We start from the raw sequence: 72,089 nt of genomic DNA on the forward strand, positions 1-72,089 counted from the left end.
TTAAATTGCCCAGATGGTGTGAATGGGTGTGTGGCGCAGGGTGCCCACATAGGCTGGGCTACTTCCAAGGACTATTTGTACCTTGGGTGTAACCAGCAGCTGCAGACAGGAGTGGGGAATGGAAGTGAAGGAATGGTAAGGGTAGGGTCAATGCCTTTCTTATCTGAGTAAAAGTGATTTCACCAATTACCCTGGGAAATGCTGAGCTTTAGTTTGGATTTCAGAGGGGTCACTCTTGGTCACCCATAAAATGGCAGCCAGGTACCCAACTCCCAAGTTCACACATAGTCACACAGCCAAACTGATTCCTTCCAGCCCTACCAGTGCAAATAGTGGCTGGAACTCAAAGACAAGCTTGTAGCTAAAACTGGCTTGGGTCCAAGCCCAAGCTAGCAGCCTGCAGCCCAAATCCAGCCCACCGTCTGCCTTTGAGCAGCCCATGAGCTAAGAATGTGTTTTTACATTGTGCATGGTTGGGAAAAAAAAGTCAAAAGAATACTAATCTTGTGTGATGTGTAAAAGTTACATGAAGTTCAAATATTCACAAATAAAGGTTGATGGGAACACAGACACGTTCGTTTGTTTCCATATTGTCTGTGGCTGCCTTTGCACTCCAATGGCAGAATTGAGTAGCTGCAAGAAACCGTATGGTCACAAAGCCTAAAATATTTACTATTTGGCCCTTACCAGAAAAAATTTGTCAATCCTAAGCTAAGACATTAAACATGTTAGAGATGGTAGATAAGAACATCTCAAAAAATAAGTTTCAGGCAAACCAATAAGACAAAGGCTATCAAATAGCCACATTCAAGTCTGAACCCATAATTAAGACTAAGTGATTACCCTGAGGATTAGGGTAGTAAAAAAAAGAAGGGACATGCAACGTCTACACTCTGCACTTGGTAAGCGTGCAGATGATAACACCGTGTTGCTTGCTGCCGCATCTCCATCCTAGGCCACTTCTTAGAGCTGGGCAGGTGCTCATTAAATAGTTATTCAGTGAATGAAAAGGAAGGAGTAGGAAGAAACATAAACAAGTGAAGCAAGAGTTGCATAGGGTTAGGAGTGCAAAAGGGACCCCAAGTACAACGACTTGTCTACCCTCATGTAATATGTCACGATTCTTAAAAGGTAATAGAAATGCAGGTTTTGGAAGCTAACATATCAAATGCTAAGTGTGTGCCCAGGAGACTAAGAAATGACTACGTAACTACAGTGACTGCCATGATGCCCATTCAAGCCCACCTTGTCCCACTCCCTTCCGCAGTCACCAGACACTCGTCTATTTAGTCCAGAGACTAACTTCAGACTTGGAGATTAATGAGGGGAAGGAAATCAAATCTGAACCTCATGAAATAAACAGCACCACTTGTCACTGTTGATCTTTGATTAACTCGCTCTTTTTTCCGAACCAGGGCCTCTCTCTCTCTCTCTCTCTCTCTGTGTGTGTGTGTGCTTGCAGGTGACACCCACACATATCCTTCAGTGTTGGCAGAGATGCTCACTCAGATAACAAATGGAGTTCATGCTGCACATTCTCATCGTCGTGTGTCATCATCACCAAGCAAAACCACAACTATAGGAAAACAAAGCTGTTTGCTGCTCTTCTGTCTCAACTGACATTTCCACCCAGCTCTCACAATTTGTTCTTTGGAGCCAGAGGAGAATTTCAATCTGTCACTGAGATAGCTCTGCCAGTTGAAGTGTAAGTAGAACCCGATCCACCCCTACTCGAAGATAAATTCACCTTTCTGTGACTTTTTGTCCCCTAGAATTCCCAGCATTCCAAAACTTTTCACCGAGTTTACACAGGCAAATAAGATAAGGAAATGGGCTTGGGAAGTCCACATTCTGGCCTTTAGAGTGGCCTCAATAACGAGGTCAGCTCAGAACAGATGAAATATCCTTGGATCATCCATATTTAATCCTTAATGTTTTTCAAGCGTGGAACCCAGTGTCCATACCCTGAAAAGAACGAAAGGCACACTGAGGAAGCGTGCTCCATTCTTCCCTGGACAGTGGCCTGGGTCTCTAAGTGCTGAGAGCCTGAGAATCTTCAAGCGGAAAGCACTCATTCCTTTGGGATGCCAAATCAGAGAAAGTTGGGAGGTCCACCCAATCAGATTCATTCCAGAAGAACCAAACTTCTTCTGAGCACCACTATTGAAAAGCCAAGAGTTAGTGCCTCAGCTAAGGAGATGCAGATAAGGTAACAAACAAGTTTCTGGTGTGACTCCCAGACCATCCCATTTGCTGCTGCTTAGGGCAGTGGTCAGGGCCCCCATTATGATGGATCCAGAATTTTCTTTGATTTTTCTCACTCATCCATTATCTCTGTTCCAGACAAAGGGAGAGAGGAGAAAGTGTACTGCTTTAAAAGGAATCAATCTCTTTTATCAGACTGGATTAAAAAAAGTGAATTCTGGGCTGCAGCAAACTACACTCTTCACCTAGTTATGAAGTTAGAACGTGGTGGGAGGTCTGTTAGGTGAAGTCATGAAGTTTGCATTTTATTTCATTTTGCACTTGAGTTTCAAGGTGCTAGAACCTTCTCACAGAACTAGGTTACACTATTTATATTAGCCCAGTAAAGGAGTGCTTATTGAGCCGATACATTTAGTGCCGGAGTTTTTACCAACTTATCCTTCTCCAGTTGATTTGGTTTGTCCAATCAAACTCATGAGCTAAGTCTTTCTTGGAGTAACAGGTTTTGGTTATCTTTATTAAGTTTAATGAGCTCCATTTCGACGAAGAAAATAGTCCGTTTGGAGATGAACTCATAACACACCTGTGTGACGTCAGGCCACACTCAAAGCACAATTTGCAATGAAGTAATAGGAGTTATTACATGAAATATCAGACCAGCTCTTGTGTCTCTTGTTCAAGGGCCTTTCCCTACCCACAAGAGGATAGCAGTGTGTGTGTGTGTGTGTGTGTGTGTGTGTGTGTGTGTGTGTGTGTGTGTGTGTGAGTGTGATGATTGATATGTCTGATTTGAATTGTCAACTTGCTCCAAATGCCACAATTTTGTTTGTCGTTGTTCTTTTATTTTAAAACTATTGCAAGCCATTAGCATGTTCAGTTATGACAAGAGCTTGACAGGTGAAGAATCTGAAATTGTCTGTCCCCAGCATTCCCATCCTTGAGCTCTTTATGAATCACAGCCAGGCAAAGCGTTTATAGAATTTGTTGGGGGCCAAGGGAGAAAAAATAAAAAGAAAGAGCAGCAGTTTAGTAGTCGGATGGGATTTTAACAACAAAGGCAACATTTTCAGAAGTCTTAGACTAAAGGCATGTTTAAAACATAGTCAATACTCCATTAAGAGGGGAGTTGGGGACTTCAATGGGAAATCAACTTAATTTCAACTGTGGCTTATTTAGCGTGACTTTTTAAGATGACTCTAACAGTATTGGTTTTCGTCACTGCACAAACATTTCTAAAATGTAAATGAACGTATAGCTACCAGGTTTTCTTTCACCAGGCTTGGCTGTGTGTATGTTTTACATCCTGTCTCACTAATAAAATGGATTTTTGAGCTTATTAATAGGAAAGTGGAAAACAGAACTGACTCTCTCCTTCTCAGAGTCTGATTAGTACATTTAGACTGACAATTAATTCATAAAGGCATGTGAAATTCACTCATTCAGTCGATAAATATTTGTTACCTGTCAGGCACTGTTCTGGGCACTGGAGATATGGCAATAAACAAAGCAAAGTTCAATCGCTCCTGGAGCTTGCATTCTAGTTTGGGGAATTAGACAGTGAACAAATAAGTTTAAAGGTCAGGTATAAGAAATGGTGAAATGCTATGGAAAAACAAACAAGCAAGGAAAGTAGATGGGGCTTGGGGAGATTTTACTAGGGTAGAAGGTGACACTTGAGCAGGGACGTGAAGGAAATGAAGGAGCAAGCCAGGTAGATATCTGGGGAAGAGCATTCCAGACAGTGGAAACAGTATGTGTAAAGGCCCTGAGGTTGGAACATGGCTGTGATATTTGAGGAGGAATATATCAGAAAGTATTTATATACTTATAAGAAAGAGATTTCCTCAGCCTCAAGAGCCCTTGCAGATACCAAAACCTGGGCAGTAACAGGTCTATAGCGGTGATGATTTTGGTTCTAGGTTCATCACTGCCACCATCTCCAACCTCCAGCATGTAGTTAAATTTAACACTTTGTGATCAATCCCCAGGCCTGCTGTTGCTCCTGTGCAGCAGTACAAAAGGCCAGGATGAGGGATGTGATATCCATTTAACCACCAACATCCCCATTAAATTAGCCATGAGAACTAGTGGCTCAGTTAGTTAACCTGAGGGATTGATGGAGTTAAGGCTGAAGTTTGATCTCTCTGATAGAACATTTACATCACACAGAATGCACAGGTAAGCCCAGCCTGACATCTCAGAGATATAATCCATTGGTCTGATGAGAAGTTGTGACTAAAGCCAAGCAAACAAACCAGAAGTGTACTTTGCTTTGAAATGACACTAATATTTAAAAGTCTGGATTTTTTTTTCAAGGCTAAACTAGAGATTTATAAAAAGGGTTTATCTCATACCTTTTTTAAATAACAGGTTTTCTCCAGATTCATCACCAAAAGTGAAGCATACCTGCTCTGAAAAACAGTATTAAAGCACAGATTTAAAACAGGCACATGGTAGTTCAGCAATTTTATCACTGAACACAGAACATAATGTATACTTCGTCTCTTTATTTATTTATTTTTGTTTGTTTGTTTGTTCGTTTGCAGAATGCGGGCCTCTCACCATTGTGGCCTCTCCCGTTGCGGAGCACAGGCTCCGGACGCGCAGGCCCAGCAGCCATGGCTCACGGGCCCAGCCGCTCAGCGGCATGTGGGATCCTCCCGGACCAGGGCACGAACCTGCGTCCCCTGCATCGGCAGGCGGACTCTCAACCACTGCGCCACCAGAGAAGCCCACTTGGTCTCTTTAAATTGGTATGCTCATCCCCAAATAAGTGAGCTCACAATCAAAAATTATAGAACCACTATTAATTATAAGACTCTTACAATAATAGCAGCAAATGGCATTGTTTTCTTCATAATTGCCATATCTGAAACTGTACCAGCATTGCTTCAACCACTGTTCTTAAACCATTTCTTGGTTCACAGTAATAGTGAAAACGGACTTCCCTGTTAACATTTCTACTTTGGTTCTGTTCAGAGTGAGTAAGAAAAATCTAAAGTATGATTCATCTTCAGTAAACCTATTTTTCCCATCAGAAAATAAAACCATTTATTACCAAAGAGCAAATCTTTCCATTTTCTAATTTATTTTTTGTCATTGCCCTTTCTAAAAATTCTCCAGCTCTGTCCTTTTCAAATTCAATCTGATAACTTGGATTAAGGAACTCTGCATGCCAAGAGGCTGGCGATTTGGCACATGTGTCAGTATAAATTCAACAGTTTTCATCACCCAAGGACTGCTAAGTTCGACCTTCTTTGAAATAATTTAATTCATGGAATGGAAGCCCATTTAAAAATCAACCAAAGTACAATATCCTCTGAATGGAATTATAAGATTTCTACCCCTCCCCATGTTACAAAAAAAAAAAAAATTAGAGAAGACCTCTTTATATACATAAAAGTGAGAGGCAGAATGCTGTACATCTTATTGCAAGCTAAAATATTTTGAAACAGGAAATGGGAGGGAGTTTAGAGGCTTTCAAATTTTGTAGCACCTCATCCCTGGGTAGTGAATTTAAATTTGTGTTATAATAGTCTCTTCCTTCTCAGGTCATTGCCCAGTTTAATTTTTATACATAGTTTATCTATATGACAATAATAATAATAGCTAACATATGTCAGTCATGGTACTATGTGCCAGGGCCAAGCAGAAAAAAAAAAGACAAACTTGAGACATGCCCTCATGGAAACGATAGTATAGGAACAGACATTTGTGATCACTATCTTCATTTTATAGTTGAAGAATCAGAGTCTTAGAAAGGCAGTGACTCGCCTGAGGCCAACTAGCAATAGTACTTGAGCCAGGCCTATCTGCCTCTAAAACCTAGACTTCTCCAACATCTGAATGAATCAAAGCACTGAACAAATTATAAGGGCAGCAGTAAAACCATTCTTCAAGGTCCCCAGACATACTCCAGTTGACCCAAACTGGAGCCAGAAAAATATTCATGGTGTTTCCAGGGTCTGGCCTTGCCTGGTCTCTTGAGAACTTTGATGCTATCTCAAAAGCATCAAACACTTTTCCATGTCGATGGACCTCCAGGGTAAACAGGCAACTGAACCACAGAGTTCTGGAGCTCTGAGCCCTAAAGCACAGAAAGTCCCAGAAAGAAGCTCTCACCATTTCTCCTTCTGCCTTCTGTCTTCTAGAAAACTCCTACCAGATGCCAGCCACCCCTGCGGCATGTGGCAAGAATTGTGTTGTTCCCTTCAGAAGTTTCTCGAGACCCATCCCTCATACTCTAATGGATGCTAACATCCCTTTTTCACAGTATCATCACTTCTCCAGGAGATGCACTCTCAGCATCCCGCTGTAGATCTCCATGCAGACAATAAAGAAACTAACTGAGCAAACCTAAAATACATGGAACAGAAAAGGCCCCTGTATGATTCGACTGAAATGAGCTGCTAAACAAATAACCCTTCATAGTATTCAAATAATTTTGACATCAAGTGACCTTATTTCCTGACACATTCTTCCTTGGTGTGGGAGGACTACTTTATTCTTTTGAAATCATATTGTGAAGATTACCTTGAATTCCCATCACAGGGAGTAAGGAAAGCAAGTTGGTTTACCTCCCATTGCTCTGAAGGGATTCCATTGGTCAAAATGACTAATAGGACCAGAATTCATCAAAAAGAATGTCTACATCTTTACAAACTAAAATAAAACAGCATTAAATAGGAACTAAGTGACTCATTTCATGAGTGAGAGACAGTGTTTTAAGGGTTTTTTAAATGTTTATGTCTCCCTCCCCCATTCCAACTTATCTCCACCCAAAACCCCCATTTAATCAAAGGGAATGATGTCCTAACCTTTTCTTCTCCACCTAAAAAGTCTTTCGATATCACACTTCACTTGACCGCAATATGCAGGTGAGTTAGAAAGGAGTGGAACTGTAAGTAGATGTCAGGGCTAACAGAATCCGCTCACTTTCAGTTTTCTACCCTAACCTCTCAATCAAGTCAATAAATACATGGTGAGTTTGAATTTGGGCCATGGCACTACACGAGTCTGCCACAGTAATATTCTTTAACTTCATTTCAGAGTCTCAAAATGATGTTATTCGGCCTATTTGTTCAAGAAAAATTAGCATTGGTGGCCTAACAGGAGGCCAAGGTGGCTGGCTGAAGACGAGGCAGTCCTTTCCTATCCAGAGCAATGGTGTTGAGCAGGTGAAGAGGGGCCAGCCGGCTTGCATCTGGATAGGCGTCCGTGTCAGGAACGGTAGGCTGCAAAGTCCCGTGCTGGCGCATAGGGCTGGTAGTGCTTTCGGGTGGGCCCCGGCCTGCGAGGTGTCATGTTCATGTAGTCGCTCTGAAGCATCCTGTTTCTCTTACTCTTCATCTGCAGAAAAGAGAAATGTCACTGTGAAGGGGGCCAGGGACACAGAGGGAGATACCTGGGAGGAGTGCTAAGATTTGGGGGCAACTCTTCAGAACACAGTCAAAGGAAGCTGCACAAACCAGAATTCATTGAGCACCTTGGACTTGCATAATGACCAATCAAACCCAACTACTTTGGACTCTTCCAAATTAACCTGAAAAATCTGAATCAAAGAAAGTATTTTAGAGAAATGCACTCCTGTTACTCTCAATGCAACCATTTGAACTGAATTCCAAAAGCATATCTAATTAACATATCCAACTCTGATATGTGAATATTCTTGAAGGCCCTTCCTCCTTTGAAAAGGTTAAGCATCCCCAATGCAATCTTCTTGTATTAGTCATTTGCTCAAGAAGCCATTTTTTTTCACGATTAACCAAAGAGGACCTTCAGCCCTCCAGAGTCTGGAATAGTCACAATTTCATAGCAGTGGAGTCCAAATTAATTGGATGTTACAGTTCTAGACAACTAGTTACAGTCCTATTCCTTTATATGTATGTATATTTCCATAAATAAAGACGATAGCGTCATTCATCTCCATCCCTGAGACACAGCTCCCTCTGGATGAATTTCTACCAGGAATAAGGGGTGATACTAACCCTAGAATTAGAGTTATACTCACCACAAATCTTAGCAAAGTTTTGACTGAAGGTTAGGAACATATTTTCTCGATCAGTGTGATGGTAAAATTTACATGTTTGATAAAAGTTCCATAAAAATCCTAAAAGTAGAAAGCCATCCAGATTTCTGGATCCAGAATTCTCCAGAATGAAAAAAAAAAAGTCTATTTCTTGGCACATAGGCCTGGCCTGATGCATAAGTAAATATTGATATGTTGGACATGAATGTCATGAGCACCAGAATAAATAAGCCAAAGACTGGCCTTATTTCCATGCACTCCTACCTGAGCCCTTCCCACCTTCCTTATCAAAGGGGCAGGAGTAAGTGTTAAAGGTTGGTAAAAAATGGACCTCCATATCACTAAATAAAACTAACATGTCTTCAGGCCTCATCTTTTGAGCTCTCAGCAGCATTCTAGATTATCCGTTCCCTTCTGACATGCTTCTGCTTTGCCTTCCGTGAGGTGCTACCACCCCAGTTCTCATCCTGCCGCTCTGGGGCCACTCCCTCCTTGCCTCCTCTGCAAGCTCTTTCTTCTCTAACTAGCCATTCAGCGTTAGAGTTCCTCATGGTTTGGTCCTAAGCCTTCTCCTCTACTCATGCCATCCTCTCTCCCTAGGCAACCTCGGCCACATTCACAGTTTCAATTGCCACCTATTCACCCAAATTTATATCTCTGGACTAGACCTCAAAGGTACTTGAAACTCAACATGTCCAAAAAGAAACTCAAGATCTTCCCCTAAAACCTGGTCTTTTCCAGTGTTTCTCGTCCCAGTGGGTGACACTACCATACACACAGTTGCCCATACCAGACCTCCTAAGCCTCATCCTTGACACCTCCAACTCCCTTATCCTCTGTCCCAGAGGACATTTTACAACATCTGAAGACATTTTGGGATGTCTTCAGATTCACACTGGGATGAATGCTACTGGCATCTAGTGGGCAGAGGCCAGAGATGCTGCTAAACATCCTACAATGCACAGGGCAGCCCCTGACAACAAAGTATTATCCAGCTCAAATGTCAGTAGTGCCAAGACCGGGAAATCCTGATCTGAAGAGTCTGATCATGAAAAAGAAAGGAATGAAAATGAAGCAATGGATACAAGCTATATCACCAAGTGAGAATGAATATTCTTAGACTGCCTGAGTCCTCCTTCTTGCTCATACTCAAAGATGACTGATGATTTGAGCCTGGGTGAGCAGGAGGTTGATGCTCCATCCATAAGTATAAGGCAAGATGATAGGAAAAGTGGATTTGAAAGAGACTATCAATTCAGCTTCGGTCATTTGGGATTTGAGATGATGGATGAGGTTATCTAGCTGAAAGTAAGAAGAGGACATCATTAAACAGACATAATTGGGGGATGCATTCAGGGAGAGGTAGCTATGGAAACCAAGGGGGTGAGGGAAGTTGCCCTTCAAACATCTTGGTTCTACATCCTTTCTATAAATAAAGGACTAGAGTCCTCTTGGGCACAGGGTTATGGCAGGGCAGGAGTAAGGCAAGGAATTGTCTGCCCCCCACATAAATGTGGAAGGCTGCTGCTGATATCCTGGGAGGCATTAGAGTACCTACTCTAACTCTGACGACTTCCCTTGCCAGACTCCTAAGAGACAGACTTTGCTTCTGGACACTCAAATTAAACTATAGCTAGTTAGAGGGGCCCCCATAATGAAGATGCCTTGGCTCTGAGGTTCTCTGGGTTGCACCAAACTTATGAAAGATCTGTTGCAATCCGCTCCCATGCTTACCCTCATGCTGTTATCAGATAGCAGATTTAGTCATTTTCACCCTAACTGTAAACACAACAGTGGGATGGAAATGAGACATGCTGGGAACAGTATACAGAACCCACAGTGTCCATGTTCATCTAGCATATGCATATACGTGTGCAGAGCACTCACCTTACATGTCTCTGTGACTAAGTCATTTAGCCCTTCAACATTCACTGTCTGCTAAAGATGTGTGATTTCAGGACCACTCCTCCCTTTCTCTTCCTTCTACTCCCATCCTTACCAACTTGTTTCTCAGAAGCAGCAGAAAGACACAGGCATACACAGGGCAATTCATTTAAAGGACATGGTCTTCAAGAACCCACTGAATTTAAAGGCAGATACTACCTGTACACACACTATCTACATTGCCCACAGTGTGATTTATAGTGGAGAAAACTGTGTTTTTTAAAGGCTCCTTTAGACTAAGAAGGAGGATGGGTTTACCATCTCAACGGAGTGAACTGAGGATTGAGTGAGAGTGACAGGTGCTGGTCTGTGGCTGCCTGGCAGAGGGGAGCTCTCTCTTTATTCAAATGTCATCTACAGGTCAAGAACTGAGATAGAATCTGCAGCTGTTCCCAGAAACCCACTCAGCCTAGAACTGCCTACGGCAGTACATCACAGACCCTCAGGAAGTTCCAGAAAACAGCATCTTACACCAAGGCACAATGCAGACCAGCCAAAAATAGGATCCCAGAAAAGTACCCTGGAAATGGCTAAACTCTAGGGATGGATCCCTGATGACCTGGCTGCCTATCTCAGCAAGTTGCTTAAACAGTATCCAGAAAAGATGAGCCCTGGGTAAAAATGCTCTGTTATTCTATGAAATACACATACATATTTATTTCACACCCATTTGGTCAGAGAGTACAAAGACCTATGTTTGAGATGCAGATAAAGGGTACTTCTTATTGGGTAACCTAATTAACCACAAGAGGCCACAGAAGAAGATAAGGTATGCCAAGCACTGGGACTTCCCAATTTTCAGGGAGCTCGTGAGACAGAATAAGACCAAAATAAGTTTTCTCAAGACAAAGGAAGATGAACCTCACTAGGAATTAGTAGTGCTGCCAAAGAAAAACATATTGCATTTATGATGTTTCCAATTTAAAAGTAAACTTTTTTAACTCATTGAAAATAGAAGCTACTCTTGTCCCTTTGGGTAACTCGAGTCACTTAGCAAATTAGTCCCTGCTTATAGTAACTGATATTCTAGTGTATATTGACAATAAGTTTTAAATGGCGAGCAGTACCCTTCTGGCCACTGAAAGTTAAAACAGTTTTCCAAAACTACTTCTTACAAAGCTGGTAAAGTACATTGACTTAGGTCAGCATACTACAGGGGAGCACCTGTCCTGGAAATGTACCCCAAAAGGCACTGCTCCTGGCTTTTAGATTAAGAAGTTGATATTCCAAGGGGATCAAGATAAAAACAAGACCTGAGGGCTTCCCTGGTGGCGTAGTGGTTGAGAGTCTGCCTGCCGATGCAGGGGACGCGGGTTCATGCCCCGGTCCAGGAAGATCCCACATGCCGCGGAGCAACTGGGCCCGTGAGCCATGGCCGCTGAGCCTGCGCATCCGGAGCCTAAATTCTAATGTTATTGGCAAACTCCACAGAGGTTCAAAGATGAAAGGTAACTAGGATGAAGACACCAAGATCCAGACTCAACTGACATCAGAGGAAGAACTTAGGCAATATTTCACTACATAAAAAGCCCCCATCAGGGTTGGGCAACTTGAAGAAGGCAAGATAGGCAAATTCTCATGATCTGATATAAAGAATTTTCAGGAACAAGCAGCCACTTTGGTGGTTACAGATTTTGTTGGAGGTACAGATTAGGCAACAGGAAGCCTGACAAGCATCCATCCGCCCCCTAGTCTCCCAAAATGGGAGTAGCATTTGGGGAACAAGGGAGAGGCAAACTTTGGCAATAGGCTGACAAGAGTTTAAAAGGATCCCAGGCTGAATCTATCCTTGGCATGACTGCGAACCCAGGGCTTCCTTCCTCCTCCACCCCGACCCTGCCCAGCACCAAGGCTATAGTAAATAGGATGGTTTCAACATGGCATGGCTTCCAGAAATCACTGATCCATGTATGAATTAGTTAGATGTATGGAATATGCCTTAAAGACAAGTATGATACTTCAGGCATACTCATTTAAGTCCTTAGTTTGGCTTCTATGGGGGTTATCAATTCATCAGTTCATAAGCATTCTTTAAGCACTAAGCTAAATGTACTTAATACCAGATGGATGGTGAATGTCAAGAGAAATCGTCCTCTATCCTTGAGAAGCATACATATCCTGTTGAGGAAATGATTCATACATGAATCTAACTTCTAGAAAAAAAGTCAAAGACAATATGGAATCAGTGCCACACTGTGTACATAAGAACTGGAAGTTCCTGAGTAAGAGAAAGGAGAGAAAATAAGGAGGTCCCTGCCTCGCAGTAGATATGGTTATCAATACGCGTTCAAATCTAGGCCAAAACTTCAACGTTGAAGAAGGTAGAGGAAAACACACCAAGTTTATTGCATGAACATTTGCAAAAGTTCGTAAACTCCAGTTCAGTGGTAAGAGCTCAGAAAAGTCTAACTCCCGTTATAGTTTCATAATGACAGCACCATACTTGGCCTCACAAAATTCAACTGCTTCAGAGGAGATAAAAATATGACTCAGATAAACAGACCTAGTTTCCTTGCTAGGTTTGAATGCATAATTTCAGTAGACAAATTTCTCAAGATTTTTGACCCCGAACCAAAGTTATTCATTGGCTTCAGTTTCTTAGATTCCCAAGTCGCTTAGATTTTTATACATATGTATATATTAGAGCTATTTTATATGTCATAATGACATTGCAACGTGGGGAGAAGAAAGGTAATTTTCTACCCTAATTTATCTCCCACATTTATTTACCTGTTTAGCTTCTTACTCTGCTTGGCCACCTAATCAGTGTCTTCTGAACATAAACTCACATCTGATTTTTATCTCAGATAAAGTTGGATAGGCTAAAAGAGAACCTACTGAAACCTAGCAGGGAAAAAGAAAATAATCACATGTTCAACAGAAAATAAGCCACATAGGCAAAATTCTTGAATATGTCCAACTGCATATGCAGTAGAAAAGTTACATGAAAACAATGCTGTTTCTCTTACCCAGCAGTTAGAAAGAGCCACTGTTGCTAGCAAGCTATAGAAAGCTAGGACTCCGTTTACCACCACAAGTGCCCAAAATGGCTTAGAGGACTCAGGAGACCGGGGAGCTGGACAAAGATGTTTCTCTGAAAAATAGAATAGATTAGATTAAATGATATGGGGATGGCACTTGGGTACATTTCCTTCCTTCTTCCTAGAGGAGAATGTGAGAGGAATCAAAATATGCAAAATATCACTGGCTTAAGAGGTGTAGACTTCCTCGTTGGTCAGTCCTCTTTGGGAGTTAGCCAACCCCACCACTGATCATGACCTAGTTTTCAAGACTGCAGTTGAAAACCACTACTTGAGAGTGGACACTGGTCGAGCCGTGCGTTACCTTTCACATGGATAATGGTCCCATTACTCTTCTCATTGTCTATGTAAGGAGGAGGATACAGAACCTCGATTTTGCAGAAATAAATATCCGTTTGGTTAACGTATAAATCCTGGAGGTAGAATGTCACTGTTTCGTTGCCCAAGTTCACAGTGCAGTTGAATTCCTTGTTTGTAGACTGAAGTGACTTGGAGTGATTTCCATTCACAGCACAGACCTCCACAGCACTATCTACTCCCTTATAAAGGGATGCCCGGAACTCCTTCGAGAAGAGGTTGTAGGTATACTTGCAGCTGAGGTTGACCTCATTGTTGTTTACCACAAGCATGGGCGACTGATTCACCAAAATCTTGTTTTCTGGATGGGGAAAAAATCATTTGCTTAGAACAAGAATATAAGGACTTTTTTTCTGAAGTCAAGATATATTAGTTAACAAAATAAACAGATCTCCAGCAAAGGATTTCTCTTGGCAGATGAAGACGCAGGAGCTCTTTGGAAGATAGTTATCCTGAGAGTTTACTTTTTTTTTTTTTTTTTTTTTTTAGAGTTTACATTTTGATATTATTTTCATCCTCCTTTGAATGGAACAGTGGAGGATGTTTTCACTTGGAAGGCAGAACGTGGCCTTCTGTTGGCATTGAACATCACAGCTATGCATTTGGAATTTTTGAATCTGTGCTGAGGTTCCTAACATGTTAATCATGCTCAATTAATTTTCTAATTGAGTGTTTTTCTTGGAAATGGCTTTTAACACCTGACATAAACAAATAGATTTGTATTTTAAGTTGTGATTCAGCCTTTTGTGAAGGAATTTAAATGTTTTGAAACATTTTGACTTTTTTTATTGGCTGTTCCAAGAGTAGGATAAAGAGGTAAGAAAAATGTAATCCAAAGAATTTAATTTATCCTCCATAGCAAATTCTGAAAACAGCCTTGTCAGGAAGTTTGCATATTTGTTTCTTTAAATCACAGAAGATGGAAGAGGCCCAAGAGGCCCACAAGAGTTCTTTCTCTAGCCCATCTTCTACCTTTATGCTATCCTAGTAAACGATCAAAAAATCTGGAGACAACCTAGTTCAATCTCTTCACTTTTAAAGCAAAGAACCTGAAATCTGCATGATGGAAGAGAACATATCTATTCTATCCTGTTTTTTCCCCACTATACCCCATTCCCTAGCACATGACAATATATTCCCTTTTCTTGTAGTGACTGTGTGAGGCCTAGAAACATTGGATGATCTGTCTAATATCACTGAGCAGATGGTGAGCAAAGCAAGGACTGAAACCCAAGTAAACTACAACCACCTGAGCAATGGGCCACTCAAGCACTGAGAATCGACTTTGCAACCAACACTCTCCAAAATTTCTTTAAAACAATAAGTCACTTTGTGTCTTTGATTAAAAAGTCAATACAAACAAAAAACATTTTTGCTATTGTTTTTAGGTATACTAACAATTGTCTGCCTGTTCACATTTTTTTTAAGGGTTATTTGAAGCAATATCCCCCATACCCATACTAAAGGGTCAAATCATCTATTAAAATGAAATTTACAATTTAATTTGGATTTGAATCCATGTACTCAAGTATTTTGTTTTTGCTTTGGAGAAAACGGAGCTGCATAGAACTAAATCACTAATAGCTTTTCATCTTTTACATAGTTCTCAATGCTAGCTGTACATCAAGAACCTGTGCCTGGGTCCCATTCCCAAAAATTCTGATTTAACTGGTCTATGCTGGTGGAGAGAGGGATCCATTCTTTTCATTTTTTTATAACAACTTATTAAGATATAATTCATGTACCATAAAGCTCACCCTTTTTTTAAAGTTCACCCTTTTAAAGTAAACTTTAAAAGTTCAGTGGCTTGGGCTTCCCTGGTGGCGCAGTGGTTGAGAGTCCGCCTGCCGATGCAGGGGACACGGGTTCGTGCCCGGGTCCGGGAAGATCTCACATGCCGGGGAGCAGCTGGGCCCGTGAGCCATGGCCGCTGAGCCTGCGCTCCGCAACGGGAGAGGCCACAAAAAAAAAGTTCAGCGGCTTTTTATTACATTCACAAAGCTGTGAATGGATCAACACTCTCTGATTCCAGAATATTTCATTACCCGCCAAAAGAAATCCCCTCCCCATTAGCAGCCCCCTCCCCATTCCTTCTTTTTTCCAGCCCCTGGCAATCACGAATCTATTTTCTACCTCTGTGGATTTGCCTATTCTGGACATTTCATATAAATGGGATCATCAATATGTTGCCTTTTTTTTTTTAACATCTTCATTGGAGTATAATTGCTTTACAATGGTGTGCTAGTTTCTGCTTTATAACAAAGTGAATCAGCTATACATATACATATATCCCCATATCCCCTCCCTCTTGCATCTCCCTCCCTCCCACCCTTCCTATCCCAACCTTCTAGGTGGTCACAAAGCACCAAGCTGATCTCCCTGTGCTATGTGGCTTCTTCCCACTAGCTATCGGTTTTACATTTGGTAGTGTATATATGTACATGCCACTCTCTCACTTTGTCCCAGCTTACCCTTACCCCTCCCCATGTCCTCAAGTCCTTTCTCTAGTAGGTCTGCGTCTTTATTCCCGTCCTGCCCCTAGGTTCTTCATGACCTTTTTTTTTTTTTTTTAGATTCCATATATATGCGTTAGCATACAGTATTTGTTTTTCTCTTTCTAACTTACTTCACTCTGTATGACAGATTCTAGGTCCACCCACCTCACTACAAATAACTCAATTTCATTTCTTTTTACGGCTGAGTAATATTCCATTGTATATATGTGCCACATCTTCTTTATCCATTCATCTGTCAGTGGACACTTAGGCTGCTTCCATGTCCTGGCTATTGTAAATAGAGCTGCGATGAACATTGTGGTACATGACTCTTTTTGAATTATGGTTTTCTCAGTGTATATGCCCAGTAGTGGGATTGCTGGGTCGTATGGTAGTTCTATTTTTAGTTTTTTGTTGCCTTTTGTATCTAGCTTCTTTCACTTAGCAGAATGTTGTCAAGGTTCATCTATGTTGTAAATGTATCAGAACTTCATTCCTTTTCACGGCCAAATACTATCCCATTGTATGGATATACCACATTTTGTTTCTTCATTCATTAGTTGCTTTCACTTGTTGGCTATTGTGAATAATGCTGCTATGAATATTCATGTACAAGTTTTTGTGTGGACGAATGTTCTCAATTCTCTTGGGTGTACACCTGGAGTGGCATTGCTGGGTTATTATGGTAACTTTGTATTTAACTTGTTAAGGAACTGCCAAACTGCTTCCTAAAACAACTGCACCATTTTACAGCCCCACCAGCAGCGTATAAGGGTTCCAATTTCTCCAACACTTGTTGTTGTCCATTTTTTTTATTATAGCCATCCTAGAGTTATGAAGTGGTATCTCATTGTGGTTTGATTTGCTTTTCCCTAATGATTTGAGCATTTTTTTCATGTACTTATTAGCTATTTGTATACCCTTTTTAGAGAAATGTCTATTTAGATCATTTGCCCACTTACCTGGGTTGTCTTGTTAGTGTTGAGTTATCAGAGTTCTTTACATATTTGTGATACAAGTTCCTTATCAAGATATGTGATTTGCAAATATTTTCTCCTATTTTATATGTCGCGTTTAGCATTGGTTTAACAATTCCCCTGGTTGATTCTAATATTCAGTCAGGGTTGAAAACCACTATAGCCTAACAGAGCTCTCAAGCTGACAGCATATTAAAGTCATCTGGAAACTTTAAAAACCCTTGATTCCCAGGCCAATTAAATCAGAATCTTTGGGTGTAGGACCCAGACGTCAATATTTTTAAAGTTTCTCAGAGATTCTGATTTGCAGTCAAGTTTGCGAAGCAGTGGCTTAACAGTTGAAACTCACTTTTAATCCTCAATTCATAGGCTTCCACTAGCATTTCCAATCTCATTTCCTCGAACCAAAACCCTCCCCATTAGCCAGATCATTTAGGGCCACACTGAGTACTCATCTCTCTGTACTTTGTTCACCGACTCCACGGCCTACAATGTCTCTCCCTTCTCAGGTCTCAAAATGATTACTCTCTGTTCTACATTTTGAACACCTCTTGCTTCATAGGCTTCCATTTGTTTAACTTTTGATTTGTGTGTATTTCCTCTACACTCCTAGTTCCCAAGTCCCTTTTGAGCAAGGACAAGGGGTTATGCTTCTTTGCATGATGCTGTGCAAACAATAGCGTCTCATTAAATAATAAGTGAAAGATGGTGATCAGACTGTACCATGCTTAGCAGCAGCTAGCTCTGCCTAGCATATCATTAAGTCCTCATTCAAAATCTGTCTCAACAACAACTTTAGCTTCATTTATTATTCATTATAACAAATACTCTCTAAAAGCACTGAAAAGTAAATACGTAAAGACTCAAAAAGTTCAGCCTGTCTTGATAGGAAAATCCAACTCATTTTCTGTTTTGTTGTATCTTGCTTGGCCTTTTTCTGTGCTTACTGAGCAAGAATCACTGGGCCGGTTCTGATTGGAAGAGCCAACCCCAGCAAGAAATGCCAACATCTGCGTTCCTTTTCAGCTTAGGTATCTGTGTTTCTGCCTATTGAGGACTCCAAGAAGTGTGTTTCTGTTATTAATTACTTGAATTCTGTTCTAATGGGCACTCAAATTCTTCCTGATCTTCCTTTGAGAGCTGATGTAAGAAAAAAGATGAGAATAGGACTCCTTCGCAGGGATTTTTTAAAAGCGGGAAGGGGAAGCATGGGCAAGGAAACTGAGTAAGGCTGAAGAGAAATCCTGGACGGTTGCTCAGTGTGGCCTCCTTCTCCCAGCACCCACAGCAAGCTGGAGAGGGAGGGGGGCCAGAGTAGCTCAAGCATCTACACTCCAGTAGTTTGCTTAGTGCCTCTTGCATAACTCAGGGTGAGACACCGTCCCAAGAGGCACTGGGAGAGAGAAATTGATTTCCCAAAGGTAAGCAGGGCTCAGTGACTATCCTTGGGCAGCTCACAATCTGGTGGGAGAAGAAAGATACAAAAACAGACAGCAACTTTAAAAAGAGTGGCAGAGTGATCTGCACGTGTTTGTGAGGGCAACTGGGGAACCAACTAAGGATTTCTGGAGGAGGTGACTGCTGACCTGAGTCTTATAAGGATTATGCACACATTGATTCAACAGGCTTTTATGAAGTAAAAGTTATCCTAGCTAAGATGAGTCTTTGTGTTAGGGGGTGCGGGGGAGGTAGGAGAATGTGTGTTGGGGTAGGGGTGAGGTAGGCGACTGTGGGGAAGATAAAGACAAAGAGAAAAAAAAGAATGGTCTAGGCAGAGCAGATGAGAAGGGAAGAAAGAGTATGGCAGGTGTTGGGAATTGCACCTACCTGAATTTGCTGGACCTGAGTTGTAAAAGACAGGACTGGCAAGGTAAGCATAGTTCATAGGTTGGACTCTCTCCTGCAGGTAATGAGGACCTTTTGAAGGATTTTAAACAGAAGAGTCATACGTACAACTTTTCATTTTATACAGATCCCTTTAGCACAAAGGTGGAAGGTGAATTTGAAGAGAACAAGAGTGAAAACGTGGAGACCAGTTAGGATGCAATTGTAGTAGTCTAGGCAAGAGGTGATAAGGGTCTGAACTATGGTTAGAAAGAGGTGGATGAACTCAAGAAATATTTCCAGACTGAAGTTGGCAGAACTCAGCATGGGTTTAGATGTGATGAGTAAGGGAGTTAAAAATGCTGTCCTCAGGCCACACAGACCAACCAGTAAGTAACACTGTTTTCCTTTTGCCTATGTCTTTTCTTCATTCATTACGTGACCGGAGCAGACAGCTCAGAAACTGAGGTGAACTTTGGACATCTGGGCTGTGAAGAAGACATTCTTCCAGCCTAGGGGATCATTGCAGAGAAAAAGGAAATTACCTCAAAGGTTCCTGGGCACATAGTTGACGCCCTGGATCTTAGTCAGTGTTTGCTGTTTTTCAGAAGAGGGAGAAGCAGTGGTCTTCCTCTGCTTCCCTTCACAGAGCATGATATAATGTGATAACTGGAAAATAGATTTCCCTTCTGTTCATGATGGGGCCTCCAAATTCAAACCTCAGCATTGTTAAAACGGATCACATTTCTCCTGAGCCCATTCTCCCTCGGCACTACAAAGTGAGAAACTTCTTAGGGAAGAGTCATCTGAGGTCCTAGGATCTAGGCTGGCTGTTACCTGTTCAATATTGCCCTGGTTGATGGCCTCTCCAACAGTTGAGCAAGGCAAGGAAAAGTCACTTCCTGTGTGACCCTATGTACTAATATTTTGTTGGGAAAGAGCTTGAAATATATTGGTTACATGGTCATTTGAGGGAAAAGAGATGTCCAATTTATCTGTCAAGGTTTACTTTCCTCCCTCTTCTATGTCAGCACAGATCATTTTAAAATTAGGTACTATGCTTGAAGTATCAATAGTTCTTTCAATATGTGCTAGTGTGTGACAACAGCCTCCTAGCTGAGGGTTCAACTTGAATTCAAGTTTGACTGATAGAACCTCTTGTTTTTTAACATGTATCTCCTTATAGTACTTGCTTCCACCTTGATTCATGTCAGTCATTCAGAGAAACCTAAGTGAGAAGCCATCTCATAGGACTTCAAAATCCACATCTGCTTTGGAGAGACACTAAGGGAAGGAAATTCACTCTGGGTGGTGGGAAAAGATAATCAATTGCTCTAAGTGATATTGAATATTTGTGATCATTATGACTTCCCATAGAAACAGTAATTCTGAGTGCTCTCATTTTTTCTTAAAAATGGAGCAAGTGTGAAAATGCATACCCCTTACTCTGCGAGAGTAAAGTAATAACATGGATCAGTCAAAGCAACAAATAACCAGAACACCAAATGACATTTGGCTTTGATACGTATTTTGGTTCTCTGAGTTTCAGGGAATCTACAGTACTTAAATGACTTAAGGACATATTGTAAAATTTAAGGACATATCTAGACTCAGAAGAAGAAATAAGAGAAATATTTAGCTTCCCCATACTAGCTTCTGTTTGATTCCTTTTTGCTTTCCAGTTAGTGCTAGGAGTGGGAAGCATCCTTCTCATGTTAATTTTTTTCTTAGCAGACCTACCCCTTTCCCTGTAAATATTCAGTTTTCCCTCTTGTGAGTAGTTAGGCAAGGTCTGCCTAGGTCAAACCTACCAGGTTAAAAGAGAGACATTGTCAATCTATCAGTTGTATTCGCTTCTGGTGTCAAAAGATTGGCTTGACTGACATGGCTCTAATTGAATTGGCAAGTTGTTTTGATGATGAATTTAGTGCTTTGCTTTTCAAAGCCTTTCCTAGCAGCTAAACTAGCTAAAGGTGTGGAGACAGGAAGCAGTAACCTCAAACCTCTTTCCCTCACAACTCCTCCTTGACAACAGGCAACATGAAGAGTTAAGATTGGAGGTGAGAAGGTACTTATCTGCTACCTATGAGCAAGGCAGTGAGAGCTGAAAGATTTCCCACAGATAATCTGTGAATTTTGTGATATAGTTGACTTCTGGAAAATTGAAAGTTGCTTGTGCTTCCATGAGAAAGGGGGGAAGGGAGCTTGGTTACCAAAAACAAAACAAAACAAAACTTTCCCTTTTTGCCTATGGTAAATAGGTCAACTACTATAATAATAAACAACTCTCTGCACAGGTGGAGTGGATAACCATCTCTAAGGTGTGGCTCCAAACACCAGAGAAGGAGCCCTGACCCTAAAAGGACACTCCCCACCAGCTCAGTTAATGCTTTGATTTCAAAATAAGGTGAAGCCTAAAATGCAATGTGGGAAATACATTGACAAATTAGTAACTATGGTCTATATTCATAGGGCTACAAAGTGCTTTCTCCTATTTTATCTCATATAAACTCTACATTAACCTGTGAAATAAATAAGCAGGACAGTCATCTTTATGCCCATTTTATAGATGAGGAAACTGAGGTCAAAAAGGTCTAATTCTTGCTCAAGGTTACAGGACAAGTACATGACCCTTAGGACTTGGCTCAAGCCTCATGACTTCTAATCTAGTGTTCTTTTCCCTCTGCCAGGTTGCATCAAAATTTCCATCAATTTTGGTGATTGTTTCTAGACCTTCTCAAAGTTGGACTTGATAGTTGGATGGCACAGAAGTGAGACTTAGGAGGAGAATATCATTGAGCAGGGGAGTAAATGGAATGGGAAGAGGACAGGACCAAGATAAATTTCATTTTCTACCCCGTTTTGCTGGAATACCATCCCGCAAAAAGTGCTCAGCTGGATGGGAAGTTGGAGATGATCTCAGCCAATCCCTTATTTTAAACAAGAGGCAACTGAAAACCAAAGAAGTAAATGGCTTTCTAAACAAGGTCACAGAAATTGTGGAAGATCTAAGATATTATTTATTTATGATTCTAGGAGTAATATTTTAAATCATGAATGAATAGAAAACCAATTTTGTACATTCAGCAAGTTTGACTTGATTTCATGTCAATCTTGACTTTTTCATATTTAGAAAAAGTCTGTTACCAAACTTGCTTTGCCTCTACACAAAAAATTTTGCTTACAATTGCAGAGACTTCCTGAAGGTCATAGATGGATCCTAGATAAAGCCTACAGACAATATGGTCCCATGAAGTGCCTCTTATAAATTATTTCAGATCCACACGCAATAATTACACCATTGCAACAATTCCATTTCAGCTTGCCCACATGTCCAAAAGAGTTTGAACACAAACATTAGTCAATACATAAAATCACTTTCAATCTAAACCTCATTGGGCAAACCCTTAACTTCAGGGCCTTTGTGAATTACATTTATTTGTCCTGATTAATTTAGGATATTCCATCTTTCCTTTTCCTTATCATAGCACCATAGAGAAATCAAATGGCACACAGAGGCTGGTGAAGCAGAGAGTGGAATACGCAGCACTCAAGACTGAAGGCCGCATTCCTTAACTAAAGTTAAGGAAGCCCTAAAAAAGATAGAGTACATGTTTCTTTAGCAACGTCATTGTGCTTTGACCTCTTGACCTTGTTGTCAATGTCCATTGACCTCTTAAGAACTTTGTTGGGTTCCATCTCTGCACACCATGATCAGAGTTTCTTCTGCAGTTTAACAATCAGGTTGTAAAGATCCTAATCACGTTGCTTCCTTTTTAAAATTCTGACTGAACAGAGTTTAGCATGTTAGGCAGGAACCAAAGAAAATGAAGCTTTCTCTTTTCAACCATCTTGCCCTGTGATGTTTGTGAACACATTGTGAAGGTGACACTGGTTTCCCTGGCACAGAACACCTCCTTCCTGACCACAGAGCTGGTGAAGTTACCGTAACTTTCCTCTGAGCACGTTTCCTGTTCAGGCCCAGGATACCTTTCAGCACATGGCCATCTGACCACTTCCTCCTTTTGCAGACTCCATAAGGGGCAGGCTGACCATAGGCCAATGCAGTGCTGGCCTCAGGAACTCGTAAGACAAACTGTGCTTTCTGGGAGGACTTGAATGCTCAACCATCTGTGGCTCTGGTAAGTCTAGCTTGTGGCTTGGATTCATAGAGATGTGAGAAAGAGGAACACAAGACACTCAGACTACAGCACCTTTCACCATCCTTCTCAGTGAAAACAGAGAGAAAAACAACGCTATCAAACTTTGAATGGCTCCAGACTCTCTGAAATCCATGTCAAAATGGGGGGAAAAATGTAATTCAGAATATGTTTTCAAAATAACTTTGTGGTCATTTCATCTAGTTTTCTGTTGACTGTCATCTTGAAACTCTCCTTATTTTCACAAGGAATAGAGATGTAAGGAAAGCCTCTCCAAAAAAAACAAAAAGCTTTGAAAAACATGGTCCATATACGTATACATGGTCTCATTCAGGATCTTAGCAGGAAACAGACGGCACTCAAAACTGGGCGATAGGAGGTGGGTTTATTTATAAAAAGACTCTTGGCAGTGGTTTGGAACCACAGCGGATAGTACTAGAACCTGTAGCTCATAGCAGCAGAGTTATAACCATGCTCAGATCTAAAGGGGCAAGGGGAGGAAGAGGTTCCAGAATCAGAAGGAAAGGAGAGTTGTGTAGAGGAGGCCACCACGACAGAAGCAATGACTTCTATAGGGAAAAACAGTCAGGCCAAGCAACCAGCCCTGCCCAAGACTGCATATGCACAACTAGCAAGTTCTATCAAGCACATTAACTCTTACCCAGAGCAAGTGTGACTTTCAAACAAAATCTAAAGAGACCTTAGTTCAAACAAGTACATACGGCTACAGATGATAATAGAAATAGAAGTTGCTATTGGCCAGCACCAGTCTAAGCACCACCTTCAGCCTCGATCTGTGTTTCCAGACAGGCAGACACTGTAATGTAGAGGACCATCACCCTTGGCCTTTTAAAAAATTGTTGTGCTCCAGGCAACTGTCAGAAAGTAACTCAGAGGCCAGATAGTAGCAAAAGGTCCCATCCAAGCACCTAGACCTAAGGCACTAATTATTGAGAGAGAAAAATTATCAGTACAATCAATGAATTCTTTCTGAAAAGAAATTTCAGTGTGTCAGAAAACTGTTCTGGTATTCTGACTTCTGCCTTGACAAAGTCAAGCATTCACTCAGCAAATAAATAATGGGGTCTATAGTACTAGGTTCTTGGGAGATGGGAAGCTGTAAAAGAAGCGGCAGCCTCTTCCTTCTGGGAGAAATCCTAAAGCAGGTTCACAATTAGCTACACTCCAAAACCAGGTTTGGTGTGTGAGCCCTGTAGAGGGTCACTGACAGTCCCACGGAAGACCCCTTGTTTCCAGACAAGATAAGTCTGCTTCTGTACAGACTGGCCTTTAACTGGGCCATGAACTTTGGAGTACCTTTAGACAGGCTAAGGTAAAGGAAATGCCCTTTAGGGTAAGGGTTTATTGGGAACAAGCTGAGCATTCCATTTACATAGGGGGGAAGTAAGTGAAGATGGCTGATACCAATCATGGAGAACCTTTATAATGCCAAGAAAAAGGCACATGGGTTTTACTAGACAGGCAATGGGAGACATTGAAAACACCTGAGCTGAGACTGGGCTAGTAAGCACCGCTTTGGCAAGATTAGCACAGAGGGGCACGTGCATTTGCTTGGAGCCAGAGGGGCACGTGCATTTGCTTGGAGCGAGGGCAGGGCTGAAGCAGAGACTAGTCAGGAGGCTGAGCCAATAGCATCAGTGTGAGCTCCTAGGGCCTGAGCTGTGGAGGTAGCAGCTGGGATAGAAAGGATGGACAAGGTGTTGGTGCTGGGTTATGCTTGGTGATGGTGAACAGGAATCAAAATGACGTGGAGTACATGGACTGGGTAAGGGGCTATTAACAAAATTAGCTACGTGAAGAAAGGAAATCTGTTTGGAAAAAAAGCTGTTGGGTTTTAGATATGTTGGGTCTGAGGGGTAGGTAAGGCATCCTGGAGGAAAGGTCCAGGAGTTTGATGAGTCGGACTAGAGCTCAAGAAAGTCAGAGATAGACATGTACATTGGGATGTCATCTGTATTAGGGTGACAGTTATTATTAAACCTGCTAAAAAACCACTACCTGTACTACAACCCATCCCTACCACTCAGAGACGCTACCCAGCAATGCAGGGTATGAGCACTCTAGGACCAAAACTTCCTAAACACAAAGCAACATAAACTTGGGTGTGATGTGACCCAGGTCCTACCATTCAAGGGTCTGTGTTGTCCTCTCAGCTCCTAATGCTGGAAGAACCATCTGAGAGGACAACATGACAGCACCTTAATTTATATGAGAGAGCTACCTGTACCAATAGCCACCAGACCATTCCAAAATTCAAATTTTATTACCTTAAAAGGTTACCTGTAGTTCAGATAGCAGGTAATTAGGGCTTTATAGCTTTCTACACAAATATTATGACAGTAATCCAGTTAACAGATACCCACAGGTATCTAGAGACCTCAGGTATTAATATATTATATCCTAAATACATATATTAATCTGGTAACCAAATTTGGGAACCATATTTTCCTCCTGAGCCACCATCATTCTAAACCCTCATTCAAAACAACTCTGTAAAGAAGACGACAGTACATTTTTCCTGTCTGTTTCATTCTCCCTAAATCTTATACCTTTGCAAAGTCTGCTTAGGGCCACCTTAGCACATTCAGATTCTTCTACATAAGAGTCATGGCCTGGAAGTTTGAAAATAATTACTGTGTTAAACTTTAACATTATGTTGGAAGATAGGGGAGAACAAAGGCAATATTGTCCCCCAAAACTCTGCAGTCATTTCTAAGCACATTAGCATCTAAGATGCTGGTTCACAATCTCTCCAAACAATTTCCAAGATGGCTGGTTGCAGTTCTTGTATTTTCTCTATCATATCGTAAGAGCATCCACAAAGGGGTGGGGTTGCCTTGCTAGAGCTGATAAAAGCTAGAGCTTCTATCCCACTTAAGAAGCATTTTTGAGCCAGAAATAGACCTGAGATGCCTTCTCGTCCAACCCCCTCATATACCTGATGAGGAAATGAAGGCCTAGAAAAGTTGTCAGAGTGTAACAAACTAAAACTCTTCATTACATCCCCCTACCTTGATAAATCAGGGGTTTTAGATTTTGAGTTTGGAAAACGAATAATAGACGTGGCCTCCCTAAGGTCAAGGGCAAGCCACCATGTCCTTTCTCTGAAAAGCACAGAGAGTTGCTAAGATTAACATCCCTGACTGGAAACTGGAACCCTGCCTGTGATGCTGGGCAGGCTTGGTCTGAACCTTGTGACCCTGTTATCACAGCCGTGAGCTGAGGCCAAGCCCAGCCACAGTGTGCAGTTTTGAAGACTCAAGCAAATTTACAGTACAAACAAGTTAACTCTTCAAAGTCGAGGTATATTCTATCCCAGTGGCCCTTGTTGAGACAGGTTTAACACTATGACCTGTCTTGAGAGAATCAAACATATATAAATATATATTTGCCAGTATGGAACCACTCATCTACCCTGGCTTCATCCTAACACATCTCTACCCCTATAAATCTCTACCCTTCCTCCCGTTCTTCTTAGACATTTGTCCTCCTCTCGCTAATACTCCCATTCTCCAAATCTCCATCCCCATCTCCTCAAGAAAACTGCCTCCATTCTCTTGTTTTTCTCTCCCTCTTCCTCTTGTCTTTCCTAATAGCCCTCTATCTCTTCCACCCATGCAACACACACACACACACACACACACACACACACTCAAAACCAACACTTGGCTCCTTCCACCTGTCGAATATAATTAAGTCACTCAGTTGCAAACATTACACACCTACTATGTACAAAATACCGTGGTAAACATTATAAGTGTTATAAGTTCCTGACTGTCTTCACTTTATCTGGCAATTTCCTCTCCTTTTCACTCTCTCAATTTTGTCCCCCTCCACCTTTTCTTAAACCTTCGAAGTGTTATCTTTCTTCCCCATCACTTGCCTAAACTCAGAAGCCCCAAATGGCTTCCTTTTGGCCAAAACCAATGGCCTTTCCAAGTCATTACACACTTCTCCTTCCCTTATGCAGTCAATGCCATTAACCACTGTCTCTCTGGAAACTCTTTCCTCTTTTGGCTCTAGTGACATTCCACGAGCCTCATTCCTCTCTTTCCTCCCCAAACACATTCTCTGTCTCCTTCACTAGTTCATCCTCCTCTTCAGCTGACTCCAAACCAGGCCTATTTTCCAGACTCCGTTCAACACTCTGCTTTTCTACAGTTATACCCTCTCCTTTCTATTAGCTACCTGTTTCCATTTCCACGGCTTCAATTTTATTCCAAAGTTGAGGATGCTTAAATATTTTATTCTTACCCAGTTCCCATGTCTTCAGCTTTGTACCAGACATCTTTCTGATACCTCAAGTCCTTACTTCAGACCCAGTGTGTCTAAAGTTAAACACTAGTTTCCTCCAGAACTCAGTTACACAACATCTTGATTTCAGGCGGAGACACCACCATTCCTCTTAAGCCAAAAATCTTGGCATCATTCTTTATCCCTCCCTCTCTTTCACAAACTAGGCACTAAGTCCTGAAATTTCTACTTTCAAAACATCTCTCAGAATAGTCACTCCTTCCTGACAAAGTGACAAAGTGTTCTAACATGATCTCCTGGTCACTAGTCTCCATACACTCTAGACCATCCTGCTTCCACAAACTTTCAGCTGTTTCCCAATATCTTGAAAATGAAGTTTGAATTTCTACTATCAGTATTCAATCCTTTGTTGGACCTGACTCTACCCTGCCTCTCCAAGCCTCTATACATTCAGACTGGTCAACTGTTCCAAGAACATGCAATGATATTCCTGGTTTAATTTCTTCATTTGTATTTCTTCTCCTTCCTGTGGCAATACGGCATTGGTAAGAACATGAACCCTGGAACAAGTGTGTATGGATTGGCTCGATTACTGTGTGACCACAGGCAAGTCGTTCCATCTGTTTCATGCCTCAGTTTTCCCATCTTACAGACAAGATAATCATAGTAACTACCTCAAAGGATTTAAGGAAAGAATAAATGATTTAATACAGGGAAAACCACATAGAACAGTGTCTGGCACATTATAAGTGCAAAATAAATATTAGCTGACAATTATTATTAATAACATCATGCATTCACATCCTATCCAGCTTTAAAGTCCAGCTTAATTCCCAGCTTTCCGTAAAAGCTTACTATTTATTTTATGCTGCCCCATTTTAGTACTAATTCATTCATTTCCTTCAACAAATATTTGTCCAACACCTACAATGATTCCTGCACTGTACATAGTACCGAGGTTATAAGGATGGATATGACATGATCCTGTCTGCAAGAAGCTCACAGTCTAGGGGGAAAAAACAGATGTATCAACACACAATGATAATTTTAAGAACCCTGATGAGGAAGGAAGTCCCTCACTTGGCCATGTAGGGTCTCAGAGAAGACTTCTTCAGATGAGAGGACTAGGGGACATAACAGATTACAAGAATAATATATGCAAAGCCATTAAGGCATCGAATAGCATGATGAGGTAGGAAACTGCCAAGTTTTCTTTATCTGTTTCCAGCTGTTATATCCTGTCACATATAGTCTTCTCAACTAGATCTGAAGTCTGCAAAAGCACAGAGAACTTGATTAATTACACAAGCAGTTCTTGTGTGCTAATGAAGTCTTTATAGTTCTTTTCCTCTTTTTATATTCCTTCAGATCCCAATAGAGACTAAAATATAACAGAGGTTTGATAAATATTTGTTAGATTGTGTTACACTCCCATTGGGGCTCCTCTTATAAGACCGTAGTAAAGGCTGAATACCCAGGGAAAGCTTCCTCAGGGAGCTGGATCTTGCACTAAAGATATAAAGTGAAAGTCAAGTGGGATTTGGATGTGTGGAAAGGGAGAGGGAATTCCAAAAGGGAAACAGTATCAGAAAGGTCATAAAGTGCAGGTGTGTGAGACATTGAAGAAACCCTCAGTATTTAGGTTAAGGATCTTGTATTGGGGTATAAAAGGAGATAGTTTGGATAAGTAAAATGGGTCCAGCCTAAAAGCATCCCAAAATGTCAGGAAACATTGCAATGTCATCTTTCTATTAGCATCTTCGAGGAACCATCAACACAACTTCCTTTTCTATAAATCGAGAGATGTCTAAGTTCCCTCCCATCTCTAAAAACTGTCTGTGGTTGAATTCAACAGTTCTGTGGATGCTTTGGCTTATCATTGTTTTCCATGAAATAAATTAGCATGGATAGGAAATCACTCACAGTGGTCCTAAACTGAAAGAGAAAAAAAAATTCTGGAAAGGTTTCACAGTTCTCATTTTTAACTTCATTGTAGCTCAAACTGGGTTTTTGTACCAGTCACAGAACCTAAAATAGCACGTAGAAGATGTTAATAAATACCTATGGAATGAGCACATGAAAGAAGATCTGTCTTCCCAAAGCATAAGAAGGAGCAGGAACTTTAGAGAACAGTAACTTACTAACACCCTGCTTTAGTCCCCACAGGAGCCTCATGGTGGGAGGAAACATTCTCCTCCTCCTCCTATGTGCCCATTCTCATCCACCTCCTAGGGGATAGAGTCTGTGAATTGGAAGTGGAACCCTCCTGGACTCAACATTGCTGAAGCTGGTCTTAAATTATGTACCCTTATTATTAGTACTGTTGAATTTCAACACAAGTCGTCAGGTCACATGGAAGCTGCAAATACAGCCACAGTGATGTTCTGACATTTTATCACATGTCAAGTATCCCTAAGAAATGAAAAGCACAGCCCTTTATCTTCTCAAGTTTAAAAAAAAGAAACACCCACCTAAGTCCTTAACACGGTAATCCATGTCATTGTTAAAAATGTAAGACATGTCACTAATTTAGATTCTTGTGTGTGAGAGAGTGGGTAATGACTAGGAGTTACTGTTATAATCAACACATTAAGGGGTGGATTGTGAGCCAGAGAGGTGACTCAGATACTGCAGAAAGGGGCTCACAATTAGATTAGAGGTCAGAGTGAACGGTGAGTGGGTGACTCTTATGACACCATCAGGAACCATTAACCTGGTTACCTTGGCAACCAGAGTCCCCAAGATAATAAAGATGATGACAAATGAAAAAGATGATGGTAATGGTGATGCAGAGATAAAGTTGCAGCTCAGAGTTAAGTCAGAAATTCACCACCACCATGCATTCGTCTTCCAAGAATGAAAATATAAACTCACATAACCTGAATGGTCACACACAGAATTAAGATGCCTATGAAATCAGCATTGAAATCCTAAGGCCCAAGAAGTCTAAACTCTCTTTTTCACATCCTCTAATAATGGGCTGAGTAGACCTCGAACCCATCCAGGACACCTCTCTTCTAGTGTTGAGAGTCATTAAAATGAGAGTAATAAGCAAGAAATTAGACACCTACTTTCCGTAGGGCTTGGGTTACATTCCCTCCAGCTTCTGGGACCAATTCTCATGCAACCATTCTCAGACCGAAAGTTCTGGGTACATTTTTGGATGACAACATCATGTCATTGACCAAAAAGGTCAAAGAAATGAACATAAAAGAGACATAGATTCCTCAACAAGTCTTAGAAAACCAGAGACCCCTTCAGTCTGTCACAAAGCCACCCAGATATCATTTTTTTTCCTGAAGTTCAGCTAAACTATCTACTGGGAAGAAAAGTCCCAGCCTCTGTGAAGTTTTATAAATAAGAAATGTCTTGAAGAAAAAGGCAAACAAAACTTTAACCAAGATGAAAAGGAAAAAGGATAAATAACTGTGCTCTGAAGGAGGGCCTGCCCTCTGATTTTCAGACAAGAAAGTCTGCAATGAACCGTGTATCCTTATCAATGCCTATATGCATTAATAAAGAGCTATTGTTTTAGAGATGATAAACCACAAACGGAATTTTCTTCTGCCATGTTGGTGGCATAATTTTCATTTTGTAAATGTCAACACACTCCATGCAGGCAGTACTTGGAGGAAGATAGCCACCCATGATAAAAGGTGAACGGTAGTCACATGGCATTTTGATACTCATGAAAACAGAGTAAGGATATTAAAAAGGAGGAAGGTTTATGTTTAAAGGAAAGGCAGCGAGATCCTCCCCCACCCCCCATAGTAAAGGGTTGAATGTGAGAGATTCAGAGTAACGATCACAGATTCATTTCTTTTTCTGATCTACCTGTGAAAATGACTCATTCTATTTCCTGGTACTGATATATTGGTATTAATTTTACATTCCTTGCTGTAAAAGTTCTTTCTGGATGGTTGCCTTTTTTAAAAAAAAAAAAGTATCTTAGGGTGTGAAAGCAGAATAAAACCAATTCTTAAGCAATGGCTACACTCTTGAAATGTCCATCAAATTTACTGGAACTGACAAAACACCCAGTCAATTTTTTAACAGTCAGAAGAACTGGCTACTGTGCATGGGGTGTCATGTAGACACAGCAAGCTGCTGGTTACATTGCATTTTCTATGTCCATCTTTTTACCTTCCCTTCCCAAGCCCCGCCTTGGAGCAACACTTTCCTGAGAGAAGTAAATGATTCTTTTTGTGTACAACTACCTCAGAGGGGTCATTTGCTGAACTAAAAATAAGGTCTTTAATTACCTTGCTTTGCTGATGTTTTTTTATTAAATGCCAATCATTTTCCTGCCGTCTGTGCCTCTCTCAGAAAAAGAAGTGCTGGGGGGAATGCAGAAGCACTGCAGAAACCAGTTGTGTTCGAATTGGCCGTTTTTGACAGTTTCTTTGCTAAGGTTTGGGAAGAAATGAAAAGAAATGCTCTCGTGGAAAAAAAAATGTGTTGTCCTGATTTTTGCCTTTATCATGGATGATTAGCTTGCTGAAAAATAACCAATATTGGCTGAAAAACCTATGAACAATGCTATATATTATTGGCACGCTTCTATCATCAACCACGAATTGATTCCCTTTCAAGGGCTGCAGTTCTATGCTGGATTCATATTCCAAAATCCAACAAAATCCTCTATTGTGGATCTCAACTGCACAATTATCTGGTAGAAAACATGTCATGTTAGTAAAGAAACTGTAAGTTAAGGTTTTCTCATGCTTCCTAAGTCATATTTCTTTAATTTAGCCATAAAGATCTTTCTATAGTGTTATTAATCATGAAGCATTGGGTTAGGTTTAAAATACTTCATAGAATAAGTATTTTAAGCTATGCTGTGAGGCAATGAGTTAGACTTATTAAATTAGTCGGGGGAAAAACTGTTCTTCATACACACACACACACACACACACACACACACACACACACACACAAACACATACACACACATATCTCAACACAGACATAGAAGTAGTCTCTCACAATCCCAGGGAGGACAAGTACACTGTGACCAGCAAATGTCCTTAACTGTAACTTCTTCGTGGAGGGTGAAGACAGAAACAAAAAGCACATGGACGATTTTGCACCACTGATTAGAATGGATCATTAGACATTTTTGTATGTTGTAATTATTTTTTCTCATAAGTTTTCTTACTGGAAGCGACATTTTGAAAGGGCCTTCTCTACCCCTTTCCTACTTCATTAGATGGCCACTCAGCATCAAATCTTAAAAGTTTTTATGGGGGTGAGTTGGCATTTGAAAAGTAGAAGCACCTCAAAGTCAAAAACAGTTTCCATGTGTGTGATCTCTTCACTGCTTTTCTAGCTATCCCCCTTTTAATAAATCTTCTAAAGGAAGAATATAAAGCTTTGAGTCTTACAAAAAATATCTTCAAAGGAGAGCAAATGAAATGATGATGGATGGCTTTCCACAGAGGAAAGTATTTTGTGTACAATTATCAATTTTAAAGTTTTCTGTCAGAGTGAGGCTTCTCTCTCATTTCTGCCCATTCTTTACTGCCTAATAAATTAAGAAATTTTAAATACTCTTTAAAAATAAATTTTAGAGATCCCTTAAAAACAAAGTTTTTTTAAATCGATGTTGAAGATTCTTTTAAAATATACTTGGTAACTCTCAATACTGGGTTCCAGATACTGGAGCGTAACCTGTCTCATCACCTGTTCATGTCTTTTATTATATCAACCTTTTATAAATACACACAATTTGTAAACATGCTTACTGGCACCTCAGACAACAAAATGGATGGGTATATATGTAGCTAGCGTACTTGTGCAGGTTGGGTAATTATATTCTTTGGAGATCATGTACATGATAGTTAAGAACAACAAAAAATCATGCAGTCCCCACATTACCAAAATAAGTGAGAAAGAAAATGGAAGATACTGGCCTTTCAATGTATCTTCAAGGGGAAAATAACTATCCTTATTTCAATATGCTGATTAACCCCTATCAGTCCAATTTTTGAGCCAAGTGGGACCCTTTTCTAACTCTGAGAACGAGTTGAACAAACATCTGACTCCAGCCCACATACGCAACAAACTCTTTCTGTTTGGAACTGTCATTTTCCAAAGACGATTTAACCTTGGACATATCTGGAGCTAAGAAATTATAAAGCACATCATGTTAGGCGGAGAAGCACAGGCTCTAGAGTCAGACTAAAGTAGTTCAGACCCTGGTTCCAATAACTCCTATATGTATATCCTTAGCCAAATTAACATTTCTACTCCCATCTCCTCATCTGAAATGCAGTTAACTGTGATAGTGTCAAGTTTTTTAGTCTCTCCCCATCACCACTGGAAACGTAAAAGAATTTCAACTAAGAAAACAGATTTCAGCCAGCTGTTAAAAAAAAAAAACTAATTTATTAGCATCTGTATTGTACCAGCTTCTGTGACAACTCCAGAGTTCATTCTGGCACTCATTCAGTTCAGGTAGACATGGTAATTACAAGCAGCCTTTATCTTGCTAGCCAAGCACTGACCGTGCTAAACATTTCACGTGGATTGTTTCCTTTTATCCTCACAATGACCTTGAGATGAGGTTATTATCATCTCCATTTTACAGGCAAGGAAACTGAGGCTTAGAGAGTTTAAATACTAGCCTAAGCTTAGCTAGCAAGACATGGATCTGTACTGTGAATCCAGGCAGTCCAAGTCCAGAGCTTTCAGAACCAACCTGCTTACAGCAATTTTCTTACCTTTCAAAATATACATGTATAGACAAAAGCTAACAATTCTTGGGACACTATCAACTGATAGCTAAATAAATCTGATTTAATTCCAAAGGCAGTTCATTAAAATATTTTGCTGGCCATAGTCTGAGAATCAGTGAGTTTCTAAATAACAGGTTGCCATTCATAGCAAAAACTACACTTCAAATGCCCAAATTTCATGAGTTCTTTGAAATCTGAAAATGAACCAAAGACCTCAAACGAAAACGTTGGGGGAGAAAAGAAATCAAAATTGTTTACCTGCTACTTGAATTGAGGGGAAGAAGTTGAGAGCCAGGAGCAGGCTGAGGATCATCGTGCTAACGGTGGGCCAGGGCTTCCGCCCCTCCTCCCTGAGAAGCCCAAGTGTGAGGTGAGCTGGAGACGCACCTGAGCAACCTGACTCGTCATCCGCAGCCACCACCACCGACTTACTTCTCTCAGGGCACATGATTAAGGGACTCAAACCACTTACTTCCCTCGGGGCACATGATCAAGGGACTCAAACCTCAAACTTTTGTGACTGCAACATTTCACACAGGATATCACATTGTTTTGATGACTTTTGACTTTTCCTCTTCTTTTAAAGGCAAGTGTTTTCTTGTCACTGAAAGACAATGTCAGTCACTCTCTAATGGGCTCATGGAAATCATTCTCTGTGGACGGGTGTCAGAGCTGTGAAAAATGGGTGCTTGAAATCCAGCAGGAATGTAAGGGTAGAAAAACAAGGTGTTCTAAAAGGGGAGAGAGTTTCATAGGATGGAGATAGACTGTGTCCAAAAGGCACCAATAAGAATTAGATTGAGGATTTGAGAAATATTTGTTATCAGTGTTGAAAGCAGTTATGAATATTAGGAATTGAACGTCTGTGTTGGATGTAAGCGGCCCCATGGAGCATTTAGCGCACACATTGCTTAGTTTGTGCCAAGCCTTTCCCGTCTCACTTCTAGGAACTTTGAGAAACACATTTGCAAGCACCCCACCTACTGACTATCTGGAGGAGGTCCCCTAAGCAAAGGGAGAGTCAAAAGTATCGGGCCTCCCTGGTGGCGCAGTGGTTGAGAGTCCGCCTGCCGATGCAGGTGCCCCGGTCCGGGAAGATCCCACATGCCGTGGAGCTGCTGGGCCCGTGAGCCATGGCCGCTGAGCCTGCGCGTCCGGAGCCTGTGCTCCGCAACGGGAGAGGCCACAACAGTGAGAGGCCCGCGTACCGAAAAAAAAAAAAAAAAAGTATCACATTTCCTTAGGAGGACAGTAAGGTAACCAAAAGCCCATTGGTACCTCATGGTCTCCATGTCCCTCAAGGAATCATTCAGGCTAAGTGACAGGCATGAAAGGAGGCTCCGTAGCAGCCTCCCCAAGGCTGGTGCCCTTGCCCTCTGGCCAAGCCTTCTGCATTTAGGGTCATCCCCCTGGCGCGGCCAGCTCCACTCTCCTCTTCTGGCACCTGGGTCAGGATCCTGTACTCGATGGCTTTCTCAAAAACTTTCCAGTAACATTTTTCTGCTTTCCTGAAAACCCTAAGCTTTATATGACTACCCTAGTTTGGGGTTTGTGTATGTGGTTTTTTTAAAAAAAACACAATTTGTATTGATTTTTATTCTGACTATAAAAGTAGGACATATTACATATAGAAAATTTAGAAAAAAGATACATTTTACTTTTTTAAATGTCAAAAATAATCAGTAAAACAAAACTCACCTCACCTTCCATGTGTTTTCCTATTAAGATTTTTACGTATTTAATATGAGGTTTTACTTATCATTTTCGACAGATCTATACTATTATCTGTTTTATCTTGAATATTTTTCCATGACCTGTAAGTATTCTTTATAAACATCATTTGACATTGATGCATAATATTTCATCATATAATCACCTCATAAGTTATCTAACAATCCCCTGGTATTGTCACCAAATTTTTGCTATTTTCAAATGCCATATTGAACACCTCTCAGGATTTAGCTGAAGTGAAAGAAGGCTTCGTGTCCCTCCCTCTTTGTCTGATAAATGACAGATCAAAAGTATTTCCCTCCTAATAGACCCTCTTTGTCCATATTTCAATGTTCTCACAAACACAGTCTTTGTGACCCCCACCCATACCAGTATATCTTTCTGCCCTTTGGAGCAATTTGTCCTTGGTTATGGTTCACTTACACTTCTGAACTAAAGGTAAATGATAAAGTTATGTCTCCAGTCTGAGAGAAGATTCACTTCTAGAATTTGACCCAGTATTCCTAGCTCCGACTCTCTAAGATATAGGGGAAGTTATATCTTACCCAGGGCCTGATGTCTTTCTAAGGACAATTTATAGAAAGCAGTATGCCCTTCTCTAAAAGGTTACCCTTATTCAGGAGTCCCCAGACCACCCAGATATAGAACAAGAGGCTCTGAAATTCATCACAGAGATGAAGAATATGTACAGTAGAAACAAACACTCCCCCAAATTTCCTCTGATTGATAACAAAAAGTTAAGGAGCAAATTAATAGCTGCTGTGAAGCATATAAAAGAAATATGCTTCAAGCATGTAGCATGTAGTTAATAATATGTATATGGTAATGCTTACTTGAATCAACATTAGCTGGAAAGAAGGAGTGCAATTATCTGGTCCAGCTCCTTTATTTTGCAAAGGAGGATGCTGAAGACCAGAGAGGTTAGTTGATTTACACAAACCCACAAACAATAATTAAGTATACTTGATTTTATTAATTGACTAACCGTATTTGGTTTTCACTCCTTAGAATAAAAAGAAACACAAACTTTGGCATTTGCCTTCCTTTTTTTTTTTTTTTTTTTTTTTGCAGTACGCGGGCCTTTCACTGTTGTGGCCTCTCCCGTTGTGGAGCACAGGCTCCGGACGCGCAGGCTCAGCGGCCATGGCTCATGGGCCTAGCCGCTCCACGGCATGTGGGATCTTCCCGGACCGGGGCACGAACCCGTGTCCCCTGCACTGGCAGGCAGACTCTCAACCACTGCGCCACCAGGGAAGCCCGCCTTCTTTTTTTTAACACACTAAAGAAACAAGTCATTTCATTAGAGTCCTTTCACATTTGCTCTTGAAATTCAATGGCATTCACTTATACTAAGAAGTAGAAATGATAGAGATGAAATAAGGGACCTTCAATCCATCAATGCATGGAGTACTGAGACCCTCCTACATTTCCCATAATAATAACAGTTATGAACCAAACACTTTACATGCCTGATCTCATTGAATACACACACAACCTGTGAGAAACATGCTATTATTATCCCCATTTTACAGATAAGAAGACTGATCCCGAGAGAAGGTTAAGAAGTCTCAGGAAGCAGTGGAGCCAGGATTAGAATGTACACCTTTCTAACTTGAACTACCAAGCCATAATCACAGCACTTGACTGCCTCCCTACTCTCAACCCTCTCCAGGATTGTAAATTCCTTCAGGACAAAAGAATAGGGAATGTACATTACCTTTCTGGTACAAGTCATTTAACACTATGTCTTATTAGAGCCTGAGTGACCAGAGGGTGGAGAGGAAACAGGGTAGTGGCCCAAGAGGGCACTGGGCAGACTTAATCAAACTGTGTTTCATAAAAACCCACCTGTATTTTTCTGGAGAAATTCCAGATTCCTTAAATCCACACGTGCTCTTGAAATTCAAGGACAGATGCTCTGTGATGAAACAAATGACCTTAATAAATCAACATGTATACTGAAGTCCCACCTATAATACATGGCTCGTCAAAGAAAAATGTAATACACATGACCAAATTCTATAGGCTGTTTGAAACATAATAGGAATTAAGCCTAGGGGTAAGAGCCTTAAAAAAGAGAAAGAAAAAGAAAAAGACTCTTTTTTGTGATATATTAAGAAATATGTATTTTGGTCTTCATCCTTGGCTCCTAGGAAAAGCTCCTAAAACCTGTGAAATTCCCTAATCAATAAAGATGCTAGGAGTATCTTTTGTTTTAATAGTTGGGTTTTGACCCCAGTTCCTGACACAGAGCTCCTAAATCCCTTGGAATTTCCTGTGTGACAGGAACATTTTTTTTTTTTTGTCCTAACGAAGGGACTCTTGGTGGGCTCCTGGAGAGCTTTAGGATGGGAGCTGGCCACAAAAACATCAAGCCATGATTAGAAGCTTGGAACTTTTAGCTTCACCCCCTATTCTCTGGGGAGGAGAGAAGGGAGGGAGATTGAGTTAAAAATTAATCATGCCTAAGTGACGAAAACTTCATAAAAATCCCCGAACTACAGGCTTTAGGGAGTTTCTGGGTTGGTGAACACATCACAGGCTGGGAGGGTAGTGCACCCCAATTTCACAGGGACAGAAGCTACTGCACTTGGAATCTAGAACTCACCCTACATACCTCTTCATCCGGCTGTTCATTTATCATTTCCTTTATTGTGTAATAAACTGGTAAGTCTAAGTGTTTTCCTGAATTCTGTGAGCCACTCTAGCAAATTATTGAACCTGAGGAGGGGGTTGTGGGAACCCAACTTGTAGCCAGTTGGTCAGAAATACAAGTGATAACCTGGGACGTGCAGTTGGCTTCTGAAATGGGGCCGGTCTTATGGGACTGAGCCCTTAACCTGTGGGATCTGACACTAACTCCAGGTAAATAGTGTCAGAACTGAATTGAATTGTAGGACAGCCAGCTGATGTGGGGTGAAAAATCACACATTTGGGAATTCCAGTGGCTAAAAGCACAGGACATGAAGTCCCATGGGCTTAGGAGTCAAATCCCAGTTGGGTCACCTTGTAGCCATATAATCTTAGAAAGTCATAATATCAACTCCTCGTGTGTAAAATGGGGATCAAAATGCCTCACTCAATAAGTTGCTCACATGTCACACAATGTGTGAATCTCCCCAATAAGATTTAATTAATCTCCACGTCATTCTTATTATAAGGGGCTGAATAAATGTTTGTTGGATCAACCAAAACAGATCATTGAATATGTGTTCCATCTATTTCTGTGGATTGATTTTACTTCATAGCAAGAGTGCCATCAGAATCATTTTAGAAATTAGCCCAGTATTCCTCCTTGCCGGACAATCCTTTAGTAATCACACAAACCAGTATAAGCTACAAAGTATCACTGAAGAGTCTTCGAGAATCAGAGTGGCCAAGCTAGTCAGTGGGAAAGTCTTGGCAATCTCTAACTCATATAGAGCAAGCCTACCAGGATAATATCTTCTTTGATCTAAATTCCAGCTAGAAGCTTGCCTTTCATTTTAGTTTCTAAGTTTTCCCAAACCTCTGTCTCACAGAGGTTCAAATGCTCACATGGCGATTGTGGGAAAATAATGAGGCCTTAGATTCTCCCTTTGAGCTTTGATTCTACCCCAGGTGTTTGTATGAAAATCTTATTCGAAAAATAGACAAAAATGAAGTCTAAAAAGTCATGCATATTATCACAAGCCAGCAGGACCAAAGCCTGAAAAAAATTAGGCTACCACTAAAAAAAGCAAAAAACAAGAAATAACGGCTGTACTGATTGACTAATCCCACCAAGTAAAGAAATATTACAGAAAGATATATTTGCAGGAACAATCTGGGAGGCTTTACCAAGGATTACATGAAAAAGTATGGTGAAAAGTAGCTTAAAACAATTACCTAAAAATCTTTTGACCACTAACAGAGGCAGGCCTGTCTCTCCATATGGTAAAAGCAGTTGCTAACATTTCCTGGGGGGCTGCCAGCTAGCAGGTATGTGCTAAGCATCAGGCATGCATTATCTCCTTCAATCTCCACAACAACCGTAAGAGGTTGCTACTATTAATATCTCCATTTCATAGGTAAGGAAACAGAAGCTTAGAGAGGTTGAGTAATCTACCCACAATCATGCAGTAAGTAGCAAAGCAAGGATTTAAAGTAGAGTCAAACGTCATGGGAGAAGTAGACACCATCCCAATCAAATCAACCAACAGCTCGAATCTGTGACTGATAGCGCGGTGGGTAGGAGCATTGTTTCTAAAGAGGCATGTATCCTCTTGAGAGACACATCTATGATTCAGCACCAACTTCATAAAAATTCAGCAAGAATTCCATAGGACTTGCAAAGTCTTCCTCAGTCAGGAGTACGGGATTCTCATACTCTCCTGCTGACCCTATATTCATGGAGACCCAGTCAAGAGGAAAAAACACATTTTGTGTATGCCTGACATCATCCTAGAGGAATGAATCCTGACGAGACCAGGAATTTGTGTGCTGTCAGCAAGGATACAGCACGAGCCCGGACAATGCTGATCTGAGCTTTAGGACGGTTCTATGACAACAAGTTCATCCACTTGGTAATCTGAAAATAAGCAGAAGGGGAGTGGTAGATACAGAAAACCTCGATCACTGTCGTTAAAGATTGAGAGAGACTATTGCCAATCAGACTTGGGCAAAACCATTAGGACAGTGTGACAAGGGACAGTCTTAGGACCCAAAGATGTTGTCAAAGAAGTCTACTGTGCTGCTCTCCAGTCCTATTATTCTGGAAATCTAATGGTCTCATGGAGCCACGTTCCTTCAGTCTCAGAGAAGACCACCCCCTGCCTTATCGTCGGCATTAAACAAAGGTACCAAGGGCCCTGAGCTGGCTGAGTTTTTAAAGCCGCTGGGACATTTTGGATATTTTCTAGAAAGAGGAATGTTAATTAAACATGACTGAGGTTGGGAGGGCAAGGTAAGGAATGTATTTCACTCCACAGCTTGTCTTGAACCTGATTTGACCCTCCTCTATAACCCGGCTTTGCAATCGGTGGAATGGTAAGGAGGCAACCTCTGACCTCTTCAGGAAGTACAATCTTGTCCAGGTCTTGGGAAAACCATCATGCCTGGCTTTCCTCCTTTTGGAAAAAATGTAAGGGGCTTTGTCCCCTCACATGTTTTTTAGCACGGAACCTACAGGAAATAGGACTGTTAACTTCAACATTGCTTTCAATGGTCTCTCGTGTTACTGGGCGCCCATGGGAACCTTCCCACCCTCCCCCTTCTTGTATTTTCCTCCCCCCTACCCTTTCCAACCATTCCCACACTCACTGAATAAGGAAGGTCAATCTGAATACATCTGTCCTCATCTCTGGAATGCCACAGAGGAGTAACAGCTGTTGACCTCTGTTCAGAACACATGATCCTGTTTGTCCCAAAAGTAGCTTGGGTGAACTCCAGATAATATATACAATCTCCACTTCCTATGGAGAATGTAGGGCCAGGAGAGTATATTCCCCACACTTGCTTTATTATAAAGACAACCTGCTTTCAAGTACTGGATCCTATGCCTACTAAGAGTAATATTAATAATTATAAATAGAATTGTACCTAAAATTTTTTAAGCATTTGCTATATGCCAGATATAGTACAAAGTTAGAAGCATCCCAAATTTTTAAGCCTTAATTTTTCCTTTAAGTTTTGGAAAAAAGCAGTACTTTTCTTTCTTTATGTACTTCCATATCTTAATACATGCACACACACACACACACACACACACACACACACACACACTGAAAACATATGCTAACCTCCTGTGTGTACAGGCAATAAGACTGAAGATTTTGTGTTTTCTTCTAGAAATATTGGAAGGGAAAAAAGGAAGTTGAGGAGAAAAAAAAAAAAAAAAACCTTTGGACTTTCCTGGTGGTGCAGTGGTTAATATCCACCTGCCAATGCAGGGGACACGGGTTCAAGCCCTGGTCCGGGAAGATCCCACGTGCCGTGGAGCAACTAAGCCCACAGCACAACTACTGAGCCCACAGGCCACAACCACTGAGCCCACATGCCACAACTACTGAAGCCCGTGCACCTAGAACCTGTGCTCCTCAACAAGAGAAGCCACCGCAATGAGAAGCCCGCAGATCGCAATGAAGAGTAGCCCCTGCTCACTGCAACTAGAGAAAAGCCCGTGCGCAGCAATGAAGCCCCAACGCAGCCATAAATAAATAAATAAATAAATTTATTTTTTTAAAAAAGCTGTAACTGGGATGTTACAAAAGCCCAGTAGTAAGAGTAAGGAGCAAGAATACAGAGGCTATGGCCCAAGGCAAGTTCTGGACAAATCTAGGATTTGTCTAAAAATCCATCCAGAGATATCCATTAACACCATGGTACATATGATGTCTTTTATACATGATCTTAAGGAAAATTCCAGACTGAACTTGTTCTCACAGCATTTAGCTTCTGTTGTATTATAGGCTGCTTAGAATTGGGGTGACTAAAACCTCATCATTCTCTTCATTGAGGGGCTAGAATCAACATTGGAAACATGGGGAAATCTCATCCACGTCAGGAATCTAACGTACTCTGCTTTTTCATGCTGTTGCTCATTGTATGAAATGTGCCTAGCTTTGCTATACCAAATTGTTACAAAGGACTTTTCTAGAAAAATTGGAATTGTTTAGAGGGCTTCAAAGCAGAACAAACAAGAGTAGGAAAATCTAGAATGACCTTGAAAATGCACTCATTCTTCCAAGAAACTTGGATTCAGGGCCAACAATAGGGAAGGCTTTGTTCTACACCCTGGGGAGCCAGGGGAGATGAAAGTGGTACCCATGTTCCCAGGGAACTCAAGTCTGGAAAAATACTGAGGAAGAAGCCCCTAACTTACCAGGAGAGGCTTTCAGGGAAGAGATGCTATGACATGGAGGATAAGCAAAATTGGACAGAGCAGCAAAGGGGAAGAATGGGACTTCCCTTCCAGGCAAAGTATATACTATTTGCAAAAGCCTATGGTGCATGGCTTGCTGGGGGAACCAAGGAGCTCAGTGTGGCCACAGCAAGAAGAACACTGAGGAAGGGCAAGGGAGGCGACAGGCAGTCGGGGCTGGTCAGGCCATGGTGAGAAGTTTGCTCTTTGTACTGAGTACAATGAGGAGACATCACAATATGGGTCAGTGTGCAGGTCAGGGATGCTGTTACCAGTTTAGGAGGCATCAGAATATTGGATCCAGGCTCTCAAATAGGTTTCATCTCTTACATTAACTCCAACTGATCGTTCTCAACTGCCTGAATCACAGCTGAACGGGATTTCTGAGACCTCATACCAGATTGATGGGAGCATGGGAAGGACATGAGGGAGGACAGAAAAGGCTCTCTGACTCCCTGACCAGAATTATAATAAAGCTACGACTGCAGATCAGATTGCAGGCTGCTCTTCCCCACCTGTCGCCTAAATCTTGGCATTTTTCCATTTTGAGGATTTGAGGTGGCTAATAAATTATGCCCTTCTACTTGCTAATTCAGTTCCTTTTCTTTTTTTGAATTTTATTTTTTTATACAGCAGGTTCTTATTAGCTATCTATTTTATACATATTAGTGTATATATGTCAATCCCAATCTCCCAATTCATCCCACCACCACCATGCCCCGCCCCGCCCCGCCAGTTTCCCCCTTTGTTGTCCATACGTTGGTTCTCTACATGTGTGTCTCTATCTCTGCCCTGCAAACCGGTTCATCTGTACCATTTTTCTAGATTCCACATATATGCGTTAATATACGATATTTGTTTTTCTCTTTCTGACTTACTTCACTCTGTATGACAGTCTCTAGATTCATCCACGTCTCTACAAATGACCCAGATAATTCAGTTCTAAATCAAATAAGAGGGGCTAGGGAAGACAAAGGAGTCACAGTGGTGGAGATGTAAATATCACTGATAAAGGACCACTGGAGGATGTGGCTAAGTGTGCAGCCACAACGAGCATCCCAGACTCACACAGACTTACCCACCAGTCATAGGCATTGCTAGAAAACCACAGGCCCTGCCTGCAGGGGCGGAGTCTTTACCATTCAGCTACTGCGATGCCCAGAGCAGAACACAGGCTCCCTGCAGGAAGGCAGGTCCCAAAAGTGGGGACAGGAGGCAGCAGGAGCCAGGGGGAGAGGACAGGTCAGGGGAAGGTTTGTTTGGAGTGGAGAGACAGAGGGAAGCATGTTTTCATGCTCAGATGTGGAAGACATTGCAGAGAGAAAGACTGAAGAAATAGGAGAGAGAGGATAATCTGTGGGGGAAAAATGGAGATGATAGGAAATAGGCCTAGGACATAAGCTAACACCTTAGCATTAATGAAAAAGGAGGAAACTACTTTGAGACCATCACGTTTGTCTAGCAAAATGGAAGTTACAGGAGTTAGAGATTAACTAACGTGGACCGTGCACATTTCAACACACGCACATTATCTCATAAAATCCCTGTGTAGGAGTCATTATTGTAGGTCCATTTTATGGATGAGAAGACCTGGTAAGTAAGAGAAAAAGACTGAAACACTCTTCTTCCAGCTATGAGACTGTGATCTTGGGAAAGGTGACAAACTTCTTGAGTATGACTCCTTGCTCTTTGCCATTAAACCACCACTTCAGGAGGAGCTTCCTCTAGACAGGGTGAATCAACAGGCGAGGCATCTTCAGAAATGATCCTTCAGTTCGTGTGGTGGAGGCTGGAGGGTCAGAGTGAGTGAATAGCCTCTTAAGCTTTCAATTCAATTTCCAAAATCTCTGAAGAACTGAACAAACCTCTCTTTTTCCCTCTCCTCCTCTCCCTCCTTTCAAGATGCAGAAGTAGAAGCATGTAATTTCAGTAGCAGCATTTTAATTTCAGCATTTTCATTTCTTTGGATGCCACCTCAGACTTTTGGGAAACGGGCTGACTTCTCAGGGCTTTGCTGCTGGTACTCTGTCTCTGCTGAGAAATTAGACTTCCCAGAAACAGCCTCCATCAAGTGGGAGAGCACTTGTCTGCTGATTTGTGCTGGGCTTGCCTGGGTCATCGCTTAGTACCTGAGGCTTCAGCCCAAGGGAATGGGGAAGGCTCAGGCTGGCTGGCTGGACTGTCACCAGGTCCTGCAGGTCAGAGTCTCATGAAAATGACGTCTGTTTTCCCAGATCTTTAGTTAGGAAAGGTTTGTAGAAATGTACACTTCCTAGCCAAGACGGTAGGCATGTTCTATCAGATCTATCTCTAGTCTCCCTGGACCTATCACTCTCTTTTTGTTTCTCGGAAATTCAGTCTCTGAGGTAGTCTACAAGCTGCATAAATATATGTATGTGTTTCTGCACAGATATGGGGTTGGCAAGTACCTATTACCTCTCCCTTTTCTACTCGGTCCACAAGCAAAAATGGCCTCATATGAAAGTGGATGTGCAGCTTTTTTGTCCCCAACATTCCTATTACATAGTCCAACTGACAAGACTGTATATAATATGTCTGGAAATTCTTTTTTTTTTTTGAGTTTTAATATATATATATTTTTAACATCTTTATTGGAGGATAATTGCTTTACAACGGTGTTAGTTTCTGCTGTATAACAAAGTGAATCAGCTATTCGTATACATACATCCACATATCTCCTCCCTCTTGCATCTCCCTCCCACCCTCCCTACCCCACCCCTCTAGGTGGACTCAAAGCCCGAGCTGATATCCCTGTGCTACGCGGTTGCTTCCCACTAGCTATCTATTTTACATTTGGTAGTGTATATATGTCCATGCCACACTCTCACTTCATCCCAGCTTACCCTTCCCTCTGCCCATGTCCTCAAGTCCAGTCTCTATGTTTGCATCTTTATATTCCTGTCCTGCCCCGAGGTTCTTCATGACCTTTCTTTTTAGATTCCATATATATGTGTTAGTATACGGTATTTGTTTTTCTCTTTCTGACTTACTTCACTCGACTCAGTATGAGTCTCTAACTCCATTCACCTCACTACTAATAACTCAATTTCGTTTCTTTTTATGGCTGAGTAATATTCTGTTGTATACATGTGCCACATCTTCTTTATCCATTCATCTGTTGATGGACACTTAGGTTGGTTCCATGTCCTGGCTATTGTAAATAGAGCTGCAATGAACATTGTGGTACATGACTCTTTTTGAATTATGGTTTGCTCAGGGTATATGCCTAGTAGTGGGACTGCTGGGTCGTATGGTAGTTCTATTTGTAGTTTTTTAAGGACCCTCCATACTATTCTCCATAGTGGCTGTGTCAATTTACATTCCCACCAACAGTGCAAGAGGGTTACCTTTTCTCCACACTCTCTCCAGCATTTATTGTTTGTAGATTTTTTTGATGATGGCCATTCTGACCAGTGTGAGGTGATACCTCATTGTAGTTTTGATTTGCATTTCTCTAATGATTAGTGATGTTGAGCATCCTTTCATGTGTTTGTTGGCAATCTGTATATTTTCTTTGGAGAAATGTCTATTTAGGTCTTCTGCCCATTTTTGGATTAGGTGATTTGTTTTTCTGATATTGAGCTGTATGAGCTGCTTGTATATTTTGGAGATTAATCCTTTGTCAGTTGTTTCATTTGCAAATATTTTCTCCCATTCTGAGGGTTGTCTTTTGGTCTTGTTTATGGTTTCCTTTGCTGTGCAAAAGCTTTGAAGTTTCATTAGGTCCCATTTGTTTATTTTTGTTTTTATTTCCATTTCTCTAGGAGGTGGGTCAAAAAGGATCTTGCTGTGATTTATGTCATAGAGTGTTCTGCCTATGTTTCCCTCTAAGAATTTTATAGTATTTGGCCTTACGTTTAGGTCTTTAATCCATTTTGAGTTTATTTTTGTGTATGCTGTTAGGGAGTGCTCTAATTTCATTCTTTTACATGCAACTGTCCAGTTTTCCCAGCACTGCTTACTGAAGAGGCTGTGTTTTCTCCATTGTATATTCTTGCCTCCTTTATCAAAAATAAGATGACCATATGTGCGTAGGTTTATCTCTGGGCTTTCTATCCTGTTCCATTGATCTATATTTCTGTTTTTGTGCCAGTACCATACTCTCTTGATTACTGTAGCTTTGTAGTATAGTCTGAAGTCCAGGAGCCTGATTCCTCCAGCTCTGTTTTGCTTTCTCAAGATTGCTTTGGTTATTCGGGGTCTTTTGTGTTTCCATACAAATTGTGAAATTTTTTGTTCTACTTCTGTGAAAAATGCCAGTGGTAGTTTGATAGGGATTGCACTGAATCTGTAGATTGATTTGGGTAGTGTAGTCATTTTCACAATGTTGATTCTCCCAACCCAAGAACATCATATATCTCTCCATCTGTTTGTATCATCTTTAATTTCTTATAGTTCTATGTATCTTATAGTTTTCTGCATACAGGTATTTTGTCTCCTTAGGTAGGTTTATTCCTAGGTATTTTATTCTTTTTGTTGCAATGGTAAATGAGAGTGTTTCCATAATTTCTCTTTCAGATTTTTCATCATTAGTGTATAGGAATGCAAGAGATTTCTGTGCATTAATTTGTGTCCTTCTACTTTACCAAATTCTTTGATTAGCTCTAGTAATTTTCTGGTAGCATCTTTAGGATTCTCCATGTATAGTATCATGTCATCTGCAAACAGTGACAGCTTTACTTCTTCTTTTCCAATTTGGATTCCTTTTATTTCCTTTTCTTCTCTGATTGCTGTGGCTAAAACTTCCAAAACTATGTTGAATAAGAGTGGTGAGAGTGGGCAACTTTGTCTTGGTCCTGATCTTAGTGGAAATGCTTTTTTTCACCATTGAGGATGATGTTGGCTGTGGGTTTGTCATATATGGCCTTTATTATGCTCAGGTAAGTTCCCTCTATGCCTACTTTCTGAAGAGTTTTTATCATAAGTGGGTGTTGAATTTTGTGGAAAGCTTTCTCTGCATCTATTGAGATGACCATATGGTTTTTCTCCTTCAATTTGTTAATATGGTTTATCACATTGATTGATTTCCATATATTGAAGAATCCTTGCATTCCTGGGATAAATCCCAACCAATCATGGTGTATGATCCTTTTAATGTGCTGTTGGATTCTGTTTGCTAGTATTTTTGCATCTATGTTCATCAGTGATATTGGCCTGTAGTTTTCTTTTTTTGTGGCATCTTTGTCTGGTTTTGGTATCAGGGTGATGGTGGCCTCCTAAAATGAGTTTGGGAGTGTTCCTCCCTCTGTTATACTTTGGAAGAGTTTGAGGAAGATAGGTGTTAGCTCTTCTCTAAATGTTGGATAGAATTCGCCTGTGAAGCCATCTGATCCTGGGCTTTTGTTTGTTAGAAGATATTTAGTCACCATCTCAATTTCAGTGCTTGTGATCGGTCTGTTTATATTTTCTATTTCTTCCTGGTTCAGTCTCAGAAGGTTGTGTTTTCTAAGAGTTTGTCTATTTCTTCCAGGTTGTCCATTTTATTGGCATAGAGTTGCTCGTAGTAATCTCTCATGATCCTTTGTATTTCTGCAGTGTCAGTTGTTACTTCTCTTTTTCACTTCTAATTCTATTGATTTGAGTCTTCTCCCTTTTCTTCTTGATGAGTCTTGCTAATGGTTTATCAATTTTGTTTATCTTCTCAAAGAACCAGCGTTTAGATTTATTGATCTTTTCTATCATTTCCTTCATTTCTTTTTCATTTATTACTGCTCTGATCTTTATGATTTCTTTCCTTCTGCTAACTTTGGGGGTTTTTTTCTTCCTCTTTCTCTAATTGCTTTAGGTGTAAGGCTAGGCTGTTTATGTGAGATGTTTCTTGTTTCTTGAGGTAGGATTGTATTGCTCTAAACTTCCCTCTTAGAACTGCTTTTGCTGCATCCCATAGGTTTTCGGTTGTCATGTTTTTATTGTCATTTTCTAGGTATTTTTTGATTTCCTCTTTGATTTCTTCAGTGAGCTCCTCATTATTTAGTCGCGTATTGTTTAGTCTCCATGCGTTTGTATTTTTTACAGATTTTTTTCCTGTAATTGATATCTAGTCTCATAGTGTTATGGCCAGAAAAGATCGTACTTGATATGATCTCAATTTTCTTAAATTTACCAAGGCTTGATTTGTGACGTAAGATATGATTGATCCTGGAGAAAGTTCCATGAGCACTTGAGAAGAAAGTGTAATATTCTGTTTTTGGAAGGAATATCCTATAAATATCAATTAAGTCCATCTTGTTTAATGTATCATTTAAAGCTTGTGTTTCCTTATTTAATTTCATTTTGGATGATCTGTCTATTGGTGAAAGTGGGGTGTTAAAGTCCCCTACTATGATTGTGTTACTGTCAATTTCCCCTTTAATGGCTTTTAGCATTTGCCTTATATATTGAGGTGCTCCTATGTTGGGTGCATAAATATTTATAGTTGTTATATCTTCTTCTTGGATTGATCCCTTGATCATTATATAGTGTCCTTCTTTGTCTCTTGTAATAGTCTTTATTTTAAAGTCTATTTTGTCTGATATGAGAATTGCTACTCCAGCTTTCTTTTGATTTCCATTTCCATGCAGTATCTTTTTCCATCCTCTCACTTTCAGTCTGTATGTGTTCCTAGGTCTGAAGTGGGTCTCTTGTAGACAGCATATATACAGGTCTCATTTTTGTATCCATTCAGCCAGGCTATGTATTTTGGTTTGAGCATTTAATCCATTTACATTTAAGATATTTATTGATATATATGTTCCTATTACCGTTTTCTTAATTGTTTTGTGTATGTTATTGTAAGTCTTTTCCATCTCTTGTGTTTCCTGCCTAGAGAAGTTCCTTTAGCATTTGTTGTAGAGCTCGTTTGGTGGTGCTCAATTCTCTTAGATTTTGCTTATCTGTAAAGGTTTTAATTTCTCCATCAAATCTGAATGAGATCCTTGCTGGGTAGAGTAATCTTGGGTATAGGTTTTTCCCTTTCATCACTTTAAATATGTCCTGCCACTCCCTTCTGGCTTGCAAAGTTTCTGCTGAAAGATCAGCTGTTAACCTTGTGGGGATTCCCTTGTATGTTAATTGTTGCTTTTCCCTTGCTGCTTTTAATATTTTTTCTTTGTATTTAATTTTTGACAGTTTGATTAATATGTGCCTTAGCATGTTTCTCCTTGGATTTATCCTGTATAGGAATCTCTCTGCTTCCTGGACTTGGTTGACTATTTCCCTTCTCATGTTAGGGAAGTTTTCAACTATAATCTCTTCAAATATTTTCTCAGTCCCTTTCTTTTTCTCTTCTTCTTCTGGGACCCCCTATAATTCAAATGTTGATGTGTTTAATGTTGTCCCAGAGGTCTCTGAGACTATCCTCAGTTCTTTTCATTCTTTTTGCTTTATTCTGCTCTACGGTAGTTATTTCCACTGTTTTATCTTCCAGGTCACTTTATCCATTCTTCTGCCTCAGTTATTCTGCTACTGATTCCTTCTAGAGAATTTTTAATTTCATTTATTGTGCTGTTCATCATTTTTGTTTGCTCTTTACTTCTTCTAGGTCCTTGTTAAATGTTTCTTGTATTTTCTCCATTCTATTTCCAAGATTTTGGCTCATCTTTACTATCATTAGTCTGAATTCTTTTTCAGGTGGACTGCCTATTTCCTCTTCATTTGTTTAGTCTGATGGGTTTTTACCTTGCTCCTTCATCTGCTGTGTGTTTCTCTGTCTTCTCATTTTGCTTAACTTACTGTCTTTGGGGTCTCCTTTTCACAGGCTGCAGGTTCGTAGTTCCCATTGTGTTTGGTGTCTGCTCCCAGTGGGTAAGTTTGGTTCAGTGGGTTGTGTAGGCCTCCTGGTGGAGGGGACGGGTGCCTGTGTTCTGATGGATGAGACTGGATCTTATCTTTCTGGTGGGCAAGACCACATCCGGTGGTGTGTTTGTGAACTTATTATGATTTTAGGCAGCTTCTTGCTAATGGGTGGGGTTGTGTTCCTGTCTTGCTAGTTGTTTGGCATAGGGTGTCCAGCACTGTAGTTTGCTGGTCATTGAGTTGAGCTGGGTCTTAGCATTGAGATGGAGATCTCTGGGAGAGCTTTCGCCATTTGATATTATGTGGGACCTGTAGGTCTCTGGTGGACCAATATCCTGAACTCGGCTCTCCCACCTCAGAGGCTCAGGCCTGACACCCGGCCAAAGCACCAAGACCCTGTCAGCCACACAGCAACTTGCTGTCCACCAACTGTGGGATGCGTTCAAGCTTGTGCGACCGCAGGTGAACTTGGGGGGGGCCAGAGTCTCCAGGCTGCGCTGGCACTTGAGAGGCGGGTGGCCATGGCAGCTTGAGTTTTAATATTTATTTTCACTCTGGTTTTCATACAAGTGGGCAATACGAAACTGAATTTCAACACTGGACAAAGTACAGGGCTTAGAGTCAATCAAAGCTAACTGAAAATGCTTTAAACTAGATTCATAGTCTGTGTTCACTTTGAACATAAGCCCAAGTCATAAATGAAATTCCTTGGCTCGACAAAAGCTGCGATCAACATAAAGCAACTCTTGAAATGCTTTAATTACCCTTCCAATAGTCAGACTGTAAACTGTAGTATCTCTGATAAGCAGATAATGCTTTTGGATAATCTTCCAATAAGAGGTTGAAGTGACCTGACAAAAGAATTCAGACTCCATTTTTCCTTCAGCTTTTAAGATTAAAGATTCATAGCAGTGAACAGCCCTCCAAAATTGAGTCCACCAACTTGCAGAAGTTTGTTGATTCCTTGCTCCAACTGCCAAGTGCTGGGGTAGTCAGTGATGCTTCAGGGAATTTTGAAGGGAAGATCCTCAGTACAAATGGTCCCGGCAGCTGCTAGGGCCTTGCCCCAATATCACCTGACTGAGGCCAGCTAGCCACAAGCAACGAGGTTCCTGACTGGCTAAGCCAAATTTGTTACAGGCCAATAAATTGGGAGGTGAGGCAAGGAATACAACCTTATTCGGAAAACCAGCAGACTGAGAAGAAGGTGGGCTAGGGTTCCCAAAACACCATCTTCAGTCTGGCAATTCTTAATCTCTTTTGTGTCAGGGACCCCTTTGGCAGTCTGGGAGCCTAAAAGCCCCTTCTCACAATCTTATTCTGAAATGCAAAAAAAAAAAAAAAAAAAGCCCACATAGGATTGCAAAGAAAACCAGAAGGATTGAAATGCAGTTTTTAAATATTTTTTAAAATGTGATATCATAAAAATTTGCTTTATTAATACATCAAATGACAAGATCTAGCTATGGTGTGGTAACTACTGTAATTTTGAAGTAGTGATTAGCATAAGTGATATTTTGAGACACCTGCAAGAACTATGTGATATGAAAATATCTGTAATTTCTATTGATGGCAAAGTCACCAGTACTGCTAAAATTACTGTGGTTTGTTGCCTAAATACATTGCCAAAATGCTAAATTTCAGTTAGAGAGGTTAATGAAAATAAAGATGTAATTTTTTTCCTGCCCAAGATTACATCAGACCCCTGGTCAAGAACCCCTGCTTAAGTCGGTACATCTGGCTGCCGTCAGCATCTCATCAATCTACACATGGATCACACACACACACACACACACACACACACACACACACACACACACAGAGCACTGCATGCCCTATAATCTCAGTACTGGAATCTGACAGCATCCTAATGACACCTATAAAAGACACTTCCCACATGTCTATATCCTGGAAGATCAAGGAGCAGAAAGTGTACATAACAGTGTAGACCTGAATGTCAGTATTCTCTTTAGCCTCCAGTTCCAAAGACTAACCAGGTGTGGATGGCCACTCCCAACCATGGTTTGCTCAGTTTAGCCTGATACTTGGGTGACAATACTAAGCTCTACAGTTCCACCTGCACTTGCTTTTCTCCTACATTTCAGATGAATTCCAACTTTCCATTTTGCTCATCATTACTTGACAGAATGGGACATATAGTTGCTGAGACAAGACTTTGAACATGTAGTGGAAGGAGCACACTCAAGCTCAGACCTCTTCCTCTGGATAACGATGTCAAGCCCCCTGCCTGCCCTGTAAATACTCCTCGACAGTAGATAAAAAAATCCTTGGAGGACTTCTGCCAGTTAGGGCAGCCTCTCCCTGTCACTCACTCTGCTGCAAACCCATGAGCATTGTTTTTTTTTGTCCTCTGAAACACCAATTTCTTTAAGGTGTCAGTTCCTTAATATGAACTCTTTCCTCTGCCTGGAAAGTTCTTCCCCTTCACACTCTTCCCAGGGTTCACTCCTCCCACTGACAGTCATTTCTGAGCACTTTATGTAAATTGGGTACTTCTTTTATTCCCTACCTCAAAATCCAGTTTGTTTTTCTTAAATTGCCACAATTCGTAATTTTTCTCTATTTTTGGTGTGTGTTTTTTGTCTACCTCTTCTATTAGAGGCTAAATTCTTAAGGGCAGGGACCACATCTGGCTTGTTCACCTCCAAACCCCAGCACCAATACAATGCCTAACACATAGCAGGCACTCCATAAAAATTGGGTGAGTGGATTAATCAGTGGTGAACATTGCCTTTTATGATATGCAGCTCTGTAATCTGTAACATACGTGGTATACTCTTAAACCAGAGCAGCAATGGAAGGTTCGGCAGGGTGAAGTATCAGGTAGTATATATTAAAAAGCATTTCTGGGCTTCCTTGGTGGCACAGTGGTTGAGAGTCCGCCTGCTGATGCAGGGGACACGGGTTCGTGCCCCGGTCCGGGAAGATCCCACATGCCGTGGAGCGGCTGGGCCCGTGAGCCATGGCCGCTGAGCCTGCGCGTCCGGAGCCTGCTCCGCAACGGGAGAGGCCACAACAGTGAGAGGCCCGCGTACCACAAAAAAAAAAAAAAAAAAAGCATTCCTCTGCTTTAGGACCAGAAGTAGTATCCCATTTGGCCTCGTTTGTCCCCTGTTGATCCAGCTGCTACAGTTCACTCTACTTGCTGTGCCCGTATGTAACACATTTGTGTGGAAAATTCTATGCCTATCACTCCAGGGAAGATGGAGTTTGGAAGCACAGAACTGTTTAACCACTGGAACCATGGAGTTTGATAGCTCAGGGATGCTCCAATCTTGGCTGGCCAGACATACCTTCTGGCAAACTCTCTCATCTCATTGTCATGGTACCGAGGAAATCAGTTTTGGAGTAGTAGTCCCCTCCCTGGAATTCACTTCCTTTACAAGCTATATACTTTCATCCACAGATGGTTAATGAGCATTGCATTCAGTGATGGGCCCATTAGTATGGGCTGGGAAGACAAAGGCAAATGAAGCATGCCCTCAAGTGGCTCAAGTAAACCAATAACAACTTGTACAAGGTAAGTTTCTTCTTTTACACTGTTAGGGGCAGAGAGCATTATCTTGGCTCCTAAAGACATTCTCCTTCTCAAACATCTATAAAACTATTTAAATGAACCAACATGATAAGGGCACCCACAGACATGCTACTCTGTGTATGTGTATGTGTATGTGTATGGTCACATTTGCCATCTCTCATAAGATCCTGAAAGTAACAAGTAGAAAATGGATCTCCCTCCAAGGGGCATATGAATCAGACTTTATCATTCAGCACGATTACCTTTCCTTTAAGGGAATGTCTGGAGCTGCTGCACTGCCCAGCCCAGTAAGCACAATGGAACATTTTCCTTGGGATTACCTCACTCCCTGTGACCCACACAGGAAATAATTATTTTGGTAGTCACCAGTAAACAGTGAAACACACTTTAAAAATAAGCTCTTTTTTTAACCCTGAAAGGCAGTGGCTTCACAAGCATAGCTGGAATTAGTTTCTACCCAAATTCAACAATTTTGTATGTAAATGGTGACTTATTCTTGGATTGTGGGTTCCCAGATCCAGGCCACACTTCAGAGTTCTGCCAAAAAACCACAGCAAACAGTGGTTTTCTTGTATTGCTGGCTAAAGAAGAATGTGGCATCAAAGAAAAATTAAAGTTCTTTTCCTGGGATAGAATATGGAAATTTCATAGATGTCCTAACAACAGGATCAAACAGGATTTTGGGGTCTAAGTGAAAAGTCTATATCTCCACTCCCTATTCGACCTGAGGCCTAATTTCACAGCCCTTTCTTTCTCTGTGTAACCCCCCAAAAGGCAGCACCCTAACTGGAAGCTACAGAGCTCTGAGAAAAGGAAGGCTACCTGTTGAAACAGATGAGTTAAATTAACAAGGCAATGTTCTCAACTAAAAGACTCTATTCTATTGAAATCCAAAGTCATCAACTTAGGATAGTCCTGAGACCCAAGATAATAAGGGTTTAAACACAACAGGTGGTTTTTCCTTTCTCATCTAACAGTCTGGGGGTAAGTAGCCCAGGTCTGGTGTGGCAGCTCGAGGCTCAGAGACCCAGGTGCCTTCTATCATGTACCTTGGCCATCCTTGGACCCACATGATCTAGGATGGATCACCTTCACACTCACATTCCAGCCAACTGGAGGGTAAGATGGAGAAAAGGATGGCCTGCCCCTTCCTTTAAGGACACAACTCAGAAATGGCATCACTTCTGCTTATATTCCATTAGCCAAAACTTAGTCATATGACCAACAGAACTTCAAGGTTGTTCCCAGCTACATATTGGGGATTCTGTTACCATAGAAAAAAAGGGGGAGAATCAATATTGGGAGACAGCCAGTGGTTTGCCACAATGGTCAATTTTCAGATTATTCCTTTGACAATGAATAAGTTATCAGAAGACCTAGCCTCTTTTCCTTCAAAGCTATTGCACTGTGCCCCCCTCCAAAATTATTCCATTTATCAGACCACCTATGCCTGTATGATATACTGGTATGCTTAAGGAAGAAAAGGCCATGAGAAGAGAGCTACAGTGTCCATGCACCTTTGTTGCTGACATCTGGCCAATCAGTAAGCTAGGCTGTACCTCCTCCTGGGAAACTTCATTGATGATGGATCTGGGTGGGTCTAAGTAGTGTCACCATTTATTCTACAGACCAAAGACCCCGCTTTAAGACCAGAGTTTATCCCATTGTTGTAAGGTTTAGCTTGTCTCACTTTGTCTTCTCTCTAGTCCTAAAAGGAGAGAAAAGTAGTAATGAGTCAGGAGTGCAAAACTCCCAGGCAATTTCACCTTTGGAAAGGAGGGAGGATTTCTCCAACCTTGAAACCCTGAAACCCTGTATAACCTAGTACAAAAAAAGAGGGCTACATGTTAACTTGGAACTTTCCTGTGTGTTTCTGAGGTCACTCCAAGAAATATGCGGTGAATAGGGGAGGCATGGGAGGCATGGATCCAGCCCTCTTTTTGGGTCCTTTTAGAGTGAGACTCACTGACTTCAAAAGTTTTAGAGAATTTCTAAGCAGGGACTTTCCAGAGATTTTCATTCATTCAGGAGGAAAGAGTAAGGGACTCTGTGCTGAGTGGATTAGAATCCCACCTGGTGTTTACACTGAACTGCAGGATGTGCTTAATATCCTGGCATGAATAGGCCATCACTTGGCGGCAGCAGGCGGCACCTGTTTATCCAGTCTGGTCATACAAACCTCATGAAACCTCCTCTAGGATCGAATGATATAAAAACCAAAGGTATGGATGTTCAGTATGTCAAAGATGAGCTGTGAGGGCTTCCCTGGTGGCACAGTGGTTGAGAGTCCGCCTGCCAATGCAGGGGACATGGGTTCGTGACCCAGTCCAGGAAGATCCCACGTGCCGTGGAGCGGCTGGGCCCGTGAGCCATGGCCGCTGAGCCTGCGCGTCCGGAGCCTGTGCTCCACAACGGGAGAGGCCACAACAGTGAGAGGCCTGTGTACCGCAAAAAAAAAAAAAAAAAAAAAGATGAGCTGTGAGGTGATTCACCAAAGGGGGCCAAGTTGAAAAAATTTCTACCCAGAGGTATGAAACAGAAAAGTAGATTTGTCTTCCATTATTAGCAGACATTGTGACTACTAAATTATGATAAATTCATAGCAAAAATAAATGTTTGAGAGAATTCCACTTTATAAAGAGAAAATCAACTTCATTTGACATAAGACCTATATAGAGAGAAGTATAGGAATTTCTCACAGCTGATTTTAGTGATATTTTTGTAGCACATGTATCACGGCTGTTATATAATATAGTTGACACACACACACATATACATATTATAGGACAACAGAATCTTAACAATGATTTTAATCACAAAATGATTCCGAATTCCAACTTAGGTCTCTAGTCGGGGAACATTAGGAAATCCTCTTCCTGTTTCTGCCTTAGCCAAAAGCTGGAACAGAACCCTTGGAAGGGGTCCAAGATGTCAGGAAGAAATTATTTTAAGTGCTGTTATGCTTGGGAGGGACAGCAGGGCAGCATAAATTGAGCTCTGTATCTGACTTCATGTATAGTAACAATAAAGACACCACTATGTTCATTTCTGGCAATGGACAAGGGAAATCGCACAAATGTCGTACACATAGACCTGTGTAGTCAGTCCTTCCTCTCTCCCTTCGCACGTTGTACAGCCCTCCATTCGCACTTACGTCATTCATTACACTGTAATTATTTGTTCACAAGCCTGTTTCCAGCACTGACCTGCGACATGGGACAGAGTTAGGAACACTAGCTCTGGAGCCAGACTGTAGGATTTAAATCCTAGCTCTGCCCCTAACTAATCGGTGACTTTAAGCAAGTCCCTTAACTTTGCTAAGCCTCAGTTTCTTCAAATTGTAAAATAAAGTTAGTAATAGTACCTGTCTAATATGGTGGCTGTGAATATTTCATGAGAAAGGAATGAAAAATACATCCTGCCTTAAGGAGCATCCTCAGTAACCATTAGCAGTTCTTATTATTACCATCTAGGGATAAATCGTATCCTCTTCATCGTTGCATTCCCTGCATCTGTAGGATGCCTAACTCCTGAAAGCATCTAAGTTGAATAAGTCAGTGAATGAGAAACTGTGGTGGAGAAAAAGCAGTCCCCTCCAATGCCCTTCCTTCACCCTGCTCCAAGGCAGTGGAGAGACCTCTCTGCCTATAAGTTTGAGAAGAGTAATCAGGCACAAGTGGTCCAGCCTCACCCATTTTCCTCCTGGGCATGAGCTGCCCTCAGAGGCCATACACTGGGCTTTACACTTCCAGCTTTCCCCGGTGGGTGGGCCTGCCCCTTTGTTCCCCATCTTCCTTTGAGGAAGGGAGGCAAACTGGCCACAGAAAGCATACATTTCTGCTTTCTCTCCCACATGGTTTGGTGCCATCTGAGACAGGGTGGAGAAGACTGATGAATTTTGGGCTCAGCTGTGGATTCATAGGTCTTCCCACCAAGCTGTTCCCGTCAACCTAACTTGACCAGTCACAAACATGGTATTTTGGCTTCTACCTGCCATTCATTTGGATTATTCCCCAGTGTGTTCTACTTATTGAGCCCAGTTCTAAACCCATCAGTGGCTTAATAACAAAAATAATTTTTGGAGATTTTTTATTGAATCAAAGTGTTGAAAAAGTAGGGTGTTGGTCATTCTCTTTTTTCTCTCCAGATCTATTCTTGGCTTTTCTCTTTCTTGCTGTAAGAGGCTGACCACTTTGGCTACATCATCTAGGCTCTCTTGCCTTCTGGCTTCCAGTTGGGTTCCACCAACTGAATGAGACTAGAGGGTGAGAAGAGAGAGACGAGGGTATTTGTTCTGTCTGCACCTCCCCTGACTGGCAAGGTTTTGGCAGTGGTGCATTCCTCTGCTTAGGGCCACAGCACCTGTTGGTTGCCCCTATCCATGGTTACAACTCTAATGCCACTCACTCTCCCTGTCCCTTCAGGCCGAGGAACAGTAACAGCATCCCAAATATGTTACTCCCCTATGTGCTTCGTCATGTTTGTTAGTTCCCTTAACTCTGCCCACACCCCTGTAAAGAGTCCCTTTGGTAAAGTCTCTTCAATGAAACTTTTGAGTGTTCCATCTCTTTTCCCACCAGGAGGCCCTTTTGGAGATGGACACATTGGGAACACATAACCTGATGTCACCAGGTATTTGTCTAGTCAAAAAATTACCTTTATTCTTTTTTTTTTTTTTTTTTTTTTTGTGGTACGCGGGCGCAGGCCCAGCAGCCACGGCTCACGGGCCCAGCTGCTCCGCAGCACGTGGGATCTTCCCAGACCGGGGCACGAACCCGTGTCCCCTGCATTGGCAGGCGGACTCTCAACCACTGTACCACCAGGGAAGCCCACCTTTATTCTGATTACACCTCAGGTAGAAGCTTTCTGGTAACTTGCCTTTCCATGTTGTTCTAGCTAAAGAAATAGAAGACCCTGGTCAGACTAGCCCTATATATAAGTTCTCATGAAAGTTCAATATCTCTTCTCAAATCAGTAAATTGTTATTGTGTTTTATAAAAATAGTGAATGGAAAGCTAAAGGGAAGTAGAAATGGCAGAATTAACTTAGTTTACTTTTAGTTCTGTGGAAAAACCCCCACTAATTTGAAGGTGTGGCATTCTAAGATAAAGAGTTCTAAGATCAGGGTTCAAACATAAAGACGCTGAGGTTTACCAGACACAAGCATCTGAAAATATAGCCTATGGAGTGTACACTAAATTTTTGTTTTCTAATCTGTTTCCACCTGTCCTTTTATATTTTAATGTGTTTGACTATTTAGCTCTGTTTACAAGTACAGGCAATTTCTCACAGCTTCAATGCAAGAGTGAATCTGACTCGCATGATAACATCAGTAAAGATTAACGCTTTGAGAGAATTTGAAAAAGGCAGCAGCCAAACAATCATTACTTTTCTACAGAAAAAGTTAAAAGCACAAAAACAAGAATCCTCAGTCCAACATTCCAAACGTTTCACAATCTGAAGCTGTGACACCTGGTGAACTCACCGACCTCGAAATCATACTATGCTCCTTCCTGCCATTTGGTCTTTGCTTATTCTGTGACCCACAGCTTGAAACACCTTCCTCTGTTCTCTCTGTCCATCCCAACCTGACTCTTCAGGCTTCAACATCCGGAGGTAACCCCATTCCTCCACACGCTTTTCCCAGCTATGGCAGCCCACAACCTTCTCTGTCTTTTATATATTTGCCACTTACTAAATCGCATGTCACTCTTTCTTCCTTGAGCCATTTCACTGTCTCCCTCCAACCCTATTCCTGGAATAGTTCTTGGTGGTTTCAATATCCATCCAATATAACCTGGCCTCTCATATCCTTTTCATTCACCCCTATTGAGTTGTCCTCTACAACACTACAACCACCCAATCCTAGCTTGTCATTACCATTAATTGCACCCCCTCTGTAGTCTCAATTTCAAGCATTCCATTCTCCAGTTACAATCTCCAATATTTCAGATGACTCTCTTACTCCCAACCCCTTCCATTTGACCAAGCCTACCCTCTTTTCAGTGTCTCTCACAACCTTCATGTTCTCATTTTCCTCCGTAGCCATCTTAAAGTCCAATATCCATCACTATATTCACTAACTCACATATACCTTTAACTCCCTAGGTCTTCTTTTCCTCCTTCATACTCCTCTGGTAAAACCCCCAAATTGGCTAAATCCAAAGCTCTACCTTCTCCATACCTGAACTTGAACGTGGCTGGGCACAAGTGTACAACCACCTTGACTCTTCTCAATTTAAATTTGTGACTCTCTTTATTGGTTCTTTCTAAAGCATTCAACTCAGTGTTTGTAGAAACAATAATCCTCTTTCTTTTTGATTTCCTACACTTGCCTGCTATTTTCTTGAATAATAACTAAGTATGGTAACAAATGCAAATGGCATTAACAGGTTTGGGAAAAAACCAAGTTGACTCTTGTAAGCATATGACTCAACTGGGAAGAACAGAAGCATGAGCTGTACTAGCAAGTAGCCTACTAGCCTGGAGTGTTCCAAGTGCCACGGACCCCAGCCAGGATGTATTCCAGAGAGTATGGAGAACCTCTGTTAATCTGGCAAGTTAGAGAATGGCTACTGTACATGTACACATGAAAACTACAGATTCTGTAAATAAGCAAAGAAGGATTTACGTCCTTCCCCTTTTTTATTGCCAATATGAGTCTGTTTGGGTCCTGCTTTGTTAGATTTATAGTAAGGCTACTGAGAAGACTATCCATTTGTCTCAGGCTCGTCTGTCATTTATTAGCTGTGCTACTATTTTGACTTCATCCTACCATGGTCATTTCCTAGTTGATGTTGTAACATAAATAGCAAATTCTTTAAGATTTAAGTAATTAAAAAAAAAGAATAAACGACTAATCTTACAGGAGAATAATAAAAAAAAAAACCGAGATTTAAGTAATTTCACCAGAAGTAAATTATCTCCTCTACACAGCACAAACATACCATCAAGGGCGGTGTTTCTCAAGCATTTGTTTTCATTATTTCCTTCCCCTGAAGAACTTTTTAGACATTTTTTAACATCACTCCCCTCCTCCATGAAATGTTAATGTGGTAGATATACTGTGTATAAACTAACTGTCAATTCCTTGGCGATGATATCACCCTGCAGAGAATGCATGATTTAGAGCATAAGAAGTGCATCTTATATATGTTTTTTAATAAAAATTACGTATATTTAAGGCATACAACATGATTTGGTATACACATACATAGTGAAATGATTACTACTGTCAAGCTAATGAACACGCCATCACCTCACGTAGTCACCTTTTGTGTACATGTGGCAAGAACGTTTAGCAAATTTTCAGTATTCGCTACAGTATGATCAACTACAGCCATCATGCCATGCATTAGATCTCTAGACTTATGCATCTGACATAACTGCACCTTTGTACACTTTGACCAACATCTTCCCACTTCCTCTACCTCCCCGCCTGTGGTAACCACTGTTCTATTCACTGCTTCTTTATACAGTTCTTATCTGGCTGCTATCTATGGCCAGGAAGATGAACAGAGGTAGGACATTGATTTGGGGAAGTATCTACTTTAGTGGTGATGATGTCAGTGGTGTTTCACTCTTTTATTTTTTCATTTCTTTTATTCCATCTTTCTTAACTTGCTATCTTTATTCTTAGCAATTCAGCTCTAGTATTTTTATTAAAACAGTAAGCAATTTAACAACAGACTACGACTAAAGATCATATTTTCACAGCATTAAGCAAAAGTAGTAAATAAGCCTTTCCTTTTCAGATTATTAGCAGTTTCCTTGACCTGAGAAATCAAATATCTGTGGAAAGTATTCTCCAATATCATCACACCATTTCGTGTGCCCTCTCACCCCCATACTTGTTTACTATCTATCAGTAGCATATGTATCATGAATATTAGCAACACAGCTCAGAGGTCCACATGACAGCATTTGGGAAAAAAGAAAAGAGAAGGGAAAGGAAGGGAAGGGAAAGAAAGGGGAAGGGAGGGCAGGGGAGGGGAGCGAAGGAAAAGGAAGGAAAAATAAGGAAAAGGAAGGAAGGCAAACAAGAAAAAAATTAGAAAGAAAAGAAATTAATTCTGGGATTTTTTTCTAATTTATGTCCATAAATTTCAAAGGAAACTATGAAACATCAACTGACTAGTAGTATGTTGTCCTGACATATTAAAGAGGTTAGTTTGCTCCTCCAGTGTCTACCTTCTAATACTAAAAAAATTAAAAGTTATTTTAAGTTATTTTCTTAGATCTGGAGCCAGAAAAAAATATGTTGGGCTACGTATAATTACTTCATAAGCTTCTAAGAGTAGTCTTCCTGACATGTGGAGAGCAGTGCAAATGACTGTTAATCATATTTTATACCTCTGTAGCTATTTGTCCTTTCATATTCTTAATGTGCAAGAATATACACCCCTGATTATGGATGTTGATAATTTTTCAGAGCTCCAAAACTTCCATGAAAAAATGGAATTCTGACTCACTAAATATTGGAAAACAACTTGGGGGTAAATCAGACTGGTGTTTACCCCAAAATGCATTTTGCCATTGGCCATCGAGGCAAGCCAAGTAATAAAATAACCAAAATAAACAATAATTTATGATATTTTTACTACAGAAGTCTTAAGTTTAAATAATTATTGCAGGAGGATGAGGGGAAGAGAGGAAGAAACCATGAGTTACAGCCAAAAATCGAACAAAACTTTAAACTTTCCTGCTATATTTAGCTAAAATCTTTTTTTTTTAATTTATTTTTTGGTCGTGTTGGGTCTTCGTTGCTGTGCACAGGCTTTCTCTAGTTGCGAGAGCGAGGGCTTCTCTTGTTGTAGAGCATGGGGTCTAGGCACACGGGCTTCAGTAATTGCAGCACGCGGGCTCAGTAGCTGTGGCTTGCGGGCTTAGTTGCTCCGCGGCATGTGGGATCTTCCCAGACCAGGGATCGAACCCATGTCCCCTGCACTGGCAGGCGGATTCTTAACCACAGCACCACCAGGGAAGTCCCAGCTAAAATCTTTTATTTCAATGTTTTTACCTACATTGTCTCTTTTGATAGACTTAGGAACTAGATACCTGAGTGATTATTTATATGAAGTCTGTCTTCCTCCATCAGACTATACACTCCACAAGAGCCAGTACAATGTCTATTTTGTTCACCGTCGTATCTCCATGACAAACACAGGGCCTGCACGTGGTAGATGCTCAATAAGTTTGTTAAGGATTGAATAAACTGTATGGGAAGAAGGATATTTTGATATACTTTTCTCAATACAAGATGATGCTGTGAAAGCAGCTATTTTTTTTTCTTCATCCATCTTGAGTTCTTTGTTTACTCATCATAGAGCTATATTGTACCTGAACAGAGACTATTAAGACATCATCCCTCATAGAGAACAGACTTATGGTTGCCAAGGGGGATACAAGAAATAAATGTCTATGCAAGGGTTAGAAAAGGAGATAGCAATCCAATTATCTCCTGTTGAAATTAGAATCGTATCTCTGACAGGCAACCATCAATGGGTAGGAAAAATAAAAGATCTAGAACTGAATTTTTGTCTTGTTTTGTAACAGGATCATTGAAAATGAAGCCGAACTAAACTGAGGACTTCGTCCATTTAACCTCTTTCAGGTCTTGGCTTAAACATCACCTCTTTAGGGGAATGTCCTTTGATTCTCTTCACACACACACACTGGGTTAGGTCTCCTGCCATCCCTTCCACTAGAGTGGGAAGCCCATGAGGCCTAGTCCACTGACTATTATATATCCAGAGCCTAGAACTATCTCTGGCATGTAGCAGGTACTCAATAAATGTTTGATAAATAAAATATTCCTTACAATATATTTATTTTCCTCTTTTCAAACCAATTTATCTCATTTTTCCATTCTATAAGTAGGAAAAGTAATTCCCTTCCCTAAATAATGCTCTTTGACTTTTCCTTCAAGACAGTTGTTTTTCTCATTTTCAAGACATTATCATTCAATAACTGGAAGTAAATTGCATTTTATGCATCTACACACAATGGGGAATTGGACCTGAAGAGTATATATGAGGCTGCTTCCTCCACCCCTGCCAGGTACCTTAAGGTACATATTGCAGACTCTCAGAATAGGCTCCCCATGAGGTTTCTCCACATCTCTTATTCACACAATTTCCAAAGGATTTAGGCTGAAGAAGGGAGACTTTCTTCTGGAAAGTAGTTAATGACTAATAACGTGTTCTCAGGGGAATGGTGAAATGTCAGCATTCACTTTCTGTGCCCCAAATCAATTCTTACCCTCTGTTTTCACTAAAGGTAGGAGGAGAAGAGGAGCCAGATCTTGGTTTAAGGCTTGAAATGCTCCAGATATTTAAAAGCAGAAACTTAAAAGGTATCCTGAAAGAGCTTTCAGTCCTAAGACACCAAGTTCTATGGTCAATGAGGCTTGTGTTTGCTGCTTCCCCAGGCCATCTGGCAACCAGAGAGAGTTATTTTAAGTCATGGTAAGGCCATGTGGCAACCTCAAAAACCACACCCGTTGAATGTCAGCCTCCTCCACTAAAGTGGGGCAAGTCTGATGTATGACAAGAAATAACGGCTGCGCTATAGTGATATAGGCTCCACTGACATGCTCTTGCCTTTAGAAAAACAATGATTAGTATAAGTTCCTCATTCTTTTATTTACTAAATATTCTGTTGAAAGCTAGAAAACTCAGTCAAATTTGGATGTTTCCAAATGTCCAGATGTGTCCTAGATATAGCCTAGACGTCACGAAGAGACTTGAATTGATTTAAATATGAGGTATTTTTTTCTCAATGTAGAAATAACTGTTCTGAATTATACACAGTCTTTCACATGACCCTTGGAGAAAACAGGGAAATACAGTTACTGAAGAGGAATAATGTTGGCCTTCATAAATACTGGTTAAAAGTAGGCATATGATTAGAGTAAAAAGTTTCAAAGTTTCTCTTACTAATGTCTTTTTCGCACACACATATATATATTGCTATTAAAGTTTCAACATGTGCAATGTTATATTGTTATAAACCAATTGTAACAACTAATATAACTGAAATCTCCTGGGATCACCTATTAGTTATTATTCTGTCTGTATAGAAACAGGGATTTCTCTTGATATCCTTAAACTAACTCAGATTTAGGGGAAGAGTACCACATTATTAGGTCCTGAGATGGCAGCAGGTAGAGCATCTCTGGATGGTTTGGGTTCTAGTACTATCTCTGCCACTTACTATTCACCTGTAAAATAGACGAAAGAATATCTCTAAGGTTTCTCCTCATGCCAGTATCTCACAGTTTTGTAGTCCCACACAATTATTTTGGAGACAAATCAGGGGAACACTGATTCAAGTGTCCAAACCATGTCTGCCTAGATACACCATGCAGCTATTTCCTCATTGAAGTCTTGTCACTTCCTCCCAAGACTTGTGAGCCTAGAAAAATCTGCTACTTTGCATTTTGGGTTTTGTTTTTATTTTTGTTGAGTGGTAAACCAATGGGGAACAGGAAATACTGAGATATATCAGCTAATGTTTCAAAAATGGCAATAAATTTGGGAGTCATAAGCTTATAAAATACATTTGAAGCCAGAGATTTTAATGGAGTCACCACGGGAAGATACATAGAGTGGGAAAAGACATAAGACTGAGTGCTGAGTCCCCTTGATAATGGGAAAGGGGTGAGCATAGGAAGTCCTAGAAGGAGACTGAAAAGGAGAATCAATGTGGGTAGTAAGAAAACTGTGGTGCTTTGGAAGTCAAGGGAAGAGATTGCTTTAAGGAATCAGGGGTCAACAAAGTCAAAGCTTTCTGCAAGTCATGTAGGAGAGGATTAATTCAATAACTATAACAGGGGTCCCCAACCCCCGAGCCGCAGACCGGTACCAGTCCGCCCTGTTAGAAACCCGGCCTCACAGCAGGAGGTGAGTGGCAGATGAGCGAGCGAAGCTTCATCTGCCGCTCGCCATCACTCCCCATCACTCTCATTACCACCTGAACCATCCCCCCACCCCACCGTCCGTGGAAAAATTGTCTTCCCTGAAACTGGTGCCTGGTGCCAAAAAGGTTGGGGACCGCTGAACTATAACACTAAGGAGCTGCTATTAGCAGCAAAAGTCTCCATTGGGTGGTGGTAGCAAAAGATAAATGGCAAGTGGCTTGAGAAGTTTATAAGAGCTGGAGCTGCAGACTAAGCTAACATTTACCTTCTCTCCATTATGAACGCTCACACGAAATGTTGCAGAACTATGCAATATGTAGCTGAGGGCTTCCCTGGTGGCGCAGTGGTTGAGAGTCCGCCTGCCGATGCAGGGGACGCGGGTTTGTGCCCCGGTCCGGGAAGATTCCATATGCCGCGGAGCGGCTGGGCCCGTGAGCCATGGCCGCCGAGCCTGCGTGTCCGGAGCCTGTGCTCCACAACGGGAGAGGCCACAACAGTGAGAGGCCCACGTAACGCAAAAAAAAAATATATATATATATATATATATATATATATATATATATATATATATATATATATATATATATATATATGTCTGAGCTTTACAAGAGAAGGACGGTAAGGCCAACTCCAATTGATTCTATAGTGATCCAAAAGTGAGCGTGGTCAAAAGGATCGGTTTCAGAGTCTAGGGAGGCAAATAAGGAAATGATACCAGAAGACTGCTGATAGGGAGGAATGTATCAGTTGAAGAAATAAAACAGTCAAGGAAATGAGAATCTAGTGGGGTCCCAAAACAAGTATGATGGTACTGAGAGCAAAGAACAAGTTTGATTCCCATATAATTTAAAGTCAGATCTAAACAGACCATTATTTCTTTTTTTTTAATCTTGTCCAACTTTCTTACTATAAATAAGCTTTAAAAATAAAATTAAATAGAATAAAATTTTTGAAAATCTGAAAAAAAATATAATCTATAAGGCTCTACAAGATGTAAAGAACTAATTTACCATTATGTCTTCCAAAGTTGACGTGTGTCTTAGGAAGTTATCAGTCTTTAAACTATAGACAGCCTTGAACTCTATTTTACAGTTGTGTGACCAGAAAAAAACCAACAAACAAAACAAGAAACCAATCATCTGGGCAACAACCAAAACTTCATTGGCCCTTGCGGCAATCAGGGCACAGAAATCTAAAAAATATCTAGGCAACAACTGACCTTTCATGTGACATAATGTAACACACATTTCCTTTGGTAAAGTTCACTTCTGTTTTTCTGCATCATACATCACTGACTTGAGGAAAATAACTCTTACAATGCTTGCAAGGCACAGTAAGTGGAAACTATTTCTAGGCTCAGTGTATTAAGTATGTAGCTATAAGCTCCTCAACAGGCCTGCATCTAATGAACTGCTTTTAATTTTTAAAGTTTCAGCTCACATACTACATCCTCCTTAAGCCTTCCCCAACTTCCTCAAGCAGAATGTGTCACTGTTTCCTCTGTATTCCCTCTTCATATTGGTAGTATGGTTAATATATCAGTTATTCTAGTCTACTTATAATACAAGTGTTTCTATAAATCCTCATTTCTCTTAAGATTATAAGCATCTTGGGGACAAGAACCACTCTTTTGACCTCACTCTATTCTGTATAAAAGAAGGGACAATAAATATGGACTATAGATAGTTGGTCCATTTTTCAGGATAAGGAAGCATGATTTCGTTTTGTGGGCATTTTATTTTTCTCCTTTAAAATAAAGAGGTTGCTTGGCCTAACAGTACCAGGCTGACAAAAGAGGATAACTGATCGTCCAGAACATGCAACCAAAGTTCTCTCCACTCAAAAGAGCTATACTACCAACAAATATAGAATGATTTTGTTCAGTATATTTTGATATTGCATCTTTCTAATTTTTGCCTTAACTAGAAACAAGTTTGACCAGTACCCCCACTTTTTTTTTTAACAGATCGTTATTGGAGTATAATTGCTTCAACAGACCTATCACAAGTAATGAAATTGAAACCATAATTTAAAATCTTCCAACAAACAAAAGTCCAGGACCAGAAGGCTTCACAGGCGAATTCTATCAAACATTTAGAGAAGAGCGAACACCGATCCTTCTCAAACTCTTCCAAAAAATTGCAGAGGGAGAAACACTCCCAAATTCATTCTATGAAGCCACCATCACCCTGATACCAAAACCAGACAAAGATATCACAAAAAAAAGAAAATTATAGATCAATATCACTGATGAACATAAATGCAAAATTCCTGAACAAAATACTAGCAAACAGCATCTAACAACACATTAAAAGGATCATACACCATGATCAAGTAGAATTTACCTCAGGGATGCAAGTATTCTTCAATATATGCAAATCAATCAATGTGATACATCACATTAACAAATTAAGGAATAAAAATCATGTGATCAGCTCAATAGACACAGAAAAAGCTTTTGCCAAAATTCAACACTGATTTATGACAAAAACTCTCCAGAAAATGGGCATAGAGGGAACCTACCTCAACATAATAAAGGCCATGTATGACAAACCCACAGCAAGCATCACTCAATAGTGAAAAACCGAAAGTATTTCCACTAAAATCAGGAACAAGACAAGGATGTCCACTCTCGCCACTATAATTCAACATAGTTTTGGAAGTCCTAGCCTTAGCAATCAGAGAAGAAAAAGAAATAAAAGGAATACAAATTGGAAAAGAAGAAGCAAAAATGTCACTGTTTGCAGATGACATGATACTATACATAGAAAATCCTAAAGATGCCACCAGAAAACTAGTAGAACTAATCAATGAATTTGGTAAAGTTGCAGGATACAAAATTAATGCACAGAAATCTCTGGCATTCCTATACACCAACAACAAAAAATCAGAAAGAGAAATTAAGGAAACACTCCCATTTACCACTGCAACAAAAAGAATAAGATACCTAGGAATAAACCTGCCTAAGGAGGTGAAAGACTTGTACTCAGAAAATTATAAAACACTGATGAAAGAAATCAAAGATGACATAAACAAATGGAGAAATATACCATGCTCTTGGATTGGAAGAATCAATATTGTGAAAATTACTATACTACCCAAAGCAATCTACAGATTCAGTGCAACCCCTATCAAACTACCAATGGCATTCTTCACAGAATTAGAACAAAAAATTTTACAATTAGTATGGAAACACAGAAGACCCCAAATAGCAAAAGCGATCTTGAGAAAGAAAAACTGAGTTGGAGGAATCAGGCTCTCCAACTTCAAACTATACCACAAAGCTACAATAACCAAGATAGTATGGTACTGGCACAGAAACAGAAATATAGATCAATGGTATAGGATAGAATGCCCAGAGATAGGGCTTCCCTGGTAGTGCAGTGGTTGAGAGTCCACCTGCCAATGCAGGGGACACAGGTTCGTGCCCTGGTCTGGGAAGATCCCACATGCCGTGGAGCGGCTGGGCCCGTGAGCCATGGCCGCTGAGCCTGCACGTCTGGAGCCTGTGCTCCACAATGGGAGAGGCCACAGCAGTGAGAGGCCCGCGTATCGCAAAAAAAAAAAAATACCCAGAGATAAACCCATGCACATTTGGTCACCTAATTTATGACAAAGGAGGCAAGAACATACAATGGAGAAAAGACAGCTTCTTCAATAAGTGCTGATGGGAAAACTGGACAGCTACATGTAAAAGAATGAAATTAGAACACTACTTAACACCATACACAAAAATAAATTCCAAATGGATTAAAGATTTAAATGTAAGACCAGACACTATAAAACTCTTAGCGGAAAACACAGGAAAAACACTCTTTGACATAAACCACAGCAAGATCTTTTCTGACCCACCTCCTAGAGTAACGAAAATAAAAACAAAAATAAACAAATGGGACTTAATTAAACTTAAAAGCTTTTGCACAGCAAAGAAAACCATAAACAAGATGAAAAGACGACCCTCAGAATGGGAGAAAATATTTGCAAACTGAAACAACAGACAAAGGATTAATCTCCAAAATACACAAACAGCTCATGGTGCTCAATATCAAAAAAACAAATAATCCAGTTAAAAAATGGGTGGAAGACCTAAATAGACATTTCACCAAGGAAAACATACAGATGGTCAAGACTCACAAGAAAAGATGTTCAACATCACTAATTATTAAAGAAATGTAAACCAAAACTACAATGAGGTATCACCTCACACCGGTCAGAATGGCCATTATCAAAAAATCTACAAACAATAAATGCTGGAAAGTGTGTGGTGAAAAGGGAACCCTCCTGCACTGTTGGTGAGAATGTAAATTGATACAACCACTATGGAAAACAGTATGGAGGTTCCTCAAAAAACTAAAAATAGAACTACTATTTGACCCAGCAATCCCACCACTGGGAGTATACCCTGAGAAAACCATAATTCAAAAAGAGTCATGTACCACAATGTTCATTGCAGCTCTATTTTCAATAGCCAGGACATGGAACCAACCTAAACGTCCATCAGCAGATGAATGGATAAAGAAGATGTGGCAAATATACACAATGGAATTTTACTCAGCCATAAAAAGAAACGAAATTGAGTTATTTGTAGTGAGGTGGATGGACCTAGAGTCTGTCATACAAAGTGAAGTAAGTCAGAAAGAGAAAAACAAATACCGTATGTTAACACATATATGTAGAATCTAAAAAAAAAAAAAAAATGGTACTGATGAACCTAGTTGCAGGGCAGGAATAAAGAGGTAGACATAGAGAATGGACATGAGGACATGGGGCAGTAGGGCGAAGCTGGGGCGAAGTGAGAGTAGTGTCAACATATATACACTACCGAATGTAAAATAGTTGGCTGGTGGGAAGCAGCAGCATAGCACAGGGAGATCGGCTCAGTGCTTTGCGATGACCTAGAGGGGTGGGATAGAGAGGATGGGAAGGAGGCTCAAGAGCAGGGGATATGGGGACATGTGTATGCATACAGCTGATTCGCTTTGTTGTGCAACAGAAACTAACACAATATTGTGAAGCAATTATACTCCAATAAAGATCTATTAAAAAAAAAGGGGGACATGTTAACTAAATTACTATAAATCCATATGATGGAATAAGGATGCCTCTGTGAAAAGAATAAGGTAGTTCTGTGTCCTCAAAAGCAAAAGAACAAGTAACAGTACAATGTGTAACATGTTTATTAGAACAAGTAAATAGATGCATATATTATGTGAATATATGCATTAAAACATTTTCTGGAATGAGTTACAGGAAACTATTATCAATGGGATGGGAGCTGGTGTTAAGAGAAGGAAAGAAGCTCTCACTTTCATTTTGTATCTTTTACTCATTAAATTTTTTATCTTATACATGTTTTATATATGACATTTAAAAAACTGTCAGCAGCAGTTTCCTTTTCTCTACTTCTCCCAACTGCAGTACCCAGAGATACTTTTCGGGTTTTTTCTATATGTATATAATAAAGATGCAAATATGCATCTTTGCATATGCACGATTATAATTTTTGTTATTACAAAAATAGCATTATATAGAGTTCTGCAATTTGCTTTTACTATTTTATATACCATTCACATCTTTCCCTTTAAAGACACAACGCATAAAATTTCACAGTAAGAATATACTATAACTTATTTACCCATTCTTCCATTAGGTTCCTCCCAATTTTTTGCCTTTACAATCAATTCTACAATGACCATGATTTTGTATAATTTTTGTGTACATGTGTATTTCTGTAGGATCAGTTCCCCAGAGTGGAATTCGAGGTAAAAATGTAGATGACAGGAACACAGGAGGTCAAGCAAAACCATGCAAGTGATTTAAAGCCTGTGTTCCCATCACATCTTTTAACTTTCCACTGGACAAAGGCAAGTAACATGGTCAACCCTGTCAATAGAGTGGGAGAATTACACTCTGCCCATCATTCAGACATGGCAAGAATAGAGGAGGAAGGAAGACTTTTAGATATATGTCCAATCTGGCTTAGTCTGACAAATAAATAGAAAGGGTGTCTGTAAAAAAAAAAAGCTTTTGACAAAATTCAACACCCATGTATGATGAACCCCACCTCTTTTTTAATGATTTGCTAGGAATACTTCCCTGGAGAATCATTTAAACTATGTGTGTCCTCCAAATGTACCAACCCTCCCCTTAAGTCCATAGAGA

General features: G+C 40.7%; 1 protein-coding gene across 1 annotated transcript; it reads right to left on the minus strand.

Moving 5' to 3' along the window:
* Positions 1-7,425: 7,425 nt before the first annotated feature.
* Positions 7,426-34,491, minus strand: CD28 (CD28 molecule). Its single transcript, XM_060015591.1, has 4 exons — positions 34,302-34,491; positions 13,523-13,876; positions 13,147-13,271; positions 7,426-7,554 (listed from the first exon to the last, which is right to left on the minus strand). The coding sequence occupies exons 1-4, from the start codon at positions 34,489-34,491 to the stop codon at positions 7,426-7,428; spliced, it is 798 nt and encodes a 265-aa protein (XP_059871574.1).
* Positions 34,492-72,089: the final 37,598 nt, after the last annotated feature.

The sequence above is a fragment of the Delphinus delphis genome, chromosome 7 (assembly GCF_949987515.2).
Source record: "Delphinus delphis chromosome 7, mDelDel1.2, whole genome shotgun sequence".
Classification (NCBI taxonomy): Eukaryota; Metazoa; Chordata; class Mammalia; order Artiodactyla; family Delphinidae; genus Delphinus; species Delphinus delphis.

Excerpts from the sequence above, each read along its gene's own strand:
- CD28 (XM_060015591.1), bottom strand. The coding sequence starts at position 34,491 with ATGTGCCCTGAGAGAAGTAAGTCGGTGGTGGTGGCTGCGGATGACGAG. Across the intron at positions 13,877-34,301 it reads CCCCTCAATTCAAGTAGCAG|AAAACAAGATTTTGGTGAAT; the intron begins GTAAACAATTTT and ends TTCCCCATCCAG. Across the intron at positions 13,272-13,522 it reads GACCATTATCCATGTGAAAG|AGAAACATCTTTGTCCAGCT; the intron begins GTAACGCACGGC and ends TCTATTTTTCAG.